The 72089-nt window shown below is 40.3% G+C and overlaps 1 long non-coding RNA gene across 1 annotated transcript; it reads right to left on the reverse strand.

The window, feature by feature from the left end:
• Positions 1-26804: 26804 nt before the first annotated feature.
• LOC113929296 lies at positions 26805-54304 on the reverse strand. The gene is made up of 4 exons (XR_003522153.2): positions 54205-54304; positions 52726-52946; positions 32087-32246; positions 26805-27275 (listed from the first exon to the last, which is right to left on the reverse strand). It is a non-coding gene; the product is annotated as an uncharacterized LOC113929296 (long non-coding RNA).
• Between the last annotated feature and the right edge of the window lie 17785 nt (positions 54305-72089).

Genomic DNA, 72089 nt, shown 5'->3' on the forward strand with positions numbered 1-72089 from the left:
GTGATAAGTGGGGATTATGTCTTTCAGATGTGATCCAGAGAAGTGCTTTGTTGAAGATCCGAGGGGGTGGGCGATTGCCCGGGAACTGGTACATTAAAATCACCCGAGGATATTTTTCTAGTAGATGTGGCTCTCTATCTTGCTTGAGAAACCACTCATTTATAGTCAGCAGCATAATATAAAAGACACAAGCACATTTAATTGTGCAAAACCAGCTTTATAAATTCTGATCATGGAAGAATGAGTCTTGGAACCGAGGCACCAATTGGTGTACGTGTGACACATAATTTATAGAATAACTTATTTTGATAGTGACTTATATGTAGACCTCAACTATGTTAGAAATGGAGTTTCTTAGAAATAGAAGTCATCTTTGCACATGTTATGCCTTTTGGATATGGTAGACAACTAAAATATTCTTTTGTTTTTTAAAGATTTATTTACTTATTTTTGAGAGAGGGCGGGAACTCTTGGGCACATATGGTGTGGGGGGTGGAGGGGGTAAGGGGCAGAGGGAGAGAAAGTCAATCAGACCCCATGCTGAGCATGGAGTCCAATGATGGATTCCATCCCAGGAAACCAGGAGTAGAACACTTAACCAACTGAGCCACCCAGGAGTCCCCTAAAACATTCTTAATAATTTCAAATAATGTGCTTCCCTGAAGAATAAGGAATATTCACATACCAACTTTAAAATGAAAGGTTCTCAGTTCTTTAATCTTTCATTTTCCTTGGATGTTGGCTATCACCTATCTTAAAACAGGATCTCAAAACAAAAAAACGGGGAGGTGATGGGAAAGAAGTCCTCCAGGGATAATAATGATGTTACTGAGGAGAGACAGATGGCTCTCAGGTATGGTTTCTCAAGCCCACTGGAACATGTTCTGCCTTTTCCTCCCTCCTTCCTTTTCCATTATATTCAGCCTGTCCTCCTTTGTCTGTTTCACTTTCTCACACACAATCACCTTTCACAAATTGAAAAATAAGAAATACCACCGGGTTTGAGAGACTCTGATGTGAAATATTGCAAATGGTCGCAGCAAATTCTCTGTGCCATGAAAAAAGACCTTTAGAGAGAATAACTTTGTGAAAAATATGAAGAAATGAGAAAATACACTTGAAAAGAACGTACCTTTGTTTATTACCATGACCTGAGTACCCTGGGTCTTTCATTTTTTAAAATAGTTCTCAAAGGAATCTCATAGTAGCATTCATTCAGCAGACAAAATTCTTCACACATACATTCCATTTGTCACTTGCCCCAAGTATGTTTCCATCAAAGGCTCCATAAGCTACCTTACCACTTAATCTAACTATCTAATTTCAGAACTTCATTTCATTTAGGGATACAGATAAGGTAGTCCAGATAAGGTTTCTGGATTTCTCTATCCATTTTTACTTGTTTCAGCTCCTGATTCTTAGGCACAATTACACCCTCTGGCTCATTCTTCTAGTAGTTAAAGCAAGATGCTACTTCTCATCTGAGAGGCCAGCTGTCCAGGAAGCCAACCTGTTGACTCTTACAGAGATCCTTGTTCTAGATTCTGGCTTTGAATCCCCACCCACTTAACTCTCTGACCTTGCCTTTTTGTTTCTAGTATATGTGCTCCAGTATTCTTGGTATCCTTCCCCATTGCCACACCATGTACTTAGTTAAGCACTTGATTCCTAGCAGAAAATTACTTTGCTCAAAGCTCGGCGCTCTGCTTGTACAAGAAAACCATGCTAGAATTGTTTCTCTAGGTACACAGGTCGATTTGATTTTTACTGTGGCTCCCAGTTCCCCCAAGCAGTTCTTGCTTTGTCCGTGAATCACATATAAAGGCTCCCAAGGCAGGGACTCTATCCATATTTTCCAAAAGAAGTTTTGAAAACCTCCCTCATCTTTCAGCACAAAACACTACATGCAAGGGAAGCTTCATTTTGTCTCTTATTTAAAACAGAGAAAAATGATTTTTTTCAAACCAAATTTGTTCTCTTGAAGTTCATTTCCTCTGTTAATTTTTGATGATACATGTTTATTTATAATTTAAAAATGAGAGGAGAGTACATAATACTGTGGGGCAAGTTTAAAACACCACCATTGTGTTCCCAAGTGCTTTCTAAGCCTTCTTTATTATTAATACTTGAGGTCTCTAAATTGATGTTACGGATGCCATATTTCTGTGAGAGCAAACTTACCTGGGGTAAAATCCTTAACATCTGACTTCATGGGCCTCACAAAGTGAAGAGCCAGGTGAAAAGCCCAGTGAATCACAGCATGCCTGTGGTACTGTGTCAACAAAATGTGGTCTAGCTGGCTTCTGCTTACACACTCTTCCTCTGGTGCAAATGGACATGATGATGCCATTCTAGCTGCAAGGCCAGGCAGTTGTATGATAAAGAGCATTCATGACTATTTTAATCTCCTTAGACAGCAACTCCACATAGTCACTCCAACATCTGGATAAAAAAAGACATTCCGGACTGTTTTTCATTGCCAAGGGAAGGATTTGGGGTCATTCCACTTAAATCATAGAGGTATCTTGAGGTCAGGGATAAAGAGGTGATAAGTCAAACTTCTTTCTAGTTTGCCGAAGTTCTGAATACAGTAAATCCAGGGATGCCAATCCATGGGCTCAATAATCTGAAGGGATCCAAAAGACTTTAGAATAAGCAAATTATTTTCTAATATTTCATTGCCTCCCTCCTCTCAGGCAAAATAGGATAACTAATACAAAAGTTGTTGCCCATCAAAAGTCCAACTCCTTCATAGAAATTCTCTGGTATGCTAGCCCCAAAGGTTTAGGATTCTAAAGACATTTAGAGAACCGTAAAGTTTGGTAGTCTATAATCAAGTGGGTTGAAATAGTGTTTAACTACACTAGTAACATAACTCTACAAATTTACAGTAATCCTTCTATAGACTTCTGTGTAGACAGAATCCTTTAAACTATTTTGCATATTACAAAGGATTTATCACAATTAAATGACGTAAAAATGCATTTAAATTTTGGCAGATGACATACAGTAACCTTGCCTTTAAGACAGTTGATTTTTAATTTGTATCTTAAAAAAAATTCAGGCTACCTGGAACTTTTCAGGTTCCCTGGAAATAGATAAATGGGAAGTACGTTAATCAGCTCTAAATCTGCTTTCCCTTAGACTCTCCCCCCAACTCAAAAACAAAAACAAAACCCTGAAAAAACAAATTCTGTTGCCAATATTTTCTAGTTTTATAACACACTTAGTAACATAGCTAAATGAATTTAAGTCTTCATTGAGCATATTTATCGAAGATGACTGGAAGGATAAATGAGATTTCAAAGGAGTGATGTTTGCTCTGCTTTCTAAAGCTCAGGCCTCTGATCCATGGTATTCTCATTAAGCTATACTGTCACTGCAGTCCAGGGAAATTTGCCCCAGACTTGATAAGGAAACTGAGTTCTACCTGAGGTCCTCTTCCCCAGAAAAGTTGTTCCATGACAACAAAGGGTCGAGGAGTAGCAGAAGGAGGTGAGGTGTAGAAGAAGAGCAGTTAGTGCCCTTGAGAGTCTAAGAAGATTCAATCTTCTTTGGGCCCTTACGTGTGATGGCAGGATGGGGCTAGGGCCGTGCTGAGAAGGAGAATTCAGGATGGTCAGAGATGGGTCGTTCTGGGGTATGGGTGAGGACAAGGGACAAACAGGTGGATTACTACTGATGTACCCCCAGAATCTCAAAACTACATCTGTGACAAAGAAGCCCACTTTTCTCCATATCAAAGGAGCACAGAAATGCTAGAGAAAGAGATTGTTCATTTACATGCCTTCCACTAAAATTCTTCAAAGTCCAAGGGGCTCTGTGTGTGTGGCCTTCCAGAAAAAAAGCAATGTGGTTAAATTTGAGAGCCAAAACAGGCTAATGGTGGTCAGATAAGCTCTCTGGGAGACAAAAACAACACATAAAACAAGATGAGATTCAAAAGGATCTTGATACTCTCATCCTAGAAGATCAACAGTAAAAGGTGAACCTGAAAAAAAACAGGAAATTTGGATCAGTTCAGATGCATCTCAAAGGTTAAATGCCTCAATAGTGTTAACTCTCCAACTTAAAGACAGTTTCTCATAAAACATCAGGAATGTTTTCCCCTTAAGATTAGCAAAAATAACCTATTTTTTGAACTGTACCTCTAATTTAGGCTTGGGTCCAGAAGATGAATCATCTGTCTACGTATTTAGGTTTTTGATCAAGGCCTGTAATTCATCACAGACCTGTGTTCTCCTTTCTTAAGACCTGTTAGCACCATGGCTCCTGGCTGGGAGGCTTGAGTATCACTATTCAGCCATTTCTGTCCTTAATGACATCCCAGGCTGGGCTAGGCATATAGTTACTCAACTGCTGGGTTTCACTGCAGGAAGGGGGTCCATTTTAGGGGAGAGTGAATTGAGGCTCCGGTCTAATTTGTTGAATAGGTTGTAAACAGCTTTGGATATTTCAGGACAAAAGACTGCATTTAAAGGTAAGATGTTATTATAAAGAGTGGTAATAAGAATAATAACAGTGATTAGTGTTCTAATAAAATACAAACAAAGGAAATGAGTACACGTATCTTTAATAGTCTGAGGTTAACACAACAAACCAAACAAAATAACGAAGTGAAACCAGCTTTTTATTACTTCTTTAGAGTTGACAATGTCTTGCCCACTGAAGATATTTGTCTTTGCAGGAGGCTATGTGAAAGCTGCCTTAATAATAAAAGAATCAAAAAAATAATAACCAAATAATACCTTTATTCCTTCAATACATTTAAATCTAACTTTAGCATTTAATGAAAGGAAAGAATAGTTTGGTTATACTGTGTAAACCAGCATGCTGTCAATTGCCAAGAAAAAAAAGTACTTTTAGCCAGTTCTTCCTCTCCTGATGGAGCACAAAAGGGTGGTGGTACGAGGTTAGGAAGGATTCTCTGGGCACGTGGATTGTAGCTGACCCTCTTCTCTTGCAAGTCCTTCTCTTTAATGTGAGATTTGGAAAACTTGGCTTGCCTTGGGTGACAGACAAGGAGCTAGAAAAGAGCTTCTAATTCCAGAGGTGGGTTCAGAAGGCAATGGAAGAAACCCAGGTGTTGATATTCCCTAAGGCAGAGACTACACTGTGGAAGTGATCTCAAAAGATGATACAGATAAGCCGGTAATAACTATGCGTGTCTGCCATAAATTAAGGGGCTTTTCCAACTCCCAAGTCTCCTTCCTATGACACAGAAGTATTTGAGTGCGTGCGTGTGTGTGTGTGTGTGTGTGTGTGTGTGTGTGTGTGTGTGTGTTTGTGGTTTCTTTTGTCCACATTACCACATATTCCAACGGACAATACCAACAGGAAATGCAGAGGGTGAGTGTCTGGAGATGACCCTGGCGTTTGACCCAGCAAAGCTCCCGGAAGTAGGAACCTCTTCCAGGAAGGAGGGGGCTCGGAAACACCCCGCTGCTGTATTATTCTGTTTCTAAAGGGCTGTCCTTGAAACCTGTAAGGGCTTTCGTTTTCTCCTGGGAGAAAGAAGTAGTAATTAGACAAAGCAATTCTTGACTCATGGTTTAATATTGCTCCAGAAAGGAATTAGAAATTATTTTCTTCTTGGGGCGCCTGGATGGCTCAGTCAGTTGAGTGTCAGACTCTTGGTTTCTGCTCAGGTCCTGATCTCAGGGTCCTGGGATCACTCTGTGTTGGGCTCCACGCTCAGTGCAAAGTCTGCTTGTCCCTTTCCCTCCCCCTCTGCTCCTCCCCCTGGCATGAGTGCATGTGTGCTCTCTCTCAAATAATAATTTTTTTAAAAAATTTTTTCTTCTCATACATGTATGGTTTGGCTCACAACTAAATGTGTATATAAGGTGATAAGGTGGATTTGCTGTGTTTATTGTAATGGGAGTTTTCCCTCTGCCTTAGATAGGTACTTCAGTTGATAGAAAGTTACAAGTTGAAGGGAATTCTCTATCAAAAGAACAGAGATAAGCATATCTATTATGTTTACAAATTCATTTATTCATGCAGCAAACACTTAACTGAATCCTTAATAATAGTTCAAAAATTAAATAGGTCTGCATAATTCTAAGCCATATCTTATTTGAACTCTGCTAAGATTATGTTACTGATCACTATGACATATGAAGTTGAGTTCTAGGAACAAAGTAAAAAATTTGTGGCCAGTATTTTTTGAGTAATTTCTCTTTTACGATCGCTGTTCTGTCCCTTGATGTATATTGTTTCATCCATCCTCATTTAGTAGTGGTGCCCATCATTACCTCTGTTGTAGAGATGAAGGACTTGGGCTTAGAGAGGTGGTGTCTGTTGCTCAGGCTGCCAAAACTAAGAACCACAGATGGGTGGCTTAAACGACAGTTTGTTAGTTTCTCAAGTTCGGGAAGCTGAAAGTCTGAGATCGAGGTGTCAGCGGGGCTGGTTTCTTCTGAGGACTTTCTCCTTGGCTTGTAGATGGCCATCTTCTCTCTGTGTCAACACATCATCTTCCTTCTGTATGTGCCTGGGTCCAAATTTCCTCTTCTTAATAGGATGCTAGTCTCAGTGGATTAGGGTCTGCCCTAACGACCTCATTTTTGCTTTTGCCTCTTTAAAGACCCTATCTCCGGGGCTGCCTGGGTGGCTCAGTCGTTAAGCGTCTGCCTTCGGCTTTAGGTCATGATCCCAGGGTCCTGGGATCAAACGCCGCATCGGGCTCCCTGCTCAGCCAGGAGCCTGCTTCTCCCTCTCCTGCTCCCCCTGCTTGTGTTCCCTCTCTAGCTGTCTCTGTTTCTGTGTCAAGTAAATAAATAAAATCTTTAAAAAGAGGGAAAAAAAATAAAGACCCTGTCTCCAGGTGTAGTCCCATTCTGAGGTACTGGTGGTTCAGGCATCAACATCTGAATTTGGGGTAGTTGGTGGGGAGTTCATAATTTAGCCCTTAACAGAGGTTAAACTAAGTTTCTCAAGATCACATAGAAAGCAAGTGGTTCAGCCGGGATGTGAATTTCCTCATGCCCTCTTTGTTAGCCTTAGGATGACTTCACATAATAGTGCTTCTCCTATTTCCCTAGTTCATGTCCTTACTGATCACCTAGTATGCAGCAGACTGTGCTGAGGGTGCTGAGGCCAGAGCCATGAGCAAGATTCCCAGACTCCCTCTCGTTCTTTCATTCGTTCATTCATTCATTCGTCAGAGTAAGAGAGAGAGGAGACAAGCAGGGGGATTGGCAGGCAGACGGAGAAGCAGGCTCCCTGCTTAGCAAGGAACCCGATGTGGGACTCGATCCCAGGACCCTGGGATCATGACCTGAGCTGAAGGCAGACGCTTAACGACTGAGCCACCCAGGTGTCCGCCCTGCCCCGCCCCCCCCACCGCCAGACTCTTGATGAAGCCTGCTGTGGTCAAGGAAGAGGCAGGTAACAAATGAAACACCAAACACACAAGGTAATTACACCAATGTAGTAAGTGTCATAAAGGAAATAAACAGGACAATGGGATAAAACCTAACTAGGTGGGATGAGGGAGTGGGAGGCTAGTTTTGAGAGGAGGGTCCCACAGCATTCTCTGGGAAGCTAATCTTCAGAATGAGACCTGAAGCAGAGGGTGGAGATCTGTTTTTGTGTAAGTCACTTCCCAGAACTGCCCAACATAGGTGCTAGGACAGAGTCATGTCTCTGCAAAGCAGAGAAGATGTGAGCATCGGAGTGGAAAACACTGGGAGTCACTGTGTGGAAGAGTGGGAGGCAGAAGACATGGGCCCTCCTCTAAGCTTCCGCACCTCCTAGCTGTCTGACCTGGAAGGTCACTCTCCAGCTGAGCCTCAGCTTCTTCTGATGGGGAGCGGGGAATATCAGTCACACACGGCACACACCCTGCCTTGGCCCAGAGCTTGTCACAGTGCCCAAGAGAGGTAATACCCATGAAAGCACTTTTGAGACTGAAAAATACTATGTAAATAAATGTGGTGCCACAGAGAAGTCCTGCAGCCATTGTCCTAACATGTAGATCTACCTGTATGTTTTTTTCTTCCAACTCGTACCTAAATGAAATCCCGACTCAAAGCCAATTACTGTATGAAGTGATTAAACTCATTGGCCACAGCAAAATATCCAAGAAGGTAAGTAGGGCATTGCCCTTCATTCATTAAACACTCAGAGTGAATTAGTTATTTTTTGTTTATAGAGAGACTTGCAGAGCTTAATGCATTCCCTTTGAGAACTGACCAGGCATGACCAGGAGTACCCTGCTTGGCCTGCACAGGGTCTGGCCGGGGCTTGATTTAGAGGAGGGTCCACAGAGCTGTGTGGGAGAAGTGGGAGGGGGTAAGTCTCTGTCACTTTCTGCTTTTCATAGCTAAGACCCCCTGAGGCACATGGAAATATGCCTTGACAACCAGGACACTTTTACCATAATGGGGAAACTTCAGAACTTGGGAAAATTAGTTTCTGTTGTTTAAGCCACCCAGTTTGTGGTAATTTGTTACAGAGGCTCTAGCAAACTGATCCAATCTCCCCAAGCCTTATTTCTTCATCATAAAACAGGGAAAATAACGGGCACCACTATTAAGTGAGGACTGTTGAGATAATATATAAAGGGACATAACATAGGGACAATAAGAGAGAAATTCTCAAAAATACTGGCTACAAATTTTCTACTTTCTTTCTAGAATGTAACTCCTTCATATGTCGTAGTTGTCAGCATGATAATCTTGACAGAAATAGGAAATGGTTTAGAATCATGCACACCTATATAATTGTGAAGTAGCACCATGACCACCATTATTAAGCATTAAGTAAATGTCTCCTTGAGGGGAGACAGCAGCAGGTACACAACCATCAGGCTCTGTCCGGCCTCCACGTCTCTATGCACGCTGTTCCTTTTGCTTGGAACGCTCTTTTCACAGGTCTTTGCGGGACAGGTTTCTTCCCACCACTTCCTTCCCATCTCAAATATGACTCATCAGAAAAGGCTTCTCTGACCACCTGGTTTACCTCCTTGAGCCAAATCACCTTCTACTAGCTCGCCCTCCTCTGTTGTCTTCACATCACTTAGCACTCTAAATGTATCTCAAATATTATTCCTTTACTGTCTAGTATCTGTTTTATCCCATGACACACCAAACTCTGTGAGAGCAGGGACCCCAGTGTATTCATCATTCTCTCCCAGTGCTTGGATCAGAATAGTTGGTCAATAGTCACCGAATCAAGGAAGGGATGATGGCATGGGGGAAACTATTCGAGGTAAAGCTGAGGCCAGGGATTGATCCTGTGCAGAGTAGAACATTACCTAAATTACATTCTGTCCTTGGGCTCCACGGGACACGGTGCCCTTGGGAGCAGAGGTAGTGAGGTATAGAAAAGACAGTAGATAACAGGAAATCAGGTAGGCCTGGGTTCACCACCCAGATTTGGCCTATTTGGGTATACTCCATTGAGGATGTCACTCAACCTCTACAAGCCTCACTCTCCCATAAAAGACTGGAAATACTACCTCAGTGCAGAATGGTTGAAAAGATTAAATGAAGCAATGTTTCCAAAGCACATGGCAAACAGAAGATCAGTAAATGGCATCAATTATTTTTAATAAAGAAACGTAAAGGGCAAGCCACCCGTCTTTTGACGTAGTAAAAGGAATTGAAGGGAAGTGTAAAAAAAACCAAAACTAAACTAAAAGCCACTTTGACAGTTTAATGCAAAGAGCTAGTGGATCCTACGCCACCTGGGGAATAGAGATTAGATTTCTAATTGCCTGGCCCTGAGGATCCTCCTTTGTCCTACTGGCCTCCCTCAGACCACAGTGCAACTACACCTGAGGGCCACAGTGATTCTTTGATCAGCAGGAGCATTTTCATACTAATGAAAAATTCCTAATTTTAAGAAGAAAGCTATTGAAAGAGATGAATATTTAATTCCCTAATATTACTATCTGGAAAAGAGAGCTTTAAAAGAGCCCAAAGGTGTATGTCAGCAGCATCCGTCTCCTTTAGTCAAGCTGCCGTGACATCCTTCATCTGTAACTTAAGGGAGGGAGAGGACTCCATGCACCTGTGTTGATGGATGCTGATTTCAGCAGGCTCCCCCGGGGGTAGCACCGGCATGAAGGATGTGTCCAGGAAGTGTGCAGGTGTTCCTCCCGCTCTATTCATGTTTGCTAAGTGGTGACAAGTCATTTTCCCACGAGTGGCCGCCTCGTCCTTTCTCGGACTTCTGAATCATGAAAGGCTTGGGGCCATTTTCCCAGCAGGAGCAGTCGCCCAGGAAAGACTAGGTGCCTGAGCATCCTCTCCCTGTGGCCTCATCCTTTCTGAAACAGGCCCAAGAAAAAGACACCAGGAGGCACGTTGATGAGAGTAAATGGTGAAGAACAGCGGAATATGCATTAGAGCTGAGTGCACACTACAAGAATAATTAATATAGTTGTTTAACTTCATTCTAGAACTAGCTCAGTCTTTGGCCTGCTTTGTCTAAAGAGAGAAGTCTGATTATTTGCTCTCTGAAAAGAGGTGACTGGACTTTTCTGAAGAGCTCTGGGTTCCCCATCTGGAGGAACCTTCCACTCTTTCTTACCCTCCACCCTCCTTCCCTCACATAGTAGGGATCCTTTGGAGTCTCACGAATGATGCTTTTCTCTTTCCGTAGAGCACTTGAGTAAAAACAGAAGAAAAAAAAAAGTTGATTTTCCATCTTCCTCTGAAAGTAAAGAGATTGGAGACAAAAATATCTGGGTCCTACATCCAACATCTCAAGTCCTCCATTCTTCTGCCCAAGGATTACTTCCAAGAGAAAGTACTCATCTTCCAACTTGGGTCCAGTCTTTTGAAAGCAAATTTTAAAATACCACTTCCTTTCCTTAAACTGCTCACTCACTACCCAATGTCCTCCAAATGAAGGTCAAACACCAAAACTCCACTAAGAAGTCTCCTTCTAATCTAGGCCTGTGTGCTGCTTCTTACACCCCAACCACAAAACTGGTCATGTTTTCTGTTTTGGGCCCTTGCAGGTGCTGCTAACACTTAACACACTGATTCTGAATTGTGGAAATCTTCTGAGACACCATGTCCTAGACAGACTGCTTGGGAATCTCTGGGCTTTCCAGAGTGAAAGCTTTCTAGGTGACTTTAAAGTGTAGCCAGTATTCACGGCCACCAGCCCAGATTCTCAGCATTAGCTGCACATTAAAGTTCTCTGGGGAACTTTAAACTCCCAGTGCCTAGCCTACACTCAGACCCATTACATCAGAATCTGCATTCATGGGCCTCAGGTACCAGTTATTTTTTTTTTTTTTTAAGCTCCCCAGGTATGTGTGGTTTTGAGAAGTACTAGCCTTGAGGGTTCTTTGCTACAATTTCTGGAGAACTTCCACTCATTCTCTAGGTCTTAGCCTAGATGGAACTTTCTGAGAAGCCTTCCCTGAATCAGATGCTCCTCCTCAATATTTACAGAATGAAAGCCCTTGTGCAGTGACAACTTGGCAGGGCTCCCTGTGGATTCATCTGTGTCCCCATCATTCAGTGAGCCCCTCGAGGGTGAGGACCATGTAGAGCCCTCAACATCTAGGGCAGGAATTGTCACAGTAAACATGCAGCCCTGAGCAGCGTGTCCTCTGTGCTGGGAACTGTGTTAGTAACCCCAAAGGGTTTCTGTTCTCACAGAGTTTCCAGTGCATTCTCAAAATATCCCCATTTTCTCATCCTTTCTAAAGGCAAAATGTGGCAGCAATCTTCCAACTTACTTCTCTGCCCCAGAAGCCTAGTACAGATGTCCTTGAGATATAACATAGCCCTGCCTAGCTCCTAGTTCTACAGGGAAGGCCTCCAACAGAAGGATCTCCTATGAGAAATATTTCCAATTCTTTTTTTTATGGTAATCACCATACATTAATTACATCATTAGTTTTTGATGTAGAGTTCCATGATTCTTTGTTTGCGTATAACACCCAGTGCTCCATGCAGAACGTGCCCTCTTTAGTAACCCATCACCAGACTAACCCATCCCCCTACCCCCCCTCCCCTCTAGAACCCTCAGTTTGTTTTTCAGAGTCCATAGTCTCTCATGGTTCGTCTCCCCCTCCGATTTCCCCCCCTTCATTCTTCCCCTCCTGCTATCTTCTTTTTTTTTTCTTAACATATTATTTGTTTCAGAGGTACTGTGATTCAACAGTCTTGCACAATTCACAGCACTCACCATAGCACATACCCTCCCCAATGTCCATCACCCAGCCACCCCATCCCTCCCACCCCCTACCAATTCTAAGAACACTGTTCTCATCCTGTTAGATCTCCAAATAAAATATCAAAAAGTGGGAACACCGGGTAGGAATAATACAGAAAGACTAATTTTTAGCACAGATTCTGGACACACCCATTCCAGTTTAAATCATCAGTATGAACAGAAGCAGACTTCATCTAGAAGGTTCTAAATGCAACCTCAAAACAGCTGAATTAAGGAGACACGGTTGGAGTTGCTGATGCCACTGTATATGAAAATGGAAAGATTGCCACAGCAAGAAGATACTGAGTTTGAGTCTAATAGGAATTGTCCATATGTTCTTACTTTTAATCCCTGCAACAAAAGGCTCATTTTCAGTCATTGTAGGACCGTACAGTGGGTCTTGATTCAAGTCCTAGCTTTGCCACTGGCTATGTCAGCTTGGGAAAGTTAATGATCTTCTCTGGACCTCAGTCTCCTCCTCTGTTAAATGTGGACAACCAGGTTATCCATCTCCCAGGGTTGTTGTGATGATGAAATGCGATTGTGCAAGTAAAGTACAGAGCACAGTGTCTGGCCTGTAGTGATTTAACAGTAAATATCTGCTATTGTTATTAAATTCTCCAGCCAAAAGTGGGACAACTAGGAATGAACTGCTTTCAGCACTAACTGAGCTAAGACACAGAGCAGGGATTTCACTGGAGATTGCGCCCTCACATCCATGGTGATGCATATTCAGATGGAGGCATCACAGAATCACAAGCTAGACAAGCTTTACCACCATTCTTCACTATTATTCAGTCCTAGATTTTCATCCTCGCCCTTTTAAAGGACTTTCCATGAATACCCAACCGCACTTTTCATTTCCTGCTTGCTTCATTGCTTTCCTTTTCCTTTCCTACTTATATCTGAACAGGTATGAAGAGCAAAACTCTGAAGATGTTTTGTCATTCTTAAACATTAGATCCAAGGACTTTCAGGTTCCAGCAGTTTCATTTCTTTTCTTTTTTCTTTCTTTCTTTCTTTAATTCAATTAATTAACATATAATGTATTACTGGTTTCAGAGGTAGTGGTCAGAGATTCATCAGCCTTTTTTTTTTAAGATTTTATTTATTTATTTGACAGAGAAAGAGATAGTGGGAGAGGGAACATAAGCAGAGGGAGTGAGAGAGGGAGAAGCAGGCTCCTGGCTAAGCAGGGAGCCCGATGTGGGGCTCGATCCCAGGACCCTGGGACCATGACCTGAGCCGAAGGCAGACGCTTAACGACTGAGCCACCCAGGTGCCCCAGAGGTTCATCAGTCTTATTTGCTACCCAGTGCTCATTACCTCACGTGCCCTCCTTAATGTCCATCACCCAGTTCCCCCATCCCCCCCACCCCGCCCCTCCAGCAACCCTCAGTTTGTTTCCTATGATTAAGAGTCCCTTATGGTTTGTCTCCCTCTCTGGTTTCGTCTTGTTTTATTTTTTTAATCACTATCCTCGTACCATCAGTATAGCTGAATTTCTCTCAGATTAGTATTTATGGAACTCCTTTTTAAGTAAATGGAAATGGATAACTAATCAAGGAATTATTATGAGTTTAATGAAGCTCTTCAGAGTAGAAAATATTAGGGTCTGTTAGGATTTTTAAATTAACTTCAGCTTCGTAAATAGGAAGTAATTTTCTATCACTGTAAATGGGCTCCTATTTAAGTTGGAAGTATTTGGTGAAAGATTATTTTGGAGAGAGAATTGGGTGGAATATGCGTTAGGAAAGGGGACAATGTGTTTTGAAGGGACCAGCAGTGTGTCTGTGTCAGGGGAGTGACTGCTAACTTTCTGTGTCAGGAAATCCCTATGAAAATGTATGAGTCCGTGGGAAATTGTTACATTACGAATTTCCTAAGGCCAAAAACTGTGGGTGGCAATAATAACTCAGGTCTAATAAAATCATAATTCTCCCAAAGGATCAGAAAACTGGACATCTACAATGTCATCTTTAATTTCTTCTTACGACTTCTTCCTTCTGTGTTGGCAAGATATTTGTGCTGCAAGTCATCTTGCCTCCTCTAAACAAAATCATCTCTCCAAATATTCACCATATGTGAGTAGTTCTCTACCCAAGCTGGCCTAGTTGGTACTCTGACAGTCCCTGCTGAGAACTCTGCTGCCTGAAATACAACATCCAGCCTGTGGTCCAAGTTCCCAGGAACAAGATGGTAGGGAAGAGGACCACGTGTTCAACAGCTTTTTCATGGAGCCTGCTACTTGCTTCAGTATTTGTAGATCTGGAACCAAGTGTGATGATTTTTACCCCAGCATCCATCACCAAACAACTCTTTCACCCTGGCCAGTCACCCCTACCAGGGGTGCATGTGCACTGGACCATTGAAAAGGCAAGCACTGGCCTGGTTCCTGAACAGACTGAAAACCATGTTGACCACCACACAGATCTTCAGGCTTCTTTGTTTGCCACAGCTTTGGTGGAGGGACCAGTTCTAGCCATGCCAATGGAATATATAGTAGTGATGGTGAGAAGTCAAAGTTGTTTTCTCCATTGTTGGAGCAAGAACCCTCAAGTTTTCATGTTGTAGTCAAGCAATCTAACTTCACCATCATTGCCAACACAGCCGCCACCCTGGAGCATTCTGATGGAGCGTTGACTACTACTCTATGATAATAGTCACGAGGCCATCCACAATGTCACAAAAATCTCATTCTTGGGATTCTCATCTGCAGAAATTCTCATTGCATTGACCACATTGCGTTCCCCTTCATTGCAACTCTTGAACTTAATAGGGCCCATAACAATGACCCAACTCAATTAGTTCAACCTTGCCCAGACCCACTGATCACATGAACACCTGTCACCTCTTCTGGGAAAGCCTATCATGAGAAGGTAGGGAGCTTGGGAAAACGCAGTCCTTGTCAGTTTAATACACGGCTCAGTGCCCTTTGTTGTATGATTATATGTTCTTGGATTTATCAACTAACGCCACTATAACCTCAGCCTAGTGTCCAGTTGGCGGACTGGTGTTCCACTGATTCCAGTTCAGATACGAATACTAGATTCTCAGATGGAAACCTTGCTGAACTATAATGAAGTGCTATATAATCAGTTACCCTGCTGTTTTAGTTGGGGCCTAATCTCTTCCAGATCTCAAATTTAACTTAATGTACTCAGGGGAACTTTGTTCATTAATAAGTGGAAGAAGGGTTAAAGGAAAGCAGAGTTTCTGAGGTATGTGAGAACATAGCTCTCGTAATGTTTGGACTCAATTGTGTGACACCAAAATTCACATGTTAAAGTCCTTAGACCCACTGCTCCTCAGAATGTGTCTTTATTTGGACATAGGGTCTTCAAAGAAGTATTTAGGCTTAAATGAAGTCAGACGGGTGGGCACTAATTCAGTATGACTGATATCCTTAGAAGAAGAGAGAGAGGGACACCAGGGATGCACACAGAAAAAAGGCCAAGAGAAGACACAGCCAGAAGGTGGCCATATGCAAGCCAATGAGAGAGACCCCAGAAGAAAACAAACCTGCTGGTACCTTGACCTTGGATTTCTAGCCTCTAAAATTATTAGAAAATAAATTTCTGCTGTTTAAGCCACCCAGTCTGTGGTATTTTGTTATGGCAGCCCTAGCAAATTAACGTATCTTGAGAAAAATTGTGATGAAGCTAAAACATGTTGCTGAGAGGGAAGAAGGAAGTGAAGGGTCATTTTATACTCTGTTTTTTGAGTTTTCCTTATATCTGTCCTGTGAAACAATTGTGACTCTTAACTGTCAAAAAAGTTCAATTTTTTCACAACATTTACCTTGCATTTTATTTTTTTCTTTTTTAAGTTTATTTTTTATTAAAAATTTTTTAAAACAATTTTAATTCCAGTATAGTTAACATACAGTGTTATAGATGTTTTAGGTGTACAGTATAATCATTCACAGTTACCCAGTGCCCATCATGATAGTGCACTCTTATTCCCCACTCCAAGGTTCACCCATCCCTCCCTCCCACCTCCCTCTGGTAACCATCAGTTTGTTCTCTATAGTTAAGAGTCTCTGTTTCTGGGTTTCTCTCTTTTTTATTTTGCTCATTTGTTTCTTAAATTCCACATGTGAATGAAATCATATGGTATCTGTCTTTCTCTGACTTGTTTCACTTAGAATGATACTCTCTAGCTCCATCCATGTTGTTGCAAATGGTAAGATTTCATTCTCTTTTATGGCTGAATAGTATTCCATTGTATATATTTACCACATCTTCTTTATCCATTCATCAAGCAATGGACACTTAGGCTGTTTCCATGTCATGGCTATTGTAAATAATGCTGCCATAAACATAGGAATGCATGTATCCCTTTGAATTTGTGTTTTTGTATTTTTAGGGTAAATACCCAGTAGTGTGATTACTGGATCATAGAATAATTCTATTTTTAACTTTTTGAGGAACTTCCATATGGTTTTTCACAGTGGCTGTGCCAGTTTGCATTCCCACCAATGATGCAAGAGGGTTCCTTTTTTTCCACGTCCTCGCCAACACTTGTTTATTTTGCTTTTGATTTTCGCCATTCTGTCAGAATGTAGTTTTGGTTTGTATTTCCCTGATAAACAGTGATGTTGAGCATTGTTTCATGTGTCTGTTGGCCATGTGGACGTCTTCTTCAGAGAAATGTCTACTCATGTCTTCTGTCCATTTTTTATTTGGATTATTTTTTGGGTGTCATTTTATCAGTTCTTTAAATATTTTGGATACTAACCCTTTATCAGGCATGTCATTTGCAAATATCTTCTCCCATGCTGTAGGTTGCCTTTTCATTTGATTGATTGTTTCCTTTGCTGTGCAGCAGGTTTTATTCTGATGTAGTCCCAATAGTTTATTTTTACTTTTGTTTTCCTTGCCTCAGGAGACATATCTAGAAAAATGTTGCTATGGTTAGTATCAAAGAAATTACTGCCTGTGCTCTCTTCTAGGATTTGTATGGTGTCAGGTCTCACATTTCGGTCTTTAATCCATTTTGAGTTTATTTTTGTGTATAGTGAAATAAAGTGGTCCATTTTTCATTCCTTTGCATGTAGCTGTCCGGTTTTCTGAACACCATTTGTTGAAGAAACTGTCTTTTTCCCATTGGATATTCATTCCTCCTGTATAGAATATTAATTGACCATATAACTGTGGGTTTATTTCTGGATTTTTTATTCTGTTCCATTCATCTATGTGTCTTTTTTTGTGCCAGTACCATACTGTTTTGATTACTACAGCTTTGTAATATAATTCGAACTCCGGAATGGTGATACCTCCATTTTTGTTTTTCTTTGTCAAGACTGCTTTGGCTATTTGGGGTCTCTTGTAGTTCCATACGAATTTTAGGATTGTTTGTTCTAGTTCTGTGAAAAATGCTATTGCTATTTTGATAGGGATTGCATTAAATGTGTAGATTGCTTTGGGTAGCATAAACGGTTTAACAATATTTATTCTTTCAACCCATGAGCACGGAATGTCTTCTCATTTGTTTGTGTTGTCTTCAATTTCTTTCATCAGTGTTTTATAGTCTTCAGAGTACAGGTCTTTGACCTTTTTGGTTAAGTTTATTCCTAGATATTTTTATTACTTTTGGTGCAGTTGTAACTTGGGTTGTTTTCTTAAAGTTATATGGGTTTTTTATTTTTTAATTTTTTTAATTTTTTAATTTTTTTTTATTTTAAGGAGTCGCCATTTGTCAAGGCCTTCTCTTTTACAAGAGCCTTTTCACTGTTTGTTTTTCATACATTTCAGGAGCATAAGGAAGTGGATCCTAATCAGATCAACCTAGGTTCTGATCTCCAACACTTACTAGTTCTTTGCCCCTGACCTCTGTGGCCTCTATGACTGTTGACAGCCTTTTCATGGTTCCACATAAGCCCCCGTAGAGGGGATTTAGGATGAAATCTTTAATTTGTTCATACCTCTCCCTGCTTTTCCACATATAATACTTTGTCAAGACTCAATCTCCATTTTAGGAGTACTTTCAAAATATTGTTTATAAACATGTATGATTGTATGTGAAAATTATAAAAGTAGAGAGTTACGAATCAGAACATGTGGGTCCATTTGTATATGTTCAGTTCTGTAAACTCTGGAAGATGGTGGTTTCACAAATATAAGTTGGGGACTGAGGTTTTGCTTAGAGAAAAGATTCACCTGTAGTAATCAATAAAAACCATCTGTCAAGGCATCAGACCTCATTCATGAAAGAATAAAATCTTCAAATAAACCACTGAAGAAAGGGAAGGATCTCCTTTGGGATACCATCGGGCATACTCCTCTACCTCCAGCTTGTCTGACTCCATGACCTTTGACACTCCTCACAACAGGGGCTCTGCCCAAACATCAAAAGGGCCCATGCTCTATTCTTCTTCTTCATTTTTATTTATTTATTTTTATTTGTAGGTTTTTTTTTTTTGCATAATGGCTAAAGCAGAGAAGCTAGAAGAAATACACAATATTTTTGAAAGTTTAATATTTAAAATTTTTAAAAAATATTTATACAAAATATCTTTAAAAATTTCTCTTCCCTTTCTTCTTATTTATTCTCAGTCCATTATTGATCTTTATCTCACCAGGACAGGGGTCAATTACTAAGACAATTGTAAGAACCTTAATTTGACCATTTGTATTATAATCCAAAGATGCGTTGACTTTTTTTAAAGATTCCATTTTCTAGTCTATAAAATGAGAATAATAACAGTTGGGTAACATGGGGATTCCCTGTGACAGAGCACGTTCCCTAGCCCAGGGCCTGACATGTGCTCAGTCTCACATATGTTAGCTATGACCCTGGTTACTATTGGCCTCAGACCCCAAGGGCACTCCTCACAACCACATTGCACATCTTCCTTCGGGTGTGGCAATGCTGCTGTATGATTTCATCTTCAGCTTTCAGAGATTTTCTATCCCATTCCCCCAGCATTTCATTTATTTGTTCACAGCATCTTAGAATCCAAGTGGTGACTCCACTGAGGGAATTCTCCACCTTGTTCTCTCAGGACTTTGATTTATGTACTTACGATTCACAGAAAAACCTCACTCTTGATTCTAGTGTTCTTTTGCTTTCTATCCTTCCTTGAATTGTACGATCCATTTAGGAAAGTCTATATGCTGTGATAACATCTGTTTGACTTTTATGTAGTCCTCAATGACACCACCTGAGTCACTCTGTGCAAACAGTTAGCCGTATTAGTCACCACGGAGTGGGTTATCTGTTTCACATCAGAGCTCCAAGTATCACTTCTAGAATGAGTTTCAAATGCTGCCGACATCCTTTCATCCCAGGCCTTAGACATCACAGCTCAAGGTTTACCCACCTTGCTAATCTTAAATTCCCCTCTTTACTGTCTCTACTCTAGGCAGATTTTATTTTGTTGTTTGTTTGTTTGTTTGTTTGTTTTAAAGAGTGGGCCTTCTCTTAGCGGCTTTATTTTCCTATTCCAGCTTCTCTCTTCCATTCTTCCCGCAACCTTGACTTCTCCTGTGGTTGCACCGTTTTGCCCACATCATCCACTGTAGTCAAGCACGTGCAAACAATACAACTTTCTGTGAAGATGAAAATACACATGTGTACATATATCTGTGTGTGTATGTGGGTATACTTTTCAATATGACAGTCACTAACCACCTGTGGCTATTGATGAGTGGAAATGTGGCTAGTGAAACCAAAGGAGTGTATTTTTAATTGTAGTCAGTTTAATAAGTTGTTTAACAACCATATGTGGCTAGTGGCTTTTGTATTGGACGATAGAGCTCTGCTATGTAAGCAATTACTGCAGGATATTACTGGATCCAGAAAGGAACTCCCATAGGTCTATGTGATCCAGGTGCCTTTGGTCAGATGGAGAACTATAATTTAGTCCCTTGGAGGAGAGAGTTAAAAAGGAGCAAACTTTTCCTCTTAGGTCTCTCTTCTTTTATTTCCTCATTAGGCTAATTAACAGCTGTTAGAGTGTTCTTCTTGGAACCTAGATGCATGCAGGGTCTGAGATATTCACAACTGTCTCAAATGACAGTTACCGTCCACATTTTTTAGATAAGGTCAGAAAAATGCAGTAACTTGCTTGACACTGCAAAGTTAATAAGCCATGGGCTTTGGATTTAAATTAAGACGTGCCCTAAAGAAATCCTTTCTTCTCACTGTCACCACTTTCCAACCTTTGACACGCATTCAACTGCAAGATTATTTGTCATCACTGCATATTAAAAACACTGCCTGCTAATGAACAATCCTGCTTTTTGGTGTGATTATATATGATTCCTTTCACAGCTTTTCCTCTGCTCCATATTTTTCTTTTCTAGATGTGTTTCCCTTCTTATATTTTTCCCATAAAAGGCTACTTTGTACTCCATTCTCTTGGTTTTATTGCCCCGTACCCCTGGCCTGCTGACATTGTTAAACTGCTGTGAGTCATAGTGCGTTTCCTTTCCATGTTTCCTATATGACTAAGCAGTGCACACCTGAGCTTCCAATGCAGCCCCACAGATTCCTGGCTCAGTTTCCCGAGTCCATATTTATTCTTGAACACTGACAATTCCAATTTGCTTTATAGGCCCTTCCTGAAACCACTACCTCCTTAAGGGAGTTAAGATGGTCTTTCGAAAGGCCAGCTCTTTTTTTTTTTCTTCCACTTTTTGCCATCTATTTGCAAGAGGCTTCTAAAAAAATCCAGTGGATACACACACCCAGCTTATCCTCCCAATTCACCGATGTGTTACTGTCTCCCATTTCACTAGTGAAGAAAGCCAGGCCCAAAATGATTTATTTGATTTGCAGCAAACATATCAGGAAATCAGAAAGGAGTCCAAAAATAGAAGCTTGTTCAAGGTGCAGCCTAAAATTAAGGCACAATTCCCAAAAGTAGTGGTAGAGGGTCACCCTTTTGTAACAAAATCGAGGGTATTTATTTCCAAGCAGTTCTAGGAAAAATAAAAACGGGCAGAAACTACAGATACTATTTCGGACCACACACGCAGGCTGCTTCTCCCACTGACCTGCCTTGGGAAATTTCTCATCTCCTTCAGCACACACTGCTGTGAGGAAGGGTTAGCAACAGTGGTGGGACTCCTTTTTCTTAAGTGTGGCTGGATTTCTGAAAATACCCTGCCATCAACATAAAAGCAGTATCTTTATGCATGGGTCAGCCTGGGGTTCTAGCAAAACAAGCAGTACGTAATGGTAACTGTGTGCCGTAAAGGGGACTGGGAAAGTTTTGATTTCAGCCCGTTACTGCAGGGACGTCTCTGTTGGTACTTATTTTCAGACACCTCATTCTTGGTAAGACCTGAGTTATCTTCCTGAGTCAAAGAGTACTTTAGTGTACAGGAAGTCAACAGCATTATTTTTTAAGCTTTCTTCGTTGTTTGCATAAAGCGAAGTTCCGTTGTGCTATGTGTTTTAAATGGAACTTCCTCTTACATCTTCACTGGATTTAAATGAAGTGGAGTCTCTACTCTCCAATTTCACTGGATTTAAATGAAGTGGATTCCCTATTCTCTTCCATGATCAACAGTAGCTATCACAGCATGGGAAAACACGGTCCGTTGTTTAAAAGCGACAAAAGCAATGTGATATCAATGTAGATCCAAGAATTTTTCTCAGCATAACACATCACTACTCATGAGGAAAACCTAGAAAGACACGAAAGGGCATTGGTATGTCCAGCATTAATAGCCAGGTCAGTGATGGGAACAGCATGTGAAGGCTTTTTAAAGTATTGTGAAGAAAGATTTGAACAAAGAGGGGTGCCTGGCTGGCTCAGTCAGTAGAACATGCAACTCTTGACCCTGGGATTACAAATTCAAGTTCTGTGTTGGGCATAGAGTTTACTTAAAAAAAAAAAAAAAGATGTGAATAAAGATATTAGTTTCCCAGGGCTGTCACAAAAAACTGCTATACACTGAGTTTCTTAAAATAACAGAAATGTATTCCCTCGTAGTGCTGGAGGCCAGAAGTCTGAAATCAAGGTGTGAGTGGTTCTATGGGGCGAGTCTCTTGTCTGCTCTGCCTAGCTTCTGGTGGTTAAGAGCCATCCTTGGCATTCCTTGGCATGTAAATACCTCACACCGATCTCTCTGTCTCACTACAATCTCAAATGTCATGCCAATTCATAGTGACAATCTTCCCGTGGCTCTTTAAGAACACATCATTTAGATCTAGTCCCCACTCTAATGTACTATGGCCTCATCATAGTTGAACTAATTACATCTGAAGAGACCTTTTTTCCAAATAAGGTCCTGTTCTGAAGTTGCAGGTAGACACGAATTTTTGAGCACGCTGTTTGATCAGCACAACCCCTTTAAGAATGATCACTATTCCCTTATCTCAGCTCTATGTTAGAGATGCAAGGCATGGTGAAGGGTCATTGGATTGGGAATCTGGAGGCCTGGTCGGCGCTGCAAACTTGCTCTGACCTTGGACTTGCCTGAAATTCAGTCAAGGTTTGGAGCTTTATAGCAGTATCCACGTTTCCCTCAGAGTCTGAAATGTCGCTTGACTGACATTTTAGTGTCTCCCTAATAAGTAACAACTTCCTAAGTATTAAAAATAATTCCCTTTGATGGCCACACTTATCAGATCACATAGGTTCTACTGTGTTTTAAAAGAAAACTCTCCCTCTGTCTTTTATAGGGACCCTTAATGTATACTTACACACTAACGCAGGCTCTTGAGGAACTATAGATAGTTAAGTTCATCTGCCCTTGTATTTTCCCCTCTTCTTTTTTTTTTTTTTTCTTCTCTTTTTCACCTGCCTGATTTTTATTTCTTCATCTTTTTGGAGCTTTCCCACAAAAGAATGAGCTAAAGAAGGAAAAGTGGATTCTAGTCTTCTGACTATATTGCTATTTTTCTATTATTTGACAAAGGTATGGTCCTAAGGAATGATTTTTAGCTCTCTCTATTTTTTTTTTTTTGTCCCATTGCCACAGAAAACCAAATTAGTCTTTTAAATTGACATGACATAGAATGGAAAATTCAACTTTGTGAAGGCTGAGTTTAGAATAATAAAAATAAAATTTTTTTTTCTTCATGATAGTTTGGTTTTTCCAATTCCCTTAAGCCTAATATCCATTTCTGTGAATAGAGTAGAAAAAGTGAAAATACACCAGGTAATAATATAACTTTTATTAGTTTTTCTAGCCTGGTGTAGTCGTGTTCCGGAGGCTCATTTGTGCTTGACCCACAAGTCACCTTCTCTCAGGTGTCCTTACATTGACACTACTGAGTGCTCCTTAGAGAAGAATACTCTCCAAGTCTCAGAAAAAGGCATTTGGAAATGGGCTTTAAGTTTCTTCCCTAGTAGGGAAGTAGTAGACTATCTGCACATCCTCATTTAAAACAAAACAAAAGCAAACCATGGTATAGTCTGAGGATGTTGAGTTCATACTTATTCTTTCAAAGTCAGTGAAAAGAATGAAAACCAGTAAGCAAGATTTGAAATGGAACTCTCCATTATACTGGCCAGGAAAGGAATCCTAGGTAAGCAAGACTTGAATTCTAAGAAAACAGGCTTAATGTTTTTTTGAGCTTGAAAAAGAAGGTGTTGGGTAGGAAGGGGAAAATAGGGAAACTGATCCCTAAAGAGTTGCTGACCACCCAGAAGGCGCAGAGAGAAACTACCAAGGGCCCACATAGGCACTGCCAGTCTTGACCTAGCCTTAAAGACTTAGAGCCAGTTGATGTCAGTTGAAAGCTCAAAATAAAATTGACTTAGCTATTTGGGATTTGTCATTTAATCTTACAATCAGCCTTTTACTTTCTAGATAGCTGAAAAACAGCCAACAAATTTGCTTTGTATTAGAATAGAGTCTAGAAGTAAACAGAGTATACATATGTGTGTGTGTATATATATGTGTGTGTATATATATCTACATATTTATCCTTACCTTTATATTTACATTTACATTTATATGTTTTTTTTTTCCCTAAGTAGGGGAATGGAGACACTACCTAGACTAGAGCTTTCTAAGAGGGAATCTTAACCAAGTAAATTAATTTTTTAATGGTTTTAGGTTTACAGTTTTCAGTAGTTTTTAATATTTGTAATACTACATTCAAGTAAGGGCAGGTTGATTGAAGTCATTTATAATTAAGTCTTACCCTCTGTTATAGGTTTAGAAGTTCTGTTTTCTTTCTCCCCCGTCTCTAAAAAATTGCAGTTGGGGTACCATTGCAACACTGATAAAACTGAGACTAAGGATTTACATCTTACATAGTTAATTTCATGGTTATTTACTAATTCACCGGTGTCCCTGAGAATAACAAGTTCTAATTTTCCTCCTGTGCTTTTTCCTTCCTTGCTCCAAATACCTTCATAAGAGATGGAGCCCATTGTGCAAAATACACAATAACATCATCAAGAGGCACAGAGAGGCTGGGAAGGGCTTTTCTACCAACTTGGATGTGGAAGTGGCTGTTCTGTTCAAGTATTATAATTCAAAAGTTGCCACAAAACCACAAGGAAGGAGAATTGGCCAAGGTAAATTTCAACTAAGTTCATATCAGAAAGTATTTCCTTCAGGCGAAAGTTTCCCCAGAGGAGCTAAAAAAAAAAAAAAAAAAAAATCCATTGACAGAAACTTTTGAAAGAAACAGAGGGGCCAAAATATAAAAGCAGCCTATCTTATCCTCACAAGAGAATTGGCAATACAGATACCTTTAATAACCCTAGCTTATATGGATGATAAAAAAAAAAAAAGCAAAGCTGATGAAATATTTATTTAGTTATTCTAAATGGCCTTGTGTGGTGCTTAAAATAGAATTAACATAAAAAAATACTTTCTCCTCTTTGTGCTGCAGAATTACACCACAGATCTTCTTTCCTCCCACACATGTTGATGATCTGGCACCTTCTCCTTGGATCTAAGGGATCTTAAGCAATAAATTGCTTTAGTCACTGTTAGTGAAACTTCTTCTGTTTGTTCCTTTTAAAATTTTACTACCCTAAGAATGGACTTGGACATTAGCTATCAAGTTTCCTTCAAGATAAAGTGGTAGTTAGTAAATAATGGCTTAAATAATTCTCAACACTGGGTGGCATAAAGCCATGATAAAACTCTTCCTAGTATGTGTAACTTTGCGTTAATCAGAGTTTATCTAGAGACACAGACAATTGTATAGAATTCTGAAGCTCACTGGGGTTTGAAAAAGCTAGTTAAAAATGTTGAGAAATACTCTAAATCAGTATTTGTAAACCTCAGCCCTATAGAAATGTTGGACTTTGTAATTCTTTGTTGGGGGAAGGGACCTGGCCTGTGCATTGTAGAATGTTGAGCGGCATCCCTGACCTTTACTGACTAGATGCCATGGCATCGCCCCTGCCCCAAGTTGGGACAACCAAAAATGTCTCCACACATTGCCAAATGTCCCCGCAGGGACAAAAATCACCTCCCGTTCAGAACCATTGCTTTAAATCATGGCAGAAGGACAAAATAATTCACCCTCACATCCCATTTTTCTTTTGCTCTTAAATTTATTCACAGGAGCCTCTGAACACTGCATTTTTTCCCTTTAATCTGTGAACATGTGACAAATCTTTGAATAATTGTGTTTTTACTGTCTTTATTCGGGGGATGAATCTGGTAGATTCCCTCCCCACCTGGTCCATTGACCATCTCAAGGTGCCCAGTTCTACTCCCTATTTGTAGGGGGAGAAAAAGCCCTCTTCCAATCAGGGAGCCCTTCCTTCTGTACTCTCCTCCTCCTTGGTGCTGTGACCCATGGGCTACTGCCTTCGGGGCTGGAGGTCTTCCTAAGAGCGTGGACTTGCCAATACCCACAACAATAAATTCAAAATATCTATGGGTGAATCTTGGGCACTGATGTTTTTAAAAGCTCCAAGATAATTCTTATTTGTAGCCAAAGCAGCGAACCACCATTCTCAACTGTTTAAGCCAAAAAAAAAAAAAAAAAAAAGAGAGAGCATGGACTTGACCCAAAGCTAGGATTTTCGTGTCCTGCAGCATCACAGCTGGAAGGGCAACAGTGACTGCTTCGAAGGGATGTTCCAGAAGTATCTGAGACTAAACTTGGGGGCACTGAGGAGTTGCTGGGAGAGATTTAAAGACTCCCACTACGTGGGCCCCCTGAACTCAAACAAGACAATAGGACTCACTGTTTACTGACTAAAGGAGAAACATTTTTGATTCTTTTCCAGACATAAACTTGGGTTGTAGTTCTGAGCATCCCATAAGTTAGGCAAGCCAACTGTAATAAAATATATTTCAAAAACAAATTTGAAGTCTTTTTTTTTTTCTTTTTCCCTGAACAGTCTTTTCATCACTCCCCAACTTACTAGAAGCCTGCTGGGAATGTTTTTCATTGGCTTTGAATAGATAATGGGTAAAGAAAAGTAAACTAGGTCTCCTCCCTCTTGTTCATCTTGCCATTTCTCTCCTCTGTTTACATCTGAAGCCTCAAGGTACAAAGACTAAATCGTTATTTGCATTATTAAACATGAGTAAAGTGCTTGCCGTCTTCTTTATTGAGCTAGCTTGTCTAGTCCCTATTGCGGCTTTGACTCTGTAGACCACATCTAATGCTATTGTAGAGCATGGACTATGACAAAGCACCACAAAATGGTAACAGCTTATAGTAATAATAACATAGGTAGCGTTTATTGTATGTTTGTTGCTAAAGGCATTATTTTTTTTTTTCCTTTTGTTACATATAGTCCTCACTGCAACCCTGTAAATTAGGTCCTATCGTTCTACTTTTGCAATAAGGAAACAGGCTTAGAAAGGACAAGGTCACATATTTTTAGGCGTTGGAGTAAGAATTCAGACTCAATTGTTACTAACCTCAAAGCCTTTGTTCATAGTTAAACAGACAGAAAGACAGACTAACCATGATGCTACAGGATGCCACTCCCAGGAATTCCCAGAAGATAATGCCTTGACACGAAAGTAGGGTCTCAAAGGCAGGACCCTCTTTCTTTGTTTAAGGAGGTATTTATCATAATGTGATGGAATGAATATTTGCTGAATATCTTGCTCGGTTGAAGAAGCAGATTCATGAGTCTTACTCCAGACCTGATGATTCGTAGTTTCTGGAATGGGTGGTAAGCAGGCCCAGGTATCTGCCTTTAAAAAAAAAAACTGCAATTATTTGTATGCCCAGAGAAGTTTTTGAACAACTGACCTATGTTGTCAGCAGAAATTTACTCACTGGGTTGAGTATCTCTGGTTTTTCCTTGCAGACCCTCCCTGCCCCGGGAGGGAGGATGCATGGGTTCCTTCCACAGCCTTCCTCGCCCTCTGGTTTCCAGGGGGCTTCACGTACGGGAGTGGTGGTAAAGGTATTAACAAGAGACCAGGGGAGGAAGAAAAGGTAGGAAAAGGTCTTCAGTCCTCAGATTTTCCTCCTTTTCAATCATTGTGGACTGGCTACTTTGAGCTTCCAAAGGCACCTGTGAGGCAGCCCTCTTCACAGAAGGACATCTCCATGCCAAGAACCACACTCTCCTCTCATCTATTTGGGTGACAAATGCTCAGGGTATAAATGTTCCTTCCTGTTGCTAGCTCTGTTGGTTTCTTGAGGGTCTCTCCACATCTCTGTCAATATTCCTTTTCTTAAATTCTCTGCGCTGAAGGGTATCTTCCAGTTCCTGGTAGAACCCTGATTGACACCCTGACAAACATGATTCAAAGAGCTATAATTTCTCTATTTCTTCTGTGCTATTTTTTATACATGACACTTGTTAGGGAGCTGATAGCCCCAGGTTGCCTCATCTCTTAAGGGAATAGTATATCTACCTTTCCAGCTGTTGTAAGGGGTTAAATGAGATAAATATGTATAAGGTACTTATTGTGTGTCTATTATAGACTTGGAGTTACTGTTACTTCCTGAACGCTATTTACAGCAAACTGCCTCTGTGTTATTGTTAACATAACTTGATTGGCCTTCAAGGTATAGCTTACTCTCTTTAGGCCCTCCTTGATCCTCGGCCCCCTCCCATCTCCAGCAATCTACCATATCGTCTCATCAGAGGATTCTTTGTTTGTTCTGTCTTTCCTGGTTTGCTCAATCTTACTGGTACCTACAGTATTCACTGCAAGTGCTACCCTGTCAACTTGCATGGTGCCCAAGCCTCACGCTTTCTGTCTTTTCTGAGCACCGGACCTTCCCATTAATGCCAGATTGACCCTCTTTTCTCTACTGTCCAATTTTCAGGCATCTCCAGATTTAGTCCTCAGAACTTAACTAAGCTAACCTTCGGTTTCATGGGAGCCTGCTGTTTTTCAGCTCCTATAGGTAATCCAATCCCTTCTTCTTTAACCCTTATCATGCTTCAAAACAATAATCCCTGACCATCTAGAGCTTGAAAATGCCCATCCTAGAGTAGCACTCTGTATCTACCCTCAGGTCATTGTACCTGGTCAAGTATTCATGTGCAGCTGGTAGAAGCGCCCTTCTCAGCCTCGCAACAGCATAAAATTCATTCTTTAATTTAGAAAAAAAGTGAACCGGGGAGATTGAACATATCTGTTCCCTTGAGCACCAAACACATGCCAGGCACTCTCCTAGGCACTGAAGATCATTGTTCCTGCCCACGCTATGTGCAAGAGTATGCCTGTACTCTTGAGATGAGTAAAGAGATAAGTCAGTCTCTTTACTCAAACTTCTTTGATAATCCTGAAGAATTTGTGAATTTTTGAAGAAGGCACTTGGACTTGTGGAGAATGAGTGAGCCCTTATATTCCAATGGAATCACTACACAGGTAACTCTACATGCTTAGAGCCAATGAACTATAAAGTTTTACATTGGGTACGGTTGATACCTGCCTAAACCATTCTAGTCTATCCCAAGTCCCACGTTTTAGTTGGATGCTATCTGCCCTGGAATACCTGCTTCCCGCCTCAGGGTTCTGATTTCCTCAATCTCCCGCTTTGATTATGCCTTTGTTTACATATAGTCTTGAAGTGTGCAAGTATTGGCCAGTTAGTAATGACATAAGGCTTCCTACAGCATTTTCTGGAAATGATGAATCTAGATTTTTTGGATTTGTCCATTAGATGCTCCAAGGCTTTAATATTGTACTCTATGGCCTTTGTATTTTCTGTGGGAGATCAGTGTCATCCCATAGTCACTGCATTATTTGCTTTTTGGTCTATGCCCTGTGCCTCCAGAAAGAGGGTTTAAAATTTAAGGTATTGACTGAGTCTCCATTTGTGAGATTTGAGCATCATCCTAGAGTACGCCAAGCACCCATAGCTTAAGATGCAAGCATTTAATCCATTCGTGGCCTCTGCACTGGGGATTACCCACACATGCTTTTTACACAGAAGAGAATAGCTTGTCCAAAATGTCCCAAATTAGACCCGTGTTGAGAATCGCTAAAACTGTATATTTTGTGTTTGATTTTTCATATGAAGAAACTGAGGTCTGAAAGTTTAAGATATTCTCCCAAGGCTCTAATAATCCAAACGCTTTTTACATTTTTTTTCTTTGGAAAGCGTTTTATAGCTTTTCGCGGATGTGGTAAAACAGCTATTTATCTTTTTAATTGTCTTTATTTAGCCTATTTTTCAAAATATATCCCCCAGATGCACATGAAGGGATGGGATGGGTGAAAACCAAAACTTCTCTGAGATAGAGGAAAATAAACCTAGGATTAAAAAAATATTAATAATCCACATCATACAATCCACAAATGAGATAAACCATGTGTGGGAAACTCACTACTAGGAATACCAAGCAAGGTCAGAGGGTTAAAGAAACAATACATCCAGCTGAGAAACATAGATCTAGGAATCTATATCTGTAGAGTTTTAATAAACTCCAATCTGACTAAACTTCTGGTATCTGCAGAAACTCTGCAGATCTGTTTAGACATTAACAAGATGTAGTAAAATACTAGTAGCTAATGAGTAAATTTACTTCCCAGTAGCTGTTCTAAGTTGTAGATTTTATATTTTTATTTATGTTTTTATAAATATTTTATATATTTAGGAAGGCAGAATACTCCCTCATTCTCAGGGAGAAGCAGAGGGTTAAGACTGATTACTTTTTTGAACCATGGAATAAAAACTGCATGCGAACCATCTATTTCCAGATTCCCAAAAGATGTTATCTTTCACTTTAGATGGAGACCTGAATGCTATCACCAAGGCATCTTCAAATATTTGAACGCAATCTGTGCCTGCCTTTTCTGATTGCATCTGACGCCAAACCCAGGTTAAACTACAACCATAAAGAACTGGGACAATGTGCTCCAAATTGAATTTATTGTCTGTACTCCCTAGTGAAAACCTACTTAGTTGTCTTCCTAAATCACAATAATGTTCCTTCCTCTCACTTGTCTGAGTCTCACCATCGGGCTGCAGAGGTAGGATCCCAGTCTCCATCTCCTCTACTATGTGACCATGCTTCCTGAGCACAAGTGATTGTTCCGGAAGTGGACATTGGACCCAAACTGGGCAAGCCAGAGTCCCTTCTAAATTAATTTGGAATTCATATCCAGAGAATTGTCTCTCTGCATATATCTGTAATATGTCAACTTATGCTTTCTGCTACCTCTACCAGAGAATCAAAATATCTGTACTAGTATAGTAACGAACTAAGTGGTCCTCCAGAAAGCATGGTCACAGTGTGGTCCCATCTACAACACTGCTCACCTCCCACCCAAATGTGGTATCTGCCCATAGAAACAAATATAATCATGCCATTCCACTGCTGAAAATCTTGAATAGACGTTATACAGTCTGGCTTACATGTCTTCATAATCTCCTTTCCACATATCTTTTAAGCCCCAGTCATCTTCTTTCCCCTGTCAGAGTCTATGACCCACAGATACAATTTCACAGTCCAGTCAGGCTGAACATCTATTCTCCAACTCACTGAGTGGTTCCTAACTATTTGACTTTATGTACTTTCTTTTCCCTCTGCCTAAAATATCCTTTCCCCTGTTGACATTTTGACAATTGTTATTCATCCTTCATGTCCCATCTCAAATATCATCTCTCCCTGAAGTCTTCCATGTCTTTGGTTCACTTCCCAACAGTGATTCAACTCCTGTGGAAAACCTCTGCCAAATCCTGATAAACAAGCTGGTGGGTCGTCTTTCTATCTGTAACTGCACTTTGTTTACATCTGTTTTGCACAGCATTATTACTATCTAACTAGTTTCCTAGGTCCATGCCTGTCTTTCCTTTGAGACTGACAGTTCCTGGAAGACTGTAACTATGTCTTATATCCCAAAGCGAGTATAGAGCCTGGTGCTTCATACCTGGTGGGCACTCATTAAATTATGCTGAACGCGTACATGCATATCTTGTGTGTCTCCAGAGCACAAATAGAGCAAGAGGTAAAAATAACATGGAAAATATTTTCAAAAGATTCTTATAAAAGGAAACTTAAGAGATAAAATGTTTGTATTTGTCAGCAAAAGGGATTCAGCCCACAAACAGGAGTTACATTGGTTCTCCTGTGAGCTCGTTGAGTTCAAGGACTGTGTCTATTCACCTTTATATTTCCACAAAAATGACCACTTTAGCACATATATCTGGGCACTGAAAAAAATGTTCATAGGGTGAATCAGTGCTCTTACAGCTGTGATATTTCATGACTTTAGGTATCCTAATCAAGAGTATGTGAAAAAAAATTTTATGACTCAAATATATAATCTTAATTAGAGTGTTTATTTCTACACATTAAAATGGTTAGTTGAAAATACCCTTGGATTCAGAGATGACTATTTTCCCTTAATAGTAACTGTGTTTTCAAACTTTATTTCATCACAGTTTTATGCACAAACTGACCATTTTAACTTTTTCGTCTTATTTAGCCTTTTTCTCCCCCTTTTTAAATAGTTTTTGGTTGACCTCACTAAAATAGATGCATGTATAAGGAAATGATAAAGTATCGAGGAAGAGGAATTAAATAAAAAAATACCTTTCTAGTTAATAGAGATATTCAAATGGTATTAGAAGTGTGAGAGTCTGCTGATTATGAAGGATGAACTTCCATGCAGACATGACTGGCAGGCTTGAGAAGTTAGACCGACTTCAGAAATGGTCTATTCGGAGTGTTTTGGATGAAGGCAATAGTGAATCTGTGGATAAAGACAATTTGTTGGTGTAGTTTCACACAGCCATGATATCATCTCCAGGTGAATTTTGACTATTCGGTGTTCCATTATTTACAGAAACTGTGTCCTGTTTAGAAAAGGCAGGGGACACGGAATTAGGGATTTTCAGCTAGTCCTATCCTTGTCACTGTCAACAGCTTGATACCGTAGAAGTCATCCTACTGTTTTTCCTCGCAATTTTTTTGCTTCCTGTCTATCACCTAATTTCTCTAACTGGCTATTTTATTGAAAAATTGCAATCATAGAAGTTAAGGAATTATGTATTAGTGACATTAATTCTTTAACTGGCCTCTAACTAGCCCTCAATAAAACAAATGCTTGAATTAAAATAACTCTTCCTCATGTCTTTTCAGTATTTAAGAAGTGTATGAGAACAGGACCAGCTGTTTCTCTTGAGCAGCAATGTTTAAAACAAGCAGAAAATATGAAAAAAAAAAAAAAAAGAAAGAAAATACCTCGCTGCAGGCTTCAGAAAGGTCAACTTTAAATATAGGTAGTCACACAACAAGCTAGTCCACTTGAGGTTTGTTTGACTGGTTAAGAAACTTCCTAAGAAAGTGGGAATAAAATGGAATAAAGGCCACTACTAACAATTTGGAAATAGTCAAATTTGCTATGGAATTTTTTAGTTTTATCCCATCTGAATTAATTTTACCTTTAGTTGGAATTTGAGCAGCATCTTTACTGCTCTTTACACATTATAGACGACTTTATGAAAAAAATGTAAAATACCTTCTTTCTTTCTACCCTCAAATATGGATAAATCCCTAGCAGGTGCGTCTACACACTTCTGTTCACACTGGATATGTTTGTTGAGTACAATTAGCATTTCTTTAGCATACTTTGCTTAGTGATGTATTGAATTAATTAAGACTCATTTGGGATTTTTTTTCCTACAAAATGTCATTCTTTTCGGTCATTAGAGGCACCGCTGTGCCATTTCAGCAGTCCTACATTAAAATACAAAATCTGAAGGGGTAGTATTTGCACTCGGGAACTATGTGAATACGTGCCAGTAGTCTTAGACTGTAAGAAAGTACACTCGACCCTTCAGCAACACAGGGGTTAGGGGTGCTGACCCCCGTGTAGTCAAAAATCCATGTGTAACTTTTGACTCCCTGAAAATTTAACCTACTAAGAGCCTACTCTTGACCAGAAGCCTTACTGATAAGATAGTTGGTTAACACATTTTATATATGATATATATTATATGCTGTATTCTTATAATAAAGTAAGCTTACAGTAGAAAAGGTTAAGAAAATCATCCAGGAATATAAAACACATTTACAGTACTAACTGTATTTATATTTAAAAAAAGCTCTATGTATAAGTGAACCTGTGAATTTCAAACCCTTGTTGTTCAAGCGTCAACTGTAAAATATATGGAAATTATATAACCTGTCTAAACCGTGAAACTCAAGTTAAAAAAAATAGGTCAAATATTCTTTATTGTTAAAAAAATTGTATTTTTATAACCTCTTTACTAGGTCTTACTATAAAATTCCACTTAAAGCTTTCGGTAAAATATAGCACTTCAAGGATATTTCCACTTAAATATTGATCAAAAAGCATAAAAGGAGATACTGTCTTAAAAGAAATATATGCCATTTCTTTCTTATACCAATGACCCCCTAGCTGCCTCAGGAATAACCCTCAAGTTTGGTGTCTGAACTTCCAGGAGTTTGGACTGATTTCACCAGTTAATTAACCTCATGCACTTCCAGGAATCTAACCAAGTTGACCTTCAGGTTACACCTAAGTGCTTCTTCCCTCAGACTTCCCAGATCACAGGTGATCAAGTGACTCATTAACAGAAAACCAACTTTAAATACCCATGCATCACACAAACTCCTTAACAGTGATGAGCCACTCATACCCAATAAATAAGTCATTAATAGTGAATCTAAATAGCCCATTCCCCCACGATGGCATTATAAACTCTGTCAATGCTTGGGAATATCAAAGTGTTTTCCTACATGCTCACTACACTTTATAAGTAAAATCTCATGCTGATGAACTTAAGTCTTAGGCTTTTGGGCAAATATGAATTATGCCATATTAGTGATCTATTGTTGTATAACAGATTACTCCAAAATATAGTGGCTTAAAACAACAAGCATTTATTACCTCACAGTTTCTGTTGGTCAGGAATTAGGAAGCAGCTTAGTCGGGTGATTCTGGCCCAAAACTTCTTGTGAGTTTACAGTCAGCATGTCTGTAAGAACTTCAGTTATCTGAAGACTTGCCTGAGGCTGCAAAATCAACTTCCAAGATGGTTCACTGTGACACGGCTGTTGACTGGAGGCCTCAGTTTCTAGCCACATAGATCTCTTCACAGAGCATAGCCATTGGGCTGTGGAGTGTTCTCATGGCAAAACAGCTGCCTTCTCCCAAAATAAAAGTTTCAAAGGAAGGAACAAGGGGAAACTACCATGCCCTTTGTGACCTAGTCTGGGAAGCTATGCGCCATCACTTCCACCATATTTTATTTTTATTTTCATTTTAAGATTTTTTAATTTATTTGACAAAGAGAAACACAGCAAGAGAGGGAACACAAGCAGGGGGAGTGGGAGAAGCAGGCTTCCCGCTGAGCAGGGAGCCTGATGTGGGGCTCGATCCCAGGACCCTGGGATCATGACCTGAGCCGAAGGCAGACGCTTAACGCCACCCAGGCGCCCCACTTCCACCATATTTTAGAGTCATTAAGTACAACCCACACTCAAGGGGAGGTGAATTGGGTACCACATTTTTAAGGGAGGAGTGGCAAAGAACCTGTGGGCATTTATTAAAACTACCACACATGCAAATTCACTTTCCACAAATAAATGTTAGGTGCACGTGGTGGCCAACAATAGACCTATTAAAAGAAATGGAGAATTAATGAGGATGCTGAAATGTTTTTTTAAACACTAAAAAAAAAAAAAAAAGGAAAGTACTTGGTTGGGAAGAGAAAAAATTAAAGCCTTTGGAGCCTGTTATGTACTCAGTATTTTTCCCAGGACAGCTCATTTAAGGCTCATAAAAAACATTGTCCAGCTCTAGAGCCCATATGCACTGGCTTGTGAGTGACATTTGCTAGCATCTCTGTCAGCATCTCTTTCCCATTCCATGTTCAATGATACCATGGCGGAAGTTTGAAATCAGCCATGGTGGGAGCACTTACACCACGGAAATTGGTAAATTCTCTGAATTAGTCATCCTTCCCCTAGAGAGCTGGTTGTTAAATATTGATGAGCATATCACTGGGTGAGAGTGGGCCTAATTTACAGATGAGGAAAATTAAGGAAGAGAGGTTTTTATATTTGTTTTTAATATTTTGCTGACATTTTTGCTTTCTCCAAGGGCCATGAGGGTAATAAATGGAAAGCCGAGAGTTTGCGACCAGTGTTGAATGAATCTACAGTTAGTTTAGTTTCTGGTATGTCTGCTACCTCTCTAAGAGGATTAATTGCTATACATGGCTCAAACCATTTTCCTTGCCTTCATCATGATATTGGTGTTTTCTAATGATGAGGCAGACTATGACAGATTAGCTGACCATTTGCAACTGGGAAATAATTCTACTTCAGGGACTGAGAAAACTAGTGCAAATCAAAGATAAAATGAGCTAACTGCAGTTTAGTTCTAAGCAGGAAACAATGGGGAGAGGAAAGGTAACAAATGGGGGGAACACTATATTCTATTATATCAGAGCCTGCTAGAAATTGGATATATGAGGCATTTCTGCATCATCTAACCAAAGTGTGAGAATATTTTCTCAGCCAGAAAACACTGGACCTCATTTCTCTAAATCGACCTTTATCCCTCAAGTCAATATATATTACCTTGCGCCTCAGATAAACACTCTTGAAAAATTATTCCTGATTTATACAATTTTTGCCCTATTTTGCATATAGTTAAAACATCCATATTCCATACACAAGTGCAAAGTTATGCAGAATTTTCTCTGTGCAGACAGCCATACAAACACTAATGCGCACATACCCCAAAATGGAAGCTTGCGATGTGTAGCACGTGGAGAGGAAGAATGAAATTGACTTCAGTGGAGCAACTATTTTTTTTTTTTACCAGCAGCACTAATAGCTCAAAAGTGATCACATTTATAGTTATGCAGTTAAATACTGTGCCAGAGACTATGGACATGTGCATTAAGGCACACACAATGACATCTCCCCACCATGATAGAAATGAAAAAATGACAGGTCCGTTACCATGGAGACAGAAGCAGAGACACCAGCTACTAATTCTGAATACCAATTAACAGCTAGCGCTTCTTTATGTTACAAAAATTGGTTGCCAGGGCAACTCACAGGATTGGCCCATGTTATCAAGTGAATTACACGCTGAATCCAAAAAGTCAAATTCTTGAGAATTTTATAGATCTTAGTTTAAGGAAATGATTTATGGAGTTCATCCTGTAATCAAAATAGTGTCTGTTTTCTGTGATTCTTCCTTTGTCATTCCCCCTTCCTCCTCTCTTTTTTTCTTTATAAAATATTCCTTAGGCAGAGACTGGAACATATACCTTAATATTTATGTTTTCAACAACAACAACGAAACCCAAAAATCAAAAACAACAGAAGTGAAATAAAACCATCATCTAGCAAGTTCTTTTCAGAGAAGCAAAACATAAACAACCTTGGTTATATCTACACAAAACGGTTGATCCCTGGTTAGCTACATTTTATCAAGCATTTACTATCTGACATGGTGTGAGAGATGCGGCATGTATTTAGTCCTCAGAAAGAATTCTGGACGTAGAGATATTGGCCACATGTCACTGAGAACCAAGTGTTAAACTGTTGGCCACAGGAAGGATTCACCCTGAAGCCTTGTAGTCTTCCAGGGTCTGTGATGTAAGCAACAGCAGAGCCCAGTGGATAAGAGTCAGCTTGTTCTACCTAAACCCGGTGCCCACCACATGATGACTAGGTAACCTTGAATGAGATCTCTAATTTCTCTAGTTCGGTGTTTTCATCTATTAAGAGTTTTCCTGAGGTCTGACCAGGGCCCACCACCTCTACTGCAGCCTCCCTGCTCCAGACCACCAGCCCCTTGCCCTGGACCATTACAACAGCTGCAACCTAGTCACCAGTACTCAGTGTAATCCTCATAAAACATGTCAGTTCATGTTACTTCTCCCGGAACTCCAACCTCTTAGGATTGTAGTGAGATTAAATGAGACTTTCCCTGTAAGGGACTTGGCACAGTTCCAAACATGGAGAAAGCATTCATTCGCTGGACAGATGTTTATTGAGTCCCTACTGTGTGCCTGCTGCCAGGGAGAGAGCAGTGAACAATACTGAGAAATATGCTTGACCCTTTGGAAGTTCCCTGAAAATACAAAGCATATTATTAGATCGTGGTAAGTACTAAGAGAAAAATGTAAGCATGGAAGATAGATGGGAAGTGGGAGTCTATAGGGTTCTATGGGATGACTGGAAAAAGCTTCACTGAGAAGGTGACACTTGGAGTACAGCCCTGTGAATGACAGCAAGTCATGTAAATTTGTGGGGGAAAGGGTACCCCGGGTAGTGAGCTCAGCAAAGGCCATGTTCCACCTCAGGCTGTGTGTCTGGGGTCTGTGAGGGTAGAGCATCGGAGGAGTGGTATCTCAGAGACACTATGGAGGGAGGTGCGCATCACTTAGGGCCCGTGGGACATAGCAAGGGCTTTGGCTTTTATTTCAGTGAGCTGAGGAGTCCCTGGAAATTACCATGAGCTGACTGTGTTTTATTAGGATAGCTCTAGCTACTGGTGACGAGTTAAGAAGCGATTGTAATAATCCATGGCAGGTGGGCTGGTAGTTTGGTGGCTGCAGTAGAGGTGTTGATAAGATAGAGATGCTCAGTAAATAACAGCTATTTCGACATTCTCTGACATTGTCTCTTAAAGCTGAATTTATCACTCAGTTTAGACAAACTAGCAGTTGGTTCCCTGTTTATGATCAGTCAGTTCATGCTAAGGGCTCAATCCTATCTGTATGGTAGTCTGAGTTATAATATTCTGACTTACAATAATATTATGGTTGTTACTTTTTTTCCAATACTTTGCCACTGTTTACTATAATGCCATAAAACATTAAATAAGTCCTATGAAAACTATACGGTGGTTGCCAAAGGCAGGAGATGGAGGTGAGGGAAATGGTTGAAGGTGGTCAAAGGTACAAACTTCTGGGTATAGTAAGATAAATAAATTCTGAAGCTCTAACGTGCGGCATGGTGACTATATTTAACAATATCGTATCACATGTTTAAATGTTGCTGAGAGAGTAGATCTTAAAATTTCTCATGAAATGAGAAAACATGTATAACTGTGAGGTGATGGATGTTAAGGGAACCTGCTGTGGTAATCATTCCATAGTATATACATATATCAGATCATTATGTTGTAGACCTTAAACTAACACAATGTTATATGTCAATTATATTTTAAAAAAAAAAAGTGTGGGAAAATGAGCAGGTGAAGTTAGGAAAAAAAAAAATAGACTTCTGGAATTGAAAAAAAATTGTAAAAAAAATAAAAACTCAATAAGGGGTGCCTGGGTGGCTCAGTCGGTTAAGTGTCTGCCCTCAGCTGAGGTCATGATCCCAGGGTGCTGGGATCAAGCCCCGCGACGGGCTGCCTGCTCAGCAGGAGGCCTGCTTCTCCCTCTCCCTCTGCTGCTCCCCCTGCTTGTGTTCTCTCGCTCTCTGTCTCAAGGAAATAAAATCTTTAAAAACAAACAAAAAAAGAAAAACCAAAAAATCTCAATAAAATATTATAAAACAAATCAAAGACCAAATAAATAAAATATATTCTAATGAAAAAATTAAACTCTAAATATCTGATTGAATGCCATAACGCATGTTCTTCTAATGGAGGATTGTGCTTCTTACAATGCCTCATGCCTAAAAACCACGAAATAGTAAAATAATAGCTAAGATTTTTACTGAAGCCAGTCCATTAAGTAACATAGAATGTATTACTTGCGGCTAGTCCTTTAATAAGACGCATTGTGTTTATGCCATTGTCCTTTCAATAAAGCTCCTCGTATGCACGTAATTTATTGAGGGCATTTTTTTGTTTCTCAAAGCTTTCTCTCCAATACATTGTATTACCTCATGAGGGATAATAAGAAGGCTGTTCTGTATTCCTTAAGGATGAGAATTAAAGATTTGTCAAATGTGACAGCCTTGAACCTCGAACTGATTATTTCCTCAACCTCAAATAAATTTTCCTGGAGTCTAAGAACTAATCACATTCCATACACACACCTGCCTTTTTAAAGCCATCCAAAAGGAAACCTGCATCAAACTCACTGTTCAAACTTTCTAAGTTGAGGTTTTTGTTTGTGTTTGCAATAAGGAGTAAGGAGTAAAGACTTTTGTCCTAATGCTAATATAGCAGTTAATGGTGGTACAGCACTTACCTGTGTCAGCCACTGTTTTCTCTGCTTTAAGTATATGAAGTCACATACAAATCACCACAAGCCTCTGGTAGTGTTGGTATAATTGAGGAGGAAACTGAGGCACAGAAATTAGTTACTCAAGGTGACTGAGTTAGTAAGTGGTAGAATTGAAAGTCAAACCAAGCGGTCTGACTTCAGAATCCCTGCTATCAAACCCCATATTCCATAGCTTCTTGGCATGTAGATCAGGACATTATTTTGAAATATTAGTCCATATTACTCTTCTTAGATTTTCTCCTTTCCATCCCTAAACTTACACTCACCTTGACCACCTGCAGTTCAAACTGGAAATGACTTTTGCTTTCCAAAAGCTCCAGATTTTGTGGCTGCTTACAACATTTTGCAAAGAATGTTAAATAAAGAGGTTTGCCAAACAGGTGTTGGAGGCACAATCTTTTAGCCCATAGGAATGAAGATAGTGCTATTATCCCTAAATTAAACAGTGATTCTTCTCTTTGGAATCCTGGGAGAAGTAAAAAAGTTGAGGTGAGGACTGCTTGGGCTCCCCCTTAGCACCACGGGGAAAAGAGTAGACCCCTAATATGAAATGGCTGTCTGATATGCCCAGGCTGATAGAAGAGTAGTAACCAGGCTGAGAAAACCCATGAAAAAGATTTTTTGTCTAAAAACCTTGCCAGCCCAGGAGGATTACGGAAATAGAAATTAAGTTGAATCGCTGAAAATAAAGGAAGTTACAGTTCTCATCAATATGAGTTTGTGGGCAAAAATTAATGTGCATGAATCTACAATGTAAGTTAGTTGTCTATCCTAAACTCAGAAAATTACTTCACAACTACTGGTAATTAAGAAATGTAACATAGGAGCGGGGTCACATAGTTAATTGAATGTTGGATTCGTGGTTTTAGCTCAGGTAGTGATCTCAGGGTTGTGAGACTGAGCCCCGTGTCAGGCTCTGCGCTCAGAGTGGAACCTACTTAAGTTTCTCTCTCCCTCTGCCCCTCCCCCCTGTTCGCTTGCGCTCTCTTTCTCTCTCTCTCTCTCTTTCAAATGAATAAATAAATAAACCTTTAAAGAAATGTAACATAATCCTTTCCTACAGCCTATATAGCACTTCATTACCCTTCTTAGAACCTTAGAATCTACCACCAACATAATACAGAAGACGACAAATTAGATGACACCAATCTTTACCGTGATTTTATATGGATAATACATACCTCATTCTGTGTACAAGCAGACTTGAGCCTGAGATGCTTTCTAATTAAATCCTATGGTTTAAATAGACTACAAATAGAAATAACCAAATAATATGAAAGCTTTTATCTTTGTCTTAAACAGTGGTTTTATTCCTGTATCATAAAAATCGGCTAAATGAATTTTGTTTTGGGGGCGTACACTCTGTTCTGAAGTTGGCAGAGAAAAAAAAAAGTGCAAGCATAGCAGACAAAAGTCCTTAAGTATTTCAAAATCATAAATTGACATCCTACAGGTTTTAGTCACCCAAGTTGCTGGAAGCTAAAAAGCAAAAAGTCCTCTTAATAGGAAAGAAATGAGTAGATAAAATATTCTTACTTTTATGAGAAGACTCCACAAATATGGCAATAATTAAACTAAGCAGTCTGAAAGTAAACATTCAGTGCTACTGAGGCTGGCAAGGTTCCCTGTCAGTGGTGTTCAACTCTCATGTATTTCCCGTGAGGTTAAAAGTCGTCATCTGCAAGCTCTCTCCCCAGCTATTGAACACTCCTATCAGATGGGCATGATTTGGCATGCTGGAAGGGGTAAGGAGTCCTCGTTCATAAAATATTTCAGTAAGTTAATTCTATTACGCTCTGTGTTGATTATCTTGTCAAATGTGAATATCACATTAAATATGCAGTCTCTTATTGATTCCAATGGAATTCCAATGGAATGATTTTGTGTTGGACTCATCACAGTGAGCACCTTTCACCATGATAACAAAGCATGGATATGTAAGAAGTGTTTAACAGAGTCCCGGAGAAGAGAGAATTTATGGGGCATCTCTTTATTCTAGCTCCTGAATACATCTGACTTCTTGACTGGCAGGAAGGCATAGTGGTCAAGGGCACAGACTCTGGACCCAGACACTCAGGGTTCCTATCTCTGTTCTGCCACTTACTCACTCCATGAGTCCAGGCAATTTACTTAACACTCTGTGCCTCCCTATCCCCAGCAGACCAAATGGGTCTATTACTAGTACTTATCTCATAGGGCTGCCTGAGAATTAAGTGAATTACACATTAAGTGTTTAGGGACTAACACATAACAAATGATATGCAAGCATTAACTGTGATTATTGGCCATGGGAGAAATGAACAATGTGGTCTAGACTCTCCTTTTTTAAAAACCGCATCATAAATAATCTTTGTAAATATTTGAAAAATACACATATATAGCTAATTAAGTTCTTAATATCTACCAGATCCTATTATAAGCTGTACATACATTTTAAGTGATTTAATATAGGTAGATTTCTAATGAAATATTTTATGGGAACTTAAATGGAAATGAAAGATATTTCTCCATTAATTCTTTTTTTTTATTTAAAAAAATACCTATTTTAGCACTTACAGAGATAGCTCCTGAGAGATGTGTAAAGTTCCCACTAATCAGTGGACGGGTAAAAAGTAACCTTAATGAAGCACAGAGATGACTTATTAACTATGCCGTATACAGGTTGAAATTCTTAATGTTCAAGACCAAAGCTAGCACTAACTGCTAGGAAGGCTATTTTAACTGCAGGTTAACTAAAGGCCAGACTGTGTCCAAGCTAATTTAGGGTCAAATCAAGCTAACTTAAACACATTTACTTCAAATCCAAAAGGCACGCCGGTCCCTTTGCTCCCTTCTGTACAAGAATATCTCAATCTGTCCTTGTATCAGCATAAGTAGCAACTTACGTCACCCTGACTCTGAGATAAATACCAATTAAAGAACATTTTTATGCCAGTCAACACTTGCCTCTCAAACTAGCACTTTGAAATGTGTTATCACCTGGTTCTGTAAAAAGCACAGCTGGGTAAGGGTAGCTCTTGAGATTCGCTGGGGTAAATATTTGCCACTACCCGAGTAGATGCTTCTTTTGCATACAAACCCCTTTGTCAGTACAGCCCACATTGTCAATAGAAAGCACAGGGAGAGGAGTTTTCTCTGTAGAGAAAACAGCACTGTTTACCTATTCCCACAGATCTGGCAATTCTGTGCCCCTCCCCCACATTGGCTCTCAGGGACAGCTAGCCATTTTGGGGTGGGCACAAACACTTCCCCCTGGCACATTGTCTTCACTGGCCTATGTTGAACAGAAGCCAAGTCCATTTACAGCTATTTCAAGGACAGACTTAAGATTATTTCAAGGGCTCTAACAATATTTGCTTTCCTAAGGAGGCACGGCATGATACCCAATCTTGGTTGGCACAAAAACTTAAACCTACCACAGCCCTACAAGCTGGGGAAACTTTCACACTCATAAAACACACACTCTTGCCACCCAGAGGCCTTAACAAAACAACTCAAAAACAATGTACATTCTCTCCATTTCCTTCAGTGTAAACTTCCTCAGAGGGCTCTCAGGTTTCTTGATAGCAGAAGGAGGTTAAATGAATGTTGAAAACAAACCATGAGACTCGCTGGGCTGGATTTTTGAATGGCTCCCAAATTCCAGCATGGCTACTTCTTTCTGATGTGCCCTTTTTAATCTGAGGTTATTAAAGAAGTTGCTAAACATTAATGAACTTAAAAATCGTTCTGGGTGGTAGCTGTCTGAGCTCACAAGTAGGGAAGTGGGTCGGCAGGCCTTCCCTCGGGAAACCATGAGTGAGACCACCCATAACCCGTTCAGATGGGGCAGGTGCATTTCCACTTCTCACAGGGGACGCCCTCTGCTCTAACGCGACAGCTCAAGGGCCCGGGTCAGGGCCTGTTCTCTGTCTATGCTCAATGTACCTTTGTTGAACGAATGTAACCCTGCATGTTATAAAAGGATCTTTTCTCTTATTATTTCAGTCATGTCATTTAAAGTCTAAATCAGGAACAGAAGCGTCCAATTTAGTTAGGAAAAAAAAATCTAATTTTTGAATTCTTCTGAAGATGAAGTACCTGCATTCGTGGAATAAGAATTCAAATCTTATGTTTATGAAACCATTTGAACAATTCCCCCGCCCCCAGGCTTTGTTGAGGTGTAATTGACAAATTGATATTTGAAGTGTACGGTGTGATAATTCAATGTACCAGTGTGTCGTAAAAGGATTCCCCCCATCAAGTTAATGAGCAGATCCATCACCTCACATACTTATCTTTTTTGTGTGTGAGAACATTTAAATTCTACTCTCTTAGCTTATTTCAATTATACAATGCAGTGTTATCAACAATAGTTTCCATGTTTTTCGTTAGATCCTCAGACTCTTGTTCATCTTAAAACTGAAAATTTGTACCCTTTTACCAACCTCTCCTTATTTCCCTGGCCCCAGCCCCTGACAACCACTTCCATTTTTCTGCTTCCTGTTTCTGTGAGTTGACTTCTTTTTGGTGTGGCTGATTTCACTTATACAGCCCTCCGAATTAACATGGTTCATCCATGTTGTTGGAACGACAGGAATTCCTTCATTTTTAAGGTTGAATCATATTCCATTGCATATATGCCACATCTTCTTTATCCACGTACCCTAAGTGGTGGACACAAGTTGTTTCCCTATCTTGACGGTCGTGAATAATGCTGTAGTGGATGTGAGGGTACAGTTATCTCAGTTGGACAGTTTCTAACCAGTTTCTTCTTTATTCCCTAAATGCTCTCTTGTTATAATAATTTCCTCAACCCTTTCTTGGGGATAATAGACACCGGATGTAAAACCGAGAGTTCAAAATGTGTCCTTGAAAAAGAGTGTGAAGCATTTTTTAATTCTTCAACCTTTTGAGTTACCATGAAATTAATTAATTGAAAGAACCAAACTGGTCACTACGGTTTTACAGTTTTTCCTTCCATTTGTCTCACATTGTTTAAAACCCTTGGAATTCAGCAATAATAGCTTGCCGCTCTATTTATGGTTTTATGGTAAAGCTGGTAAGAAAGAATCGCGGAATTTTGTGGAAAAGGAGTATTTTATACCCGAGTTTTTAGGAAGATTTACTTAAATAAGGATTTGACAGGCCTTTTCTGTGAAGGGCCAAATAGTAAACATTTAAGGATTTGTGCGTCATGTAGTCTGCCATGTTGTACAGCTGCCATTGTAGCAGAAGAGTAGCCACAGACAATACTGAACAGAGGGCCATGGCTGTGTCCCAGTAAAACTTTATTTACAAAAATAGGCCACAGGTCAGATTTGGCCTCCTTGGCCATTGTTTGCCAACTCTTTGATACTGTGCTTTTTGGACTTTGTGATGGTACATGGGCATAATTTGTTAGGAAAACTAAAAGTTAAATCTTCAGTCTTTATAATACGAGGACCCTCCAGTACTGAAAGGAATGATCAGCCGTAAAACGTGAGTCTGGCTATGGTACCTGATTGCTTTGTAAATAATGTGCACCGTAGTTTCTCCTTTCTGGACCTGAATTTTAAAAAGTCGATCAACTACAAGAATTTACCCTTAAAAATTGTGCAGAAAGTAGGCACATAGTAAAAATGCTTTCAGTCCCTCCAAATCTTCATTCCCATGGAAAAAATCTCGGGATTTGGTGCTTGGCATTCACTGTAGCTCCTGTTGACAGTTGTCAAGGCTCAGCTTCCCTTGCTTTCTTGTCTTGCTCCTTTGTCCCCCACCAGCTTCCTGATCACGGGCTTTTGCTCCTTTAAGGAGCTAAAAGGGAAGATCATGGGCCAAAGCCTGGCCTGGCTCCATGTGGAGCTGACAAGATGACTTCAGAGCAGGTGCATCAGTAGAAAAATCTGCCTGTGCATGCTGCTCACTCCAAGTCTTTGTAGTTGAAGCCACCTATTGAAAATATTATGTGGCTGGATTCTTCTTTGTTTTTCAAACATTTGCCTTGTTTCACAAGGATATGGTGGTTTCCACCCTTGAAAATACTTAACATGGTTCTGAGATTTTTCATTATTGTTGCCAATACCAAAACACATTTGAGGTTTTACCAAAGACAAGCAACAAAGGTCCACATAATCTCTGTAATAAATGCAACTCATAACTATAGTTTCTAATAATTATCCTTCTGGCTTATCTTTAAATTAAAATTTAATATTGTTAAAACTTCCACAAAGCTCAAGTTGGTAGGATTTCACCTTTTGACACCTTGTGTCAGGCAAAATGTTCTTATATCATTAATGTAACCTTTTTTTTTAATGTATGAGGCATTGGTGAGATACCCAATGATCAATAACTTAATGATAGAGAAACTAATATTATCCTTTCAGACCTAAACTGGCAAAGCACACATTGTGTGATTGAGCATCTGTGACAGTTCACTAAGAATTTGTTTATAACCCTATGTCTCCCCATCCAGGACTCCTTTCTCCTTACCAAGTTCTAATGCCAACAGTTGCCAGGATAAGTGAAAAGCAGGCTTGTGCCCTCTGAGAGCAGAAGTGTGCATCACCAGGAGAAGGCTATGCCTAGACACCCATTGAGGGTGGCATTTGCTTTTTTGGATGCATCGAGGTCCAGGCCATGGCCCTCTAGCTTGCAGGCTGATTTTCTGGCACACACACTGTGTGGACACTGGAGATTCACAATAATCACAGTCACAGAGGTTGCTATATTAAGACTCGATGAAGGGGCCAAAATGTCCAGAGGGGCAAGTCAGTGTGTTCTTTCTTGGACAACAAGCTACACGGAGAGCCACATTTTCATAAGGCTTGGTGAATTAGGACCAGAACAAAGGAAATACATAAGAGAACAAGTGTCTAGTCATGTCAGGGTATCATAATTTTACGTCTCATAAATGGTCACATCTATTGGAAGGGTAGAACTCTTGCTGGCTAGAAAGGGCCCTCGTCACCTAAATAGTGCTTGAATGGGCATGGCTTATTTTTTTGTCTATCTGTGGGTTAGTGGTTCCCATGCCTGAAAGAGCAAAAGAAAGTCTTTTTTTTTTTTTTAAGAAAAGGGTGGAATTTCGTCTTTATTTATAGGATACTGCAAGATAGGAGATTCCACACAGAAATAAGAAACCTACTGAGAGAAGCTTCATACGGTTTGTACAGTTTGGAACTGTTCAAGTATAGTTTCCATTGTAAAAAGTGCTACAATAACAAAACACATTTAAAAGAAAGTTCTTAGTAGAGAAATAGTGAGACAAATGTATACCAAACATAGCACACAACAAACGACTTTCTGCCTCAGCTGTGCAACCTAAAAGCTAAAGGTCCCAAAGTGCCATCCTGAACTTGGAATATATGACCGTCAGAGGTCATTTCTGGCACAACACCTTGATCTACCTCTTCCTCCACAGAGAAATAGTTCTCATTCAAGTTTAATAAAGCTTTGTACACAGACTCATTTTCATGGTTTTGTAGAGTTTGTTTTGTCTAAACCTCCACATTCTTCAATCATTAGACTGTTTCTCAGTTTCACCTAGTTTCTCAACAGAGTGTCTTACTGAACTTGGAAGAGGCAAAAATCTCTTGATCTGTCATGCCCTCTGCACTGTAAGGTCAATTGAATTATAATGGGGGGGTGACTCAGAAATTTTGTTTAGGGGATTCTGATATTCTGATACTCTTGTTCTTTGAAATCAGACAGACTTGAATAAATATTCTGGCTTTGCCACTTAAAAAATTAACTTGGTGGAGTTTTCAGAGCTTCTGTTTCTTCATCTGCAAAATGGCTATGATAATGCCTACCTATCAAGGATGCTGGGAGAATTAAATGAGATCATATTTGTAAGCCCAGTGCCAACTAAACATTCAGTAAACTAGATAGCCATTCACTGTATGTCCCCAAATAGGGTGTGATATATGACCCAAACGCTTAGGTCATTGCTTATTAAACTACATTCCTTTTATAACACGAGGTCCCAGAGAAATTTCCTTATCATCTCAATTAGATGTAGAGATACATGATTGCAGACAAGTTCTTGGTTGATTCTCATCAGTGGTTGACCACACAGAATGGGTGGGCTTTACTAGTTTAATGTCCCAAAGGCAGCCTTGGTCCCCTACTCCCAATTCTTGGGAATGGATATCTCCTCATTGCCCCCAAAATATAGATAAAAATGTCTTTTTTGTCTATATTTTTATCACAAAAAAAGAATCTCAAAGCTCCTGTCAGTGGGTTGAGAATATTTCACCAGAAAGCGAGTCTCATCAGAGTTGTGTTCTGAGAACATTTTAATGTGAAACTTGTAGTTGAACGACAGAACAGTGATTGTTAGAAACCTGAGTTTCACATAATGGGTAAGTGTGTCTGAGATCATTTTGTGTTGTTCTTTAGACACATAGGACAATAGAAGTTGGTGAGAGAAAACAGGATAAATGAGGTGGGAAAGAAACATATGGGACAGTGCCCTTCCCTATGCCAAATAATTCCCCACTAAGGAGCCTAAAAGTGTAAAAGCAATTCCCGTAAGTGCCTCATTTACCAAAAGAGGGTCACCGGGATCCTGAAAGAATCCACTTTCTGCATGACAAGATGGGTATAATCTATGTTTCCTCAGGTTCCACAAGCATGGAGGTTATAAATGCTTGACACAGAAATAAACCTTCCTGTCCATTCCCGGTTTCTATTTTATTGCTTTGGGCCGCTTCGGGGCCATCCCACTGTGCGCTGGATATCCTGTTCACTGCCTCTGGCTCTCTGAGCCACAAGCTTTGGCTGCTACTGATACTGTGAAGTCATTTGGTTGCAATCCAGGCCGAAAATGTGGACGTTCTCAAGGGTCCTAAATCCAGCCTGTGTTTCACACAGAAACAAAGCTTTGGTATTAAGGTTTGGAACATGGGTGCAAAACATTGCTATAAATGCCTCAAGTGTCTTCCAGAAGATTTAGTGAAAATAGCCCTTTTGGTTATTACAGCACCATCTTCATTTTCCCTGCTTCCTCAGGATCTGGACTTAACTCCACAGGGAGTTCCAGAGACAAATACTACTTCCTTCTCCATAACTACGCCTGTGCGCGCACGTGCGCACGCGCACACACACGCATGCACACGAGCTCCTTTAAAGCCACTGACCAAGGCAGGCAGGCAGATGAGAGCTACCTGACAGTCACAACTGCCCTGATCTGCTTCCACAGTTTCAGGAAGCCCCACGCATGCACTTTGTTTCGCTGTACATCTCATATCATCATAAGTTGTTTTCAGTCACTCACCAATTGTCCTTGAATAATTACTTGACATTTTACCCCTCTTTCAAAACAGCACGTATGTCTTTTCTCAGTCTTGTGTGGATTTTTTTTTTTTTTGCAAGGTCACTCATGAGCTTGTTCCAGGGAGTGAAAATCTTAAACATCATTGCACATCGAAATATGACACATTGACTTAGCGAGAATGTAAAGAGTTGCACGACTCTCTATTAACAACAAAGAATGTTTAAATTATATTGTAAAGAAGGGTGCTATAAGATTTGGCATTAAGCATGTGGGTACAGATATTTCAACACCATTACTTCAAATAATTGCCACTTTTGAAAATTTCAAAGGAACTTTGAATAGCACGTGTTCTGCACACATGAGTGATAAATTGAAATCCGGGGAACTAAGCCAAAGTTACATTTGTAATTCAATAAATATAAACTAGCTCTGTGACACTTGCTTGTCACCAAGTCAATGCCTAGGTCACTGATAAGTTCTATTTTATTTCTGGATAGCTTTAGATTTGTGGGCTATTTATACAGTGCTTTTGATATTTATGCAACACTAATTGTTTTGCAGTTCAAGAAAAACCCCCTTAAAAATAGGAGATTTTTTAGAGAATGAAATAGTGTGTTCTGCATTGAATATTGAGAGTGGAAGTAGTTCAGTCAGGACTATGAACCTTACATGGTATAATTCTGTTTCACATTCTGAAGATAACAGGAATGGCAGTTTTAAATGTGTGAACAGCAATGCATCTAGCCTTTTCAGATCTTGGGGCAGCCTGGTGGACCAGTAGGTACCAGAGGTCCCAGGCCAAATTTGGCCAAGAACACACTTTTTTGGCATTCATCTTCTCATTTGGATAGGTACTAGATGTTGCTATCAATGTTATATTTAGCTGTATGCATCAAAGTACCATTATCTTGTATTTATTATGTAGTTGTGGCTTATTACTTTCATGTATGTCCCATCATTTATGCAAGACAAGTAGTATTTTCTTTGTTGGATGAGAAAATCAAATAAAATGAGAGAATTCTGTACTAGAAGATGATGCCACGGCAGCAAACAGAGAAGCCGTGAATTCTTGCTCCTCGAGGCATGCCTGTCACCTGGGACTGCCCAGGGCTTGAAGGAGAGAGTAGTCCCTTTTTGCAAGGGGAGTCTCTCCTCTGCTTCCCTCCTCAAGACACGAACGTTATAGTAATACAATCCCAGAGAGTAAATGTTTGAAAGAAATTCTCATTTATATCCCCTGAAATGTAAAAAAGCAATCATATTAGCCTACTTTCTCACAAACCATAAGTGCTAATGATCTTAAACCATATAAATATTTGATACCGAATGGTCTTATTAAAATTCAGTTACTATGTAGGCATTGATCTTTGTATCCAGCACACATCTTGGTTGGGGGCTGAGAAAGAGCTGTGATCCTGGCCCTCCATGAGCCTCTACAGGGGCATCCTGTATCTGTTAATTAGGTACGATCCTCCAGGAAAGTGATCCACCACTCAAAGAGCAGAGTTGTCTCCCGAGCCCTCGGCACAGCTGCCATCAGGAACTGCAGCTTAGAGGGGACCCCCCCGGACGACAGATGCAGTGACAACCTGGCTGACAGCACCCAGCTTACCCACTTCTCAGGAGTTCTGGAAGTCCAATCTCCATTCCTGAATGTAACCCGATGCCATGTCATTGATAAAATAAGTATAGATTTAAACAAACAATCATCCAAGCCATTAGACTTCCTATCTCCATCCCAGTAAAAAGTCCCTCCTAACTTTTATAAAGGCACACTAACTATTTATAAAATGTTGTTTTTGTCTAAATTCTTTAAAGTGACTAAAGCAGAGGTGAGTGACATGTGCCGAACCCCTGTCTGTGCAGTGTTCTACAAAGTTTATTTTTTTAATTGACTCAACTCCTTTAAAAACAAAACAAAATATAGACCAATACTTTCAAAAGGATGCAAACACAGGAGACCATGCTTCCTCATTATATGAGATATGTGGAAGGGGGCAGAAGCCAAATGGGTGGAAGGATAACAGTAAGGCAGCAAGAAGCATGGGTAAGCTTCTGATGAGGGTACAGAAGTGAGGTCACATCCTGCCCTGCATTTAGGCCTCAAAGCTTTTATTAAGTTATCTAATAATTAGTCCATCCCTAAATTGTAAGATCATCTATATTAGATGGTGAGAAAAATCTGTCATAGTGAAAATCATTCTCTGGGCTGTAAAAGCTTAGAGGGTACCCCATGTTTAGAAGGACCTGCACTTGGTTTAATGCTCTACTGTCTTGATATTTCCATTCTTAATTATTTCTAAACAAGGGGTCTTGTGTTGTTGTTTTTTTTAAGATTTAGTTTTTTTATTTTAGGGAGAGAGAGAGCGTGAGGGGGAGGAGGGACACAGGAAGAGAGAGAATCTCAAGTAGACTCCCCACTGAGTGTGGAGCCTGATGCAGGGCTCGACCTCATGACCCTGAGATCATGACCTGAGACAAAACCAAGAGTTGGATGCTTAGCTGACTGAGCCACCCAGGTACCCCAAGGGGCCTGTATTTTCATTTTGCAACGGACCCCACAAATCATACAGCTGTCCCAGACATCATGTCAAGCTGTAGGCTACAGCTTTGCTAGCCTCCACTGGGGGAAAAAAAAAAAATGTGTGTGTGTGTACGCACGTGCACACACAGTCCTTGAAAATAAATAGTGTTAGAATATTTTCCAGAAGGAAGTGTTCTTATATTCAGAAACCATAACCTTCCCTACCTTTGATATATTTTATGTTATTCTTTTAAAAAATTTTATTATTGAAGTATAGTTGATATACAGTGTGGTATTAGTGTACAACATAGTGATCTGACAATTCCGTACATTACAAAATGATCACCACGATAAGTATAGTTATCATGTCACCAGACAAAGTCATTACAGTATTATTGGCTATATTTCCTGTGTTGTACTTTTCATCTCCATGACTTATTTATTTTATAATTGGAAGTGAGTACCTATTAATTCCCTTCATGAACTTTGCCCATACCCTGACCTCCCTTCCCCTTTGGCAACCACCACTTTGTTCTCTTTATTCTTCTGTTTCTCTTTTTTGGTTTGCTTGGTGTTTTGAAATTCACAAGTAAGTGAAATTCTCTGGTATTTTGTAATTTTCTGCCTGATTTTTTCACTTAACATATACTCTAGTTCCATTCATGTTGCAAATGGCAAGAGCTCATTGTTTTTATGGCTGAATGATATTCCATTGTGTGTGTGTGTGTGTGTGTGTGTGTGTGTGTGTGTGTGTGTGTAGCATGTCTTTATCCATTCATCTTTCATGTGACACTTAGTTTGCTTCTATATCTTGGCTGTTGTAAATAATGTTGCAGTAAACATAGGGGTGAGCTTATCTTTTGGAACTAGTGTTTTTGTTATCAGAATTCAGCTCTGAGGGGCGCCTGGGTGGCTCAGTCATTGAGCGTCTGCCTTCGGCTCAGGTCATGGTCCTAGGGTCCTGGGATCAAGCCCCGCATTGGGCTCCCTGCTCCGCGGGAAGCCTGCTTCTCCTCCCACTCCCCCTGCTTGTGTTTCTTCTCTCACTGTGTCTCTCTCTGTCAAATAAATAAATAAAATCTTAAAAAAAAAAAAAGAATTCAGCTCTGAATGACGTTGGAAATTCACTAAATGAGAGAGGTTTTACTGGGGTCATTTGCAGTAGATCAAACTTCAGTCTTTGTCAGAACACCAGTCACTCTCACTAAGAATCAAAGATGGCGTGTATGCTTACCACACTGCCCAGATCTAGCTTCTTACCACTCTGCTGAATTCCTTTCAGTTTCTCCACTTGAAGTCAGTGGTCTCACTTAGCTCTTCAGCTTGATTTCCTTCTCCTTCAGACTGCTGTAGAGCTTGTGGAAAGCCCTGAGTGGGGGCTGTCTCTCCCCCGCCAGTAGCCAAGAGCTGCCTGTTGCTGCAGATTGCATGCATGTGTGACTTTCGTGAACAGAACTGAAATAATTCAGAAGGAAGGAAGTTTGAGAGCTGGTACGGTGGTGACACAGACCCCTCTGAGGACTGCAAAGTGATACCCCACACAGGCAGTTTATTCTCACTGCAGCAACTACAGGGTACTACCAACCTGGCTCTCTCAAAGTATACCACGTGACAGGAGGAGCCTAAGTAAGACACCTCTGCTGTATGTAGTAAGCCTCAACACTTTTTGTCTGGCATTTATTTACTAAATCAGAGATGCTTGAAACAGAAAGCAACTTGAAGTCTCTCTCTGCCTGTCTTCTTGTCTCAAGCAGTGGTCTGTCTTAAAATAATTCTGTACCCTCCCTCATTTATCTATGGCAGTATTTATTACAGGGTTTGTTGTCATTTTTCACTAAGAAATATCAGGTACTGCTTCAAATATCAATACAGTGAATGGTAAACCCTGTATTTGCCTTCTACCCCAACCGCAAAAGGATCAGAAGCTCAGAGTGTCTGGCTTTCTTGTTCCCGAAAGCTCAGTGAAAGACGATAGCATCTGGTAATTGTCCCTGAAAAGAAATTTAATTAATACAGTGTTTACAAGTGATACCAGTTGGAAAATAATTTTGGGGAAATGTATGACATGGGGGCAGGGGCACTTGGTTTCCTCTATATTGATCAAATAATTCCTGCCCTCCATTTTGTAAAACAGGAACATTTTGCAGTGGTTCTACGCTGTGTCAGGATCCCTCCAGTTCACAAATGTTACGGTTACTGATGTCCATCATTGGCAGATGACATCGTTCCTGTTAAACTAATGGGCGTTGTCCACTTGGGGACTCCTTTTAAATTTACTCCTTAATGTCTATTTCGTGAAACACAAATCTAACGAGGGCTTTTTTTTTTTTTTTTTTTAAGGCAGACCACCAGGTTTCATGTCTTACTGAACTGAATGTATTGTTTCTGACAACAGACGTAAAGCTCATTAAGCTGTGCTTGACATGGTCCTAGCCTTGTCAAGGACCTTTATCTGTACCTTGAAAAGACTGGCCTAGAAGCTGTCTGCATCTATGAAATCAGAAAAGGATCAAAGCAGAGACACAATTTCCTTTGAACTTGAAATGGAAATGAGTGTGTTTCCGGTATCTATTAATCTGCCTAAAACCAAGGAAATCATTCCAGAAGAAGCTTTCAGCACGCTATCAAAGTGATGCGGCTGGTGAGGTGGCAAAGTAGAAACACATTTAGAAATTTATTACTCCTGACCAGATAATTAACCTTCATCACTCACCATGATGGAACCAACCCCAAAAAGATGTAAAAATGTCCACATATCATTCCATGACTAGGACCTGAATCTCACCAGAGGAATGGAAAAAAATAAACAAAATTGGGAGGATGACATCACAATGTTGCTTGGTCATGATCCTCCCCACTGTTAGCTCATTCCCTCTCAGATGTGTTTGACTCATTTGTTGTGTGTCTGTATAGTCTAAATGCACATTTTGGGTGAATACACTACATAGTTACAATGTATGAGGCAAGAAATATCCTGGGTGCTTTACATATATGATCTTCAGTTGACCCAACAATAATGTTGTGTAGTTTTTATCAGCACTGTTTTAAGGATGAGAAAACTGAGGGTTAGTAGAGTTGAAAAATAATTTTCCCAGCTCTCCAGAAGTAGTGAATAGTGAGTTAAGGATTCACATCCTCATTTGTCTATCCAAAGCCTGTGTTCTAAATCTTTTGCAACATGAAAAGTAGGATTCTTTTTGTTTTGTTTTGTTTTGTTTGAGAGAGAGAGAGAGTGGGAGCGGTGGAGGAGGAGAGGGGCAGAGGGAGAGAGAATCCTAAGCAGACTCCAAGCCCAGCATAAAGCCTGACGTGGGGCTTTATCTCAAGACTCTGAGATCATGACCTGAGCTGAAATCAAGAGTTGGTTGCTTAACTGACAGAGCCACTTTGGATAAGATGAGAACACAAAGTAGGTTTTAGACTGTGTGTTCTGAATTTTCTGACATAATATGGTTATGACTTTCTCCATTTGACAAAAAAGAAAGCACTGGACTAATTATGCTTAGGAATCAGGTAATGAGCATATTTTGATAGAAAATGTACAATAAACTATGGACAACTCATGGTAGATATTCCAACCTAATCAGAGAAATATTTCCTTCTTTCTCTTACTAGTCAGTCTCTGTGGATGTGGATTTAGGCCCCTGAAGCTTTGACTGTGTTTTACTAGGGCATAAGGAAAAGAAAGAATCCCTATTTTTGATATAGCAGCTTGGACAAAACAGTCTAAAGAGAGGCTCTAATGTAAGTGTTCTTGAACTTTTTGTGCCATAAATCTGTTGTAGTCTGAGGAAGCCTCTGGACCTCTTCTCAGAGTAATGTTTTTAAATATGTAGTATACATGGGATTAGAAAGGAAGCCAATGATACAGAAATTTAGTTACTGAGAATTTCTAAATAGGATACAGTAATACATGAACTTCTTTTCTACATATTAAGTAACAAGATCTATTGGTAGTTCTAGTAGCTATCACACATTTGCAGCAGGGGTGAATGCCAGAAAAAATTGAAAGATCTGTTTTTTTCCTATCACATTACAGTTGTTGTAGGTGATTTTTGTTGGTGAGGAAGTTGCAGGTACTAACAGTAACTATGCGATGTCATGCCTACATTCATATCTGAAGGCAACGCTAATTTTCTGGTAGAGTTTAATGAAAATAAAGATACACATTTTTCCTATCTGCAATTGCCCAGGGGTTTTAGGGTATCAGATAAGAACCCCTGGTCTGATGAATGAGAGTTGGAGGTGAGTGGTGGTGATGAGGAGGAGGCACCAACAGAAACTGAGGTGTAGGGCTACTGTGGCACATAATTTGTTGGTGCAAATGATGCTTTGAAACTCAATGCTGATGACTACTTCTGCAAAAACAAGGCAGGAAATAAACAAAAAAATAAAGGCTCATCTTAGCCAAAGAATGCCCCAAAGAATGCCCCAAAGTGAAGTCACATCTTTGCTAGCGATTTCTACTCTGAAGAAGAGTAACCAGATTTTATAAGTTACCTTATTTGGGGGAAAAAGAATGGGAAATATTTGGGAGGACATGCTTGATGCCACTTGTGTCTTTTAATATTTTCCCTCTAACACCAAAATGAGTAGGGTATCCTCCTTAAAGTGCTTGGCATACACAATGCCCAGACTGGATGGTGGCTAAAGAGATTTATGGTAGGTCTTCTGTCCCACTAACCAACACATAGATCAATGGAACAGAATCGAGAGCCCAGAAATGGACCCTCAACTCTATGGTCAACTCATCTTCGACAAAGCAGGAAAGAATGTCCAATGGAAAAAAGACAGTCTCTTCAACAAATGGTGTTGGGAAAATTGGACAGCCACATGCAGAAGAATGAAACTGGACCATTTCCTTACACCACACACAAAAATAGACTCCAAATGGTTGAAAGACCTAAACGTGAGACAGGAGTCCATCAAAATCATAATGATAGTAATATAGTATAACTCATTGAAAAAAATAAGAATCAGTGGGCGAAAACTCAAAATGATGAAATGAGTACATGCATGGAAGAGACGGGAAAGCTGTCAATTACAGAGATTGCCAACTAATAATGGAGAAAAAATGATGTAGTTATCAAATCACCACTCTGCAAATGAATAGTAATAATTGGTTCAGGCAAGAAGTGCCAGTGGAGGAGTAATAAGTAAAAGCTTGATAACGACAGTATATTTATATAGTAACTAAGTATTATCCCATAATTACTTACTTACTCCAAAGAGAAAAATTAGTGATTTAAAGTGTAAAAATTTGGAGGTCGCTACTTTAGCCAATGTCACCAATAATGGAAAAAAAATAATTTTACACACTTCCTAATATATAAATGGGACTCAGTATCACTTGAAAATATTTTTTAAAATGTATAACCTGAATAAATTATGAAAAAACATTGGACAAACACAAATTGAGGAACATTCTGTACAAACAACTGGTCTGTACAGTAGTCCCCCCCTTTATCTGCAGGGGTTAGATTCCAAGACCCCCAGGAAATGCCTGAAACCATGGATAGTACCAAACCCTACCTATAATGTTTTTTACTATATCTATATATCTATATATCTATGATAAAATTTAATTTATATGTGAGCACAATGTATAAGAGATTAATAAGAATTAATAATAAAATAGAACAATTATCACAATATACTATAATAAAAGTTAAATGAATGTGGTCTTTCTCTCTCTCAAAATATCTTGTTAGACTTTACGCACCCTTCTTGTGATGATGTGATATGATAAAATGCCTACACAATGAGATGCCATGAGATGAATGACATAGGCATTGTGACAGAGCGTTAGGCTACCATTGACCTTCTGGTGATCCATTAGAAGGAGGATCATATCATCTGCTTCCTGACTGAGGTTGATGAATTGGGTGTAATCGAAACTGTGGAAAAGCGGGACTGTGGATAAGAGGGGCCTACCATATTGCCCTCCTTCCTGCCCTCCCTCCCTTTCTCTTCCTTTTGCCTTTATCGTTTTGATCATGTTTTGTTGGTGGTGGTAGCTTTTCATTCCTTTTCTCTCCTCTACTGCTTTGGGACACAGACATTCATTCTTATTTCTTTAAATATTATATTCACATTTTAATATACATATTTGACTTAAAGTCTCAAATTAGTCAACATTTCTACCCTTCTTGCAAGCAATGCAATGGGTTTTAGAAAGCTTTAAATCTGACCACTCATCTTCTGAATTTGCTATGACAAATCATCAAAACTTGGGTGGCTTAAAAAAAAAAAACAATCTATTATTTTACAGTTCTGAAGGTCATTTGTCTAATAGGATCTCACTAGGCTAACATCAAGATGTTGTCAGCCTTCTGAAGACTCAGAGAATCCATTTTCTTGTCTTTTCTAGCTTCTAGAAGCCATTCGCATTACTTGACTCCTGGCTGCTTTCCTCCATCTTCCAAGTCAGCCATGGCAGGTTGAGTCCTTCTCACATCACCTCACTCTGACTTCCTCTTCAGCCTTCTTCTTCCATATTTAAGAACGCTTGTAATTACATTGGGCTCACCCATATAATCTTCCCTATTCTAATAATCTCCCTATTTTAAAGTAAACAATTCATCTGTAACTTTTGATTTTAAAGCATACAGTTTGCAAAATCTGAGGGTGTTGCCTCTTGAAATTAATAGAATCAATTAAGAGAAGTCACTAGGAAATTAAGTGTGGATACCTCTTGAGTGGCACAGGTTCTTGCAAGCTCTTTGGTTTGCTTTAATCATACAATAAAGTAAGATATTGAAATCAGAAGCCTTGAATGGAAAGTTACAACCTGGCACGCTGACCACTCAGATGTCTTTACTAGCTATAGTTGTTTTCCTCATTTGGAATGTCAACTCTTTTCACCTCACTCATACAGAATTCTCTGTATGCTTCCAGACTGAACTTTGGTCTTTCTTTACCATAAAACCTTTTTGATTATTTCAACCCTAACGGGTCCTCTCTTTTCCAAACTCCCATGAGACTCACAGTCCATATTTTTTAATTTTTGTTTTAATTGGATACCTAGTCTATTTTTTTTACTATTGTTTCATCATTGTCACCATCTCTGCTTCCATTTACTGAATCCTCATTGTGGAATCAGGTCTGTACTAAATGCCTTGTGAGCATTACCTCGCTTAATTCTCATATCTACCACTCAGAGTGTTTTTCATTATCCTTAGTTTGCAGCAGAAAAATGGAGACTCTGGAGGTTACATTTGGGACCCAGGTTCAGGCATCCCCAAAGTGAGGGAACAGGAATGTGAGCCCAAATCTGTTTGACATGAGTTTGGCGCTTCTAACCCCTTTTCTCTACCACTCCACACAATACTTGTTTTGTTCTTTGACCATAAGCTCTTCCATGGTAGGGACTCTCACAGTTTTTCTCTAACTCCCACAGCACTAGCACAAACTTAAGCATATAGCAGGAGCTCAGTACAAGCCCTGAATGGGCACATTTGGCATGAACATGAACTTGAAGCAGAATGGTGTCCTAAGCAATGCAAATAGCCCCAGGTTGGGTGTATGTAAATGAGTGAAGTGGTCATACAGCAAGCTGAAGAATCTATTTCAAAAGTTTTTATTTTGTGCCTTTAAGGGATGTTTGGTATGTTAGGAAATTTGGGGGAATTCCCTCCACTGGTTTTGGAAAGATGACTATGGTAACCTCTATCAGCAAGGCACCTAGCTGAAACAATGTAGCCAGGAAAATACCAAGGCCTATAACCACAGAATTTACCTAGTTTCCACATCAACCAATTGTCCCTAAAATAATTCCAAATAATGCTACTCAAGGGAGTGGTCTGTGGTTAAATCCAAATTTCTGCGAGCCTGCTCCCTACTGCCCTCAGCCAGCCTTCTGGGGAAACTGAAGTACTAGATCACAGAGCCCTGCCCCAGTATGAAATTCCAGAGCACTTGTACTTGGTTTAATAATAATAATTAAGGATTAAAAAGGGCTCTTCGCACACAGATGATACATTTTATTAGCCATGTAGCAACCATCATTTCTTAGAGCAGAGCATCTTCTAGTATAAAGTATCCTATGTCTGTGCCTTGCTCAGAGGAGCACAGATGTGCTCCAACTTATTTCTCAGATATTCATGCCCTTTGTGCTCCTGTGTGGGGCTGTCCCTTAGATACTAGTGCTTTAGGTGAATTGGCTAAGCTCACGGTTGGGCAAGCAGGTGATGGGAAGAAAAGAGGGAAGTCACCATTGCTGAAAAGCCGGCCTTTGGGCCAAGATAAGGCTTGTAGAAAACTCCAGGCAATGAAGAGGCGCATGGGAATATTTCCTGGCCCTATGTGTATGTCCTGCTTTGTTTCTGAATATGGTGCTTGGCGCAGGGTAGGTGTTGTGGGTTGGAGGAAGCTGTTTTTCAGCTCACTGGCACAGGGGCCTTGTATAAAATGGGCATATAGCTGGGGCCAGAAATAAGCAGATTTACAAAGTTGGCAAAACCTTTAGAGTTATTCTTATCAAACCCTAGTCTTTGTCCAGCCCACTTGTTCTTTTATTCTTTCCATCCAGCTCTCTGGGTCTGGATGCCGGTGAAGCAGATCCACCACTTGGGCCTCCCAACTGCGGTCTCCCAGAGTCCTGTCGGGGTGAAACTTTTCATGTTTCCCCATGTCCCATCCCCTCTGCATTGTCTTCTGGCTCCAGTCTGACACCAGAGCTGCCCTACTTACATGCCTCTGCCTACCCCACAGAGGAGTGAAGGATGGTCCGAACTGGTCATCCCTCAGCTTTGCAGATAGGCACGGCCTGGGGTATGGGAGCCACCCTGTCCCACACCCTCACCCCATACAGCTTCTAGATAAAAGGAACTTCCTCTGTTGGCCCCAGCAAGTCATATACCAAGTGCCATTTTCTGTGAGTGCCATGAGTGAGAAGATTCAGAAGGCATTGTTCATTGCTGCCCATACAGTCAATGGATGTAAATGCTTACTTGCAGCAATTTTTAGTCTTTGAGGTGCATCAAATTTACTGCCTGGGCTTCTTAAAAATGTGTTGCCTTCTAGCCCTGAAATTCTAATTCAGTTTGGGGCCTGAGAATCTGCATTTGAATAGACTCTGAGCTATTTTTGTGAACACTGTATTCGTCAAAATAGACAAGGCATTTATAGCAAATAATCCCCAAACCTGGAAGGTTTCCAGCACAGTTTGGTGTGTGTACAGGACGGGGGGGGTGTGGGGGGGCAGTCACAGATGGGGAAACTGAGGCCCAATGAGGTGAACTGACTTTCCCAAAATCACAGCAGAAGTTAGAAGGACAGAAGCCTCACTCTTCATCTAGAACTTTTCCCACTCTTCCACGCTATATTCCTTCTTCAAGTTTGTAGAAAAGCTCTTGTTAAGAGAGAATTGTTCCCTGTGGGAACACTGATACATTAGGAAAAGAGGTACAGGGTGGGGAGTGGAGTCAGGACTATGATGGGAGTTGGAGAAGAGGCAGTCGGTATCACTGAAAAGTGCCAGGTGGGCATTTTATTACCTTTAACTAGCGTATCAAAGAGTTTTTAATTTTGCAAATTAAGAATCTTAACATTATAAAATGATAACATTCAATTTTGGGAGAGATATTTTAGGTTATTGATTCTAATCCCCAGATGAGGAGAATGATGAGTCCTCTACGTCATGACAAAGCTATGACTAAAACCCAACTCAATTAAGGTCATTGGTGTTTCTGCTACTTTGCCTTCCTGCATCCTTGGTATTCTTCCCTGGCATGAAGTAGTGATCCCAGTAAAGGAAACTCATCATCTTTCACTTTTGAGAAAACAGTACTTTTCTGTGTAGCAAAATCATCCACTCAGCTATTACTTCTCTCTTTGGCCTCCTCGGTGCTACTCGTGGTCTTAGAGATTCTGATAAGGGGCACGAGACCTTGGCATTTGTTACATACCAATAGCTAACATGGCAGTGGTAGGTTCTCCGTAAATGGTTGACAGTGGGTTGAATAATGGAGAACTGCATTTCAGTGAGCTCCATAGACTCTTCTACCACATATTGCATTAGCCAAGATAAGTTAGTCTTACGTGGCAAACAGAAGTTTTTGATCCTTATTTTATATACCAGCAGGAACATTATGAGGTATCTTTTAAAATCTCGGACAACTCTCTGAAGTTCAATATGCTACAGTCTCAGAACCTAAACCTTACTGTTTAGCTCTTCAGACCTAGATCAGAGCCTGGGAAATAATAGAGCCCAGTTGAATGAATGACTGTCTCCCCCTCTCCAACTTCCATACTGTCCCCTTTCCTTTCTTCTCCATGCACTGACAGGGGCCCTCCATAGCTTGTCAGAAATCCTGTGGGGGTCACGGAGCTGAGCAGTGTTTGTCTGTTAGGTACAGGGGCCACTCCTCCACATGAGAATTTTGAAATGGAATCCATGTCAGGGCAGCTAGCTCTAAAGATACATTCCACAGAGTTCTTGGAATTCTCTTCTTTCCAAAGGTGATGTGGTCCCCATCAAGCTTTGCTGTGCTTCTCGGATCCTAAGTCCGGTCCCCATTCTCTTGCCCCCCCTCCAACTCAGGCTTCCTCCTCCTCCTCCTTTGTCACTCTTGCGGTACACATGCGTCATTAGCAACCTCTCGCTGCGGCAAGAACCGCTTTCATCTATGAATAGATTTTAACAGCCTCCTTCATACTTCCTCTCAGGGCTGCACTGACTCAGCTACCCTGGGAACAGGGAGTGCTTTGACTGACAGGGAGCCTTCCCATTCTAAAGTGTGATGATGGCAGGGCGAGAGGTGCAAGAAGACCTGTCTAAAGGAAGCCTCCCTGAAATGATAAATCCACCCCAGCAATGTAAGAGGCAGAGTCGAAAGATGATCAGCAGCTGGAGAGCTATGCTGGGTTGCCGTGGATGAAGTGAGAGTTGGGGATCTGAAATTACTGATTAAAAAAAAAAAAAAGGCATCTTTCAGGTTTCGGGCTTTGATCTAAGGAGTAAAAAGAAAGTGCCTCCCCTGAGAAAGGATATTTAGAGAGCCAATTTGCAAGTAGCTAAGGCAGGGGGAAGAGATTTCCAGAAGGCATATCGAGGTCATCTGTTCACAAGTAATGGGTGCAATGGCTCTCACACTGAATTCGCAGCTACTGCCTTTGATTAGTGACAGGACACCATCACCACAGTCCAGCTGCAAAGCCTCTGTGGGCTTTCCCAGACAAGAAGGACCATTTGTGCTCAAGCACCCAGGATGTGTGGGAACAAACACCTAGCTTGAGCCTTATGTAGGATGAAACCAGCCAAAGAGGTTTTTCCAGAAAGAGGGAACCTCAAGGCTGTTTATTAACAGGACAATGGATTCACCCAATAGAAATGTTTGGTGGTGTCTGCTTAATTATTCTCAGGCACTTATTATTGCAATTAGGAACCTGCTAAATTGCAAAACCTCGTCTAGACTAGAATTAAAAAGAACCTGTTTGTGATTGTTTTTTTGTTGGAGAGAGCAGGTAAACAGTTCAACCTAGAGACTCACTCAAATGTTTACTCAGTCTCTCATGGACTTGGACTACAGCCTCTCTTGGCTTTTAATGATGCAAAGGGGCACACCAAAACACAAGTGCATGCAAGACTCCTTTCACACCATTCACCCTTAGCTGCAGCGTGTAACACTCTTAATAGTGAGTATGTTTGCTGTTCCTATAAACAATGACTATTAAGGTTTTGATTTTTATTTTCTTTAGCTAGAGACTTTGTCCAGAAACAAACTAGAATGAGAGAAGGAGCTTCAGAAAGTCAGGTAGGGTTCAGAAACACAGTGATGGGAAGATATCTATGTCCCAAAATACCACTTCCTACCAGCACCTCCAAAATGTATTCCTCTTGAAATCCTCTCTGCCTCAGATTCTATGTATCTCCATTTCTTGAGGTTTCTCCTACCTCTTACAGTGATAGTTCTTTGTTCCTTGATATTCACCCACAGCCAGACTTATTATGAATTCCCCTGTTTTTCTCAAGTCAATGCTAAGTGGAGATTTAAATTCACCTTCTTAACCCCATGCTGATTTTTTTCTTCTCTGAACGGTCACAGCATTTTACATCTATTCCATTCATCTGTGCACTTAACTATGTGAATCCTTGGATTGTTACTTAACAGTTTGGGTGTATATTATCTTCCCAATTATATCTACAGTACTTGGCAACAATGACATAATCAGGAGTCTGCGATTCACAACAGTTTCTAGGGGCTCCTGGGTGGTTCAGTCGGTTAAGCGTCTGCCTTCGGCTCGGGTCATGGTCTCAGGGTCCTGGGATCGAGCCCCATGTCAGGCTCCCTGCTCAGCGTGGGGTCTGCGTCTCCCTCTGCCCGTCCTCCCACTCGTGCTCACTCCCTCTCTGTCTCTCAAATAAATAAAATCTTTAAAAAAAAAAAAGCCAACAACAGCAGTTTCTAACACATAAGAGGTCTTTAGGAAATATTTTGTAGTTTGAAGGTGCTTTTTTATAGTTAATAAAATTTTTTTGAGCAGTTCCAGGTTTACAACAAATTTCAGTGGAGAATACATAGTTTCCATATACCACCCCCACCCCTGCTGCTGCAATACTCCCCACTCCCAGTTTCCCCTATGATTTTACATTTTACATCCGTAGGGTACATTTGTTGCAGTTGATGAGCCAGTACTGATACAGTATTATTAACTTAAGTCCATATTTTACATTAGGCTTCACTCTTCTGGTTGTACATTTTATCTATTTTGACACTGTATAATATCTTCAATTTACCACTGCAAAAGCATACAGAATAGCTTCAATGACCTAGAAACCTCCAGTGTTCCACCAGTTCATCCCTCCCGTGCCACACCCCTCCACATGCCACACCCGGGCAGCCCCGGATCTTCTCGCTGGCTCTAGAGCTCCCAGAACGTCAGAGAGGTGGAATTGTACAGTATATACCTTTTCAGACTGTCATTTTTCCCTTAGAGATCAGCACTTAGGTTCCTTCATATCTTTTCATTGCTTGAGAGCTCATGTCTTTTTATTATTGAATCACATTCCATTATTTGGTTGTACCATGTTTTATCTCTTCACCCACTGAAGGACACCTTGGTTGTTCCTTCATTTTGGCAAGTATGATTAAAGCTGCCATAAACGTTCATGTGCAGCTTCTTGTGTGGACCTAAGTTTTCAGATTATTTGTGTAAACAGCAAAAAGTGCAACTACTGGATCATATGGTATGAGTATGTTCCATTTTATAAGAAACTGCCAGTTTGTCTTCAACGTGGTAGCACCATTTGTATTCCTGCCAGCAATGAATGAAAATTCTGGTTGCTTAGATGATCTTTTGAAACTGGCTTTTGGTAGGCAGAAGATATAAAGGAGGAACATTTGTGGGGTAGAATTAATCCAGAGTCACCTATCCTTACCTTTAGGTTGTCCTGCGGTAAATAGTGAGGAGTCGTGAATAGTGAGTGGGTGTAGAAACAAGCAGGCCTGGATGGTATCTTCATCCTGCTACTTACCAGCTATGTGGTCAAAACAAATGACTTAACCTCAGCTTCAGGTTTTTTTTTTTAAGATTTTATTTATTTATTTGACAGAGAGAGACACAGCGAGAGAGGGAACACAAGCAGGGGAAGCGGGAGAGGGAGAAGCAGGCTTCCCGCCGAGCAGGGAGCCCGATGCGGGGCTCGATCCCAGGACCCTGGGACCATGACCTGAGCCAAAGGCAGACGCTTAACGACTGAGCCACCCAGGCGCCCCCGAGCTTCAGTTCTTCTTAAGGACTGGGACAATAGTATCAACTTTCTCAGTCTCTAATGAATATATTAAACAAGATAATGCATCTGAAGAGACGCATAATGGGCACTCAAAAGATGGTTTCCATCCCAGCTGTAGGGATAAACTAATTTTATTTTCACCCCAACTATAGGGACTCTACTAATTTTTACTGGAATTTTTTTAAGATATGATAATCAATATCCACTCCCTGTATTCCGAGTTCCTTTAAGATCACTGCACAGTCCTGTGATTAAAACAAGAAAAAACATCAGTATTCTTAATGGGAGTGGAATGTTCCAGTCACTATTTTCACCTGGGAAAAAAGTTGAGGGACTAGAAATGTCCTTCCAAGTCCTTGACTTATGGAGACCTCACTCTTGAACACAGGGCTGCGTGCTTGCCTCACCTTGGCCACATCTCAGCAAATGAGGTCACTGTGACAAGGGGGCGGTACAGGTGGCTCCACTTGATCCTCTCTCATGCGAGCCTCACTGAGCATGAGCTTTTCCTCTGAGAAACATAGTCAGCAGCATCTTGCAGCCACGGCTTCACTGCGGCCTGTGGAGAGCTCAGAAACTGTAGTCACCCTAGAATATTTTCACTCATCTTCCTGTACTTACCACAGGAAATACCACTGACCAGTGAGACCTTCATGAAATGCTCCTGTGGTGGGTCATATTTTCGTATTTTCTCTTGCTTTTGCTGTTTATGTGTGGCAAAGTACGTGCGTGGAGGTGTCTTGCCTGCAGCCTAATTTCTTTTAAACTCTTAAATATCATTTTCAGACCCTGCTTCTCTGGCCCTAAGCTAAGAGTTATCTTCCGTTTACCTGCTTAATGTAATTCACAGGGTAAAAACAGCCTTTGGCCCTCAGCCCCTTTTTCCATATGACTGTCTTCATCTGCTGATTTCCAGCTAAGGAGTAGCTGAGAGAAGTTGAATCTAATAAGGGTGTTTTATTGTGCAGGTGGGCCAGGTTTCTATTTTGGTGGTTGCTATATATTTGACTAGTCTGTCGATTACTGCTTTGCCACTCCCATATGCATCACGCTGTGCTAGGAAGGAAGTGATCAGTGAACACCAGAAATTAAGATTCAAAGATTAGAGAGTCATGATTTCTTTACTTTTGGGGGTTTATTGCTATGAATAAATTATGGTTCAGTGACTAGTGGAGAAACTTACTGATGGACCTCTATTACCAAGTAATTATTGATATACTCTTAATCCATACATAGATCCAACATTGTGACTGCTAGAGAACCCCATTATAGGTGAGCTGGGGAGAGATGAAGTTGTTTTAAGGATGCTTTCATTTGGAGGAGAATGTGAGCTTTTGTGTTTTAAAAATTCTATACTGGGTCTATAAAGGCCAATATGTAGAAATTGTACCTTAGGCCATATTGTATGGAAAAAGATTGGTCAGATTTCAGGAGGAGTTTGAAAGGACTCTATTACTGTATCACTTACTGAAAGAATGATATTTTGGAATCAAAGCTCCAGCATAGTTAAAAGACTAAAGAATATTTTTGATCTGAGAACACATGCTTTTTTGTTTTCTAAATGTAACAGAACCATCAGTTGGATCGTGGTTTAAGTATTTATATTTCCACTAAGTAATAAGTAAACCAAGGCAACTAAATTGTATAGTTCCCACTCATGATCCATATTGCCAGTTACAGGCAGATTATAGTAACCAGATTCAGTATTTCATTTCCTGAGATAATATAATATTAACCATGTTAGTTTTTTAACCATATTAATTTAACCATATTAATCTTAAAGGGGTTATTGGTTTTCTCCTAGACTCCGTGAGTGAAGTTAGATAATTGAGGCATCACCAGACCAGCTGTTAAGATTTCTCTGTGTGTGAGTAATCAAAGTAGGAATAATGGAGGTAGTCACTTGATTACCTTTTTACTTTTGAAAACATAACATTGTAACGTTATTTCTAAGGCTGATGTTTGGCTTAGGCTTACCCATGTGGCTGCACCGCTTGTCCAAATACAGAAATACTTCCATTGAAATTGGTAAATAGTTACTACCTTGGGCTCCTCTAATGTCTTTCTAGAACCTTGGCTGACTCAGGGCCTCTCCTGGACCCTCCCCTGATCAAATTCTCCATTATAATAAATGGTTGGCAGAAAGGGTCACAATCACTTTCTTCTCTATATGCATACCCCTTGGCAATATGAGTTTTGTTTTTTCCCATTAAGAGGTAAAGCCTCTTTTTTTCACTCCTTGAATTTGGACTTATCTTGGGACAGGACTTCACCAATAAAATGCAGTATAAATGATATTATGTAAATTATACACCTAGGCCTAAACAGGTCTTGTGCACATCTGGTCTTTCTCTCTCAGAAACATGCTCTGGAGTCATAAGAACAAGCCCAAAATACTCTGGTGAAAGATGAGAAACCAAGTGGAGCAGAGATGAACTCCTAAACCGGGCTTTCTCAGACCACTCTGAACTGGCAGTTGAACGAAGATGTAGGAGAAAGCCTGGATGAGAGCAGAAGAACTACCCAGCTGAACCTAGTCCAAATTACTGACCCTTAGACATGTGAGCTAAGTAGATGGTCATGCCTACTTTAAGTCCATAGGCTTAAATGTTTCTTATGCAGGAACATTTATTGCAAATTTATAAGATTACATATAACTTATAACATTATCTACACATAAATAGGCAAATAATATACCAATAGTCCAGCATCTAGGAGGTAACAACTAGGGAATAGCAGGTCCTCCAGGTCCTCCAGAAATCTCCCATGCCCAGGCCAGTGTCTATTTTGATTCATTGGTCCCAATGGTGCAGCAACAATTTCCTCAGGAGAGTATGAGCTTTGACATTTTTAAAATTCCATACTGTGGCTACAAAGGCCAATAAGTAGCAATTATACTTAAGACTATACAGTATGAAAAGAAGATTTATCACATTCCACCAGAGTTCGAAAGGATCCCATTACTATAATACACACCTAGCTGTCATTAATTTTTTAGTTGTAATTAGAAATTATTTGATACTAGGCATTTACCCCAAAGATACAGATATAGTGATCCAAAGGGGCACTTGCACCCCAATGTTCATAGCAGCAATGTCCACAATAGCCAAACTGTGGAAAGAGCTAAGATGTCCGTTGACAGATAAATGGATAAAGATGTGATACACACACACACACACACACACACACACACACACACACACACACACACACAAGAATATTACTGAGCCATTAGAAAGAATGAATACTTACCATTTACATTGATGAGAATGGAACTGGAGGGTATTATGCTGAGTGTGACAAGTCAATCAGAGAAAGACAATTATATGGTTTCACTCATATGTGAAATATAAGAAACAGTGCAGAGGATAATAGGGGAAGGGAGGGAAAACCGAATGGGAAGTCATCAGGGAGAAAAACCATGAGGGACCCTTAACTATAGGAAACAAACTGAGGGTTGCTGGAGTGGAGGTGGGTGGGAGGCTGGGGTAATTGGGGGATGGGCATCAAGGAGGGCATGTGATGTGATGAGCACTGGGTGTTAAATGCAACTGATAAGTTACTGCACACTACATCTGAAGCTAATGATGTACTATATGTTGGCTAACTGAATTTAAATTAAAAAGAAATTATTTGATACTTCAGAGTGTTTTTAAGGTTTAAATTATTCATTAAAGTTTATTTTTAGCAATCACTGTTTTTCTTACCAAGTTTAATCAGAATGAAATACTCGAGTTAAAAAAATTTTTCTTGGTAAAACTGAGTAAAAAGACAACCCAATTTTTTAAACAGATAAAAACCCAATGAACTGAAAACTTATGTGCACACAAAAAATCTGGCTGTTTATAGCAGCTTTATTCATAATTATCAAAATGTGGAAGGAACGAAGATGTTCTTCAGTAGGTGAATGGATAAACAAACTGCATTCCATCCATATAGTGGAATATTATTTAGCTTTAAAAAGAAATCAGTTGTTAAGTCCTAAAAAGACATGGAGGAAACTTAAATGCATATTATTAAATGAAAGAAACCAATCTGAAATGGCTACAGACTTCCTGTATGATTGGAACTGTACAACATTCTGACAAGGCAAAACTATGGAGAAAGTAAAATGATGAGTTGTTGTCAGGTGTTTGTGTGGAGAGAAGGTTGAGTAGATAGAGCCCTGGGCGTTTTTAAGGCAGTGGGACTGTTTAGTATGAACATTAAGAGTGAAACCTAATGTAAACTATGGACTTCGGTTGATAATACACAATCACAACATAGTGTGATATCACAACCATTAATTGTTACAAGTGGACCACACTGGTGTGGGATGTTGGTGGTGGAGGAGGCTGTGTGTAGGAAGAGGTGGTGTATGCGGACTTTCTCTTCTATTTTGCTGTGAGCCTAAAACCTACCCTAAAAAATAAAACTAGGGGTGGCGGAGAAAATGGCAGAGGAGTAGGAGACCTGGATTTCGTCTGGTCTCAGGAATTCAGCTGAATAGGGATCAAACCATTCTCAACACCTACGAACTCAACAGCAGACCGAAGAAGAGAGTAGCAACAACTCTCTGAACAGAGAAGCGACCACTTACTGGAAGGTAGGACGTGCGGAGAAGTGAATCCGAGGCAGTATTCGGGAGGAGAGACGGCGGGGGAGGGGGCCTCCCTCGGCTGCTTCTGGCAAGTGATAGAGCCGCGGAGCACAAAATGGGAACTTTTAGAAGTCGGCTCCACTGAGGGACGTCGCTCCAGTGGCTAAGCGGGGGGTGGAACCCTCGCGGGACAGTGTGGTCTCAGGACCTTCGGGGTAAAGAAAGACCGGGAGTGCCTGAGTGCAGCAGAGCCCCTGGGTATCGGAGCGGGGAAGCTGGCTGCAGAGACGGAGCCGAGGCGCGGGCTCTCAGCTCGGGGTTGCCATAAACTGTGATCCGCGGCACAGTCAGGGGCCACTGCTCCTCCAGCAGGGACCCAACAAGCGGCAGAGCTGGGGAGACTCCCCTTCCGTCCCCGGGAGGAGCGGCGCGGGAGCGCACCACAGGGATCTGCTGGGTTTGGAGACTCCACACGGGGTCGGGAGCCAGAGATAGAAATGCTCGGTCACAGGCCGGGTGAGTATGGAGTGCGGCCGGAGACCGGGGAGACGGGAGTGACTGCTTTTCTCTGGGGGCACACTGAAGAGCGGGGTCCCGAGTTCTCGGCTTCTCCAGGTGGAGATTGGGAGGCCACCATTTTCACTCTGGTCCTCCAAAGGTGTACCGAGAGCTTGCAGGGAACAAAAGCTCCCAAGAGCAAACCTGAGCAGATTGCTTAGCCGGGACTGACAAGGGTGGGGCAATTCCGCCTCCGGCGAAGACATTTGGGAACCACAGCAACAGGCCCCTCCCCCAGAAGATCAGCAGGAACAGCAAGCCAAGACCAAGTTTACCGATCAAGGAGAACGGGAGAACTCCAGCGCTAGGGGAATACTGCACATAGAATTCATGGCTTTTTTACCATGATTCATTAGTTTCTCAAAGTTAATTTTTTTAACTGTTTTTTTTTTTTGAATTTTTCTTTTTCCCTTTTTCAACCAACATCTTATCAATCCCTTTTAAAAAAAAAAAACATTTTTTATTTTTCTTTTTTAGAGTCATATTTTATCCCTTCATGGTAGTTACCCTTATTTTTGGCATATATATATATATATATATATATATATATATATATATATATATAAGTTGTTCTCTCTTTAAAATTTTGAGATACAGTTTCTTCTAACGGATCAAAATATACCCTAAATCACTGGTGTATGGCTTTGTTCTAGTCTCCTGCCTGATCACATTCTCTCCCTTTTTTTTTTTTAAATCTTCTTTTTTCAAACAACTTCTTATCTTAACAATTCCTTTTATAAAATCTTTTATAATTTTCATCTTTACAGTCATCTTCCATCCGTTCATTTTATGAACCCTTATTTTGTACATATATGTCTTTCTTCCTTTAAAATTTTAGGAGACACTTTCTCCTAACAGACCAAAATATGCCCCAAATCCAGTGTGTGGCACTGATCTATGCACTAGCCTGATCATATTTGATCATATTCTGTTTTTTTTGTTTTGTTTTGTTCTGTTTTTGCTTGTTTTTATCTCTTTCTTTTTCTTTTTCTCCTCTTTCTTTTTTCTTTCTTTCCCTTTCTTTTCCCCTGGTTTCAAGTCTTTTCTGATTTGTATAGAGTATATTTGCTGGGGACGTTTTTAACCTGTTAGCATTTTGTTCTCTCATTCATCCATTCTCCTCTGGACAAAATGACAAGACGAAAAAAATCACCTCAGCAAAAAGAACAAGAAGTAGTACCGTCTGCCAGGGACCAACTCAATACGGATATTAGTACGATGTCGGACCTAGAGTTCAGAATCATGACTTTAAAGATACTAGCTGGGCTTGAAAAAAGCGTGGAAGTTATTAGAGAAACCCTTTCTGGAGAAATAAAAGAACTAAAATCTAACCAAGTCGAAATCAAAAAAGCTATTAATGAGGTGCAATCAAAAATGGGGGCACTAACTGCTAGGATAAATGAGGCAGAAGAGAGAATCAGCGAAATACAAGACCAAATGATGGAAAATAAAGAGGCTGAGAAAAAGAGAGATAAACAACCACTCGATCACGAGGGCAGAATTCGAGAGATAAGCGATATGAGAAGACGAAACAACATTAGAATAATTGGGATCCCAGAAGAAGAAAGAGAGAGAGGGGCAGAAGGTATATTGGAGCAAATAATAGCAGAGAACTTCCCTAATGTGGGGAAGGAAACAGGCATCAAAATCCAGGAGGCACAGAGAACCCCCCTCAAAATCAATAAAAATAGGTCAGCACCCCAACATCTAATAGTAAAACTTACGA

Source organism: Zalophus californianus, chromosome 5 (genome assembly GCF_009762305.2).
Source record: "Zalophus californianus isolate mZalCal1 chromosome 5, mZalCal1.pri.v2, whole genome shotgun sequence".
NCBI lineage: Eukaryota > Metazoa > Chordata > Mammalia > Carnivora > Otariidae > Zalophus > Zalophus californianus.